Here is a 72,089-nt window from a genome sequence, read left to right as displayed (position 1 = left end):
TCACAAAAGTGATTCAAATTTCACTTGAACAGGCAAAAAATCATAGAGGCTATGAATACCTATCTTGAGGATGTTAAAGTAGAGATTTGAATGATTTTGAACGAATTTGAATCATCTTTGAAGAAGAAAAGAGTGAAAAACAAGAGAAAAAGTTGTGAGCAGAAAAATCTTATCTTTAAGCAAGATCCGAACCTAAAGATAACATTTTTATCCTTTAACTGATATTTCTTGAGCTTAAACCTTCCTTGATCATCCATATCTTTTGAGAAAGCTCTCAGTTTTCTAATCTTAAACTTCTTTATCAATCTTTCTAGAGGTTTTGAGTTAAAGTTTCTTTAGAATCCATTATTGTATCGGGTATACCTTTAAGAAAAAGGTAGAGGGGCTTTCCCTGATCCTTTAAAAGGTTGTATCTTGTGTAAAAGTTGTGCTTGAACCTGAAAAAGGTAGCGTTTTGGTAAAGGCTACACCTGATTATGATAAAAGGCATGTGTGAAAGTTATGCCTGATTCTATTAAAAGGCATGTTGTAAAAGTTACACTAGATCCTATTCAAAAAATAAGCTGATAGTGGATTCAAACTCCTTGTGCTATCAAAGGAGAGGATATAGGCATTGGAAGGCTAAACCTCTATAGAAATCACATTAAGTACTCTTTACTTATTGATTTCATATTTTATTTTGCTGCTTTATTTTCTCACATATTTGTTTCATTTTCAAAGCTTTTCGAAAAATGGAAAATTTTATTTTACAACCAATTCACCTCTTTCTTGATAGTTTTACTTTAAGCTCATCTTTCCAATAATTGACATCAGAGTAAGTTCTAAAGTTTTGTAAGTCTAACCACTTTTAAAGGATCCTGAATAAAAAGGTTAAAGTAATGGCAATGGCATCCTTGAGCCTTTTTGGAAAAGGACATTCTATGATGCAACCTCCTTTGTTTAAAAATGAAAATTACCCTTTTTGAACAATAAGGTTTGAAAACTTTATATAATCTATTGATCTAGATTTTTGGGATATTATTCTTAATAAACCTCATGTTCCTGGTAAAATTGTTGATGGTGAGAAACATGTTAAAACTATAGCTAAATGGGATGATAAGGATAAAAAGTTGATACAGCTAAATCTTAAGGCTATAACAGCTATTTTGTGTTCTCTTAGTGATAATAAATTCAATAGGGTAGCTATGTGTTCTTCAGCAAAAGAAATTTGGAACACATTAGAAAATTGTTATGAAGAGATAAGTCAAGTGAAGGAATCAAAGATAAACATGTTGATACTTGACTATGAACTCCTCAAAATGAAGGATGAAGAATCTATCAATGAGATGTTTGAAAAATTCACGAAGATCATAGAAAGATTTAAGCCTTTAGCAAGAAAGTTCCCTAATGCATAGTTGGTGAAGAAAATCCTTCATTGCTTACCAAAGTCTTGGACACCTAAGGTCACTACCATAGAAGAAGCCAATACCATAGAAGAAGCCAAACACCTAAATGTACTTAAGTTAGATGAGCTTTTAAGTTCTCTGCTTACTTATGCAATAACCTTTAGGCATGAGAAACAAACAAATGAGGAAATTAGAAGAGAATAATAAAAAAAAGATATTGCTCTCAATGTAGTTGAGGAAAAAAATGAAAAGAATATTGATTGTGATGATGAAGAAATAGCACTATTGACCATAAGTTTTAATAGATTTTTGAGAAATAAACAAGGAAGCAAAATATTTTTCAAAAGAAAGGTACCAAGGAGAAATCTAAGAGGAAACATATTAAAGGATGATCATGAAAATGATTATGTCATTTGTTATGAGTGCAAGAAATCTAGTCATATCAGTTATGAATGCCCAAATGTTGAAAAAAATCATCCAAAGTACTCTAACGAAAAAGCCATGGTTTCAACATGGAGTGACATTGACGTATCACAAAATGAAAATGGAAAAGAGACAGACAACCTCTATTATTTGCTAGTTAATGGTCCCATGGATGAAGATCTTTTGGATTCTGATATGCAAATGGTAACTCACAATATCTTGATGCTGAATGTTTGGGTCATATAATAATTATCAAAGAAGAAACTGTGGATGAGGAAGGAAAATGCAACAATCCTATTTCTGAAAATAACCACAATGGCAAAAGTGAAGAACTAGCAAAGTGTCCAATGGACATAGACTCTACCCCCAACAAAGGAACATCAACAACAGAGTGTCCAACGTTCAATGGCAAAGACTATCACCATTGGAAAAATCAAATAAAACAATTTATCCAAGAGAATGATTATGAAGTTTGGAGAATAATCAGAGATGGTTCATGCAAGTTAATTAGAGAATAAAATCAATGGAATGCAAGTCACCTAGACATATTGGAACTTAATGCCAAAGCCATGCACTTTTTCTTTTCTGCATTGGAAATAAAGAATATAACAAAGTTTCTTCATGCAATAGTGCAAAAACAGCATGGGAAAGACTAAAAGAAATTTATGGAGAAAAAGAGCTGAAAGAAAATAACATTCCAGTCAATGGTAATGAGTCAAGTAAGATTCAATCCTCACAATAAAGTGAAACAAGCTCTTCGTTCCTGAATCAGGAAGGGAAGGTAAAATATCCATTTGATGGTATGTTTAAAAACACTTTTGAAGAATTTGAGGAGGTTTTTGATGAACTAGTTCATAGGTATGAGAGAATAAATTTGGAAAATGAAGAAAATATTTCAAATCTTAATGTTGAAAATGAATTTTAGAAAAATGCAAAACTTGAATTAGAAAAAGAAAATAAAAAATTGAAAATGGATTTTAGAATATGTAAGATGAATCTAAATGATGTAGGAAATGAAAATGAAAAACTAAAAAATGCTCTTGAAAATTATAAAAAGAAAATTGATTGATTGAGTTTCAAGAGCGAAGCAAATAAATTCTTATTCTAAGTCATTAGAGAGTTTCAAAGTTTTTGTTTTACTAACAAAAAGATCCAAAGAAATTTTGGATATCAAAAAACAAGTGGGAATTTGGGTTGTAGGCAAATTAAGGTAAGAAGAAAAAAAACTAGTTATGTTGAAGAATCAATTCTTCAAGCACAACTTTTCAAAAGAACTGTATCTTGAATGTTCTGTCATGACATGAATTGCATGCATTCACTATAAGAAGTAATCCAACTTTTTCTCACCCCTTGGCGCAAAGGCAAAGTATTTAGGTATGAATTTAGTGTCTTAATGACTATCATTGAAAATGTCAGAGATTAAGAACACAGTAGTCAAATGAAATAAATGTACAAGTCAAAGTGATAAAATCCATTTAAGGAACGTTAAAACTTTGGAGAAGGAAGGTAAAAAGGCAAACAGATTTTCTTATAAGATTATAAGAAATATTATTGGTCTGTTCATCTCCCATAACTTTATTGTAAGTCTGCTATGAAACTCTCCCATTTCTCTTCACCAAAACTTGTTCATCAAAAAAATCACTAGTCATGACAATAAGGCATGAAAACTCTACTAGAAACCAAAAAGGAGAATCATCATCAAGGTTTAATCATTGTTTTAGGAAGAACTTCAATAGTCACGAACAAAGACAAAGGTACTTGTGTCTGTTTTCATATCATCAAGTGATTCTTGGCCAGCCAATTGATTTTGATTACTTGAGTACACTAGAATTTTTCATATTTAAAGAATGTCAAAGAACAAGGTTGGTTGATAGTTTTAGAAATGAATAGATCCTATTATGAAAATTTAGTCAAAGTTTTATGCTCAAATGCTGACACTACATTCATTGACAATGAAAGAAAGGCATACACTTCCAAGTTCATGTTCACTACATCAACCATAGGAAAAGAAATAGGTATTTCTCCACTGGTAATTAATCATGTCTTAAGAGTTCCTAATTTTGGAATAGATCTAGAGAGTATACGCAATGGAATCAATGAGCATGATCTAGAAAATGAGTTTTTCATCTTCCCTCCATTAACACCATTAGATCCTTTCAGTGTAAACTGTCTAAGCTTTTATGATAGAATTTTATACTTAATTTTGTGTTGGTTTTTAAGACCAAGTGGAACAGAATATTCATATGTGAATAGTGAAGATTTGTTCTTCATGCAACACATTAAACACAACAAGCAAATCAACTTGGGTCATTTTATTCTTAAAGAATGGTGATTAGTCAATTGATGGATGCATTTGAGGTCGACACTAGTGTAGACTTCATGATCAGATGTCGAAGTTAGCAAACCATTAAAGAAGTAATAAAAGAGTTTGAATATCATTGAGTTAAAAGGAAATGGTATCCTAACAACGTGACACTTGCACAAGTTCTCAAACAGAAAGAAACTAAAACAGATAATAGCAAGAAATTCATTGACATTGAAAATCCTTTTTCACAAAACATCATGAATTTCTTGATTGCAAAAATGGATAACTACTTTGACAATCAAATCAAAAAGCTACTGCATGAAAAAGAAATGCATAAAAAGAAGACAAGTCAGCTTAAGAAGAAGTTTGATTCAAATAGTTGATCCTTAAGACAATCCAATAGAGACATGTATTAATTTTTGGAACACATTTATTGTAAGTTTTGGAACATCTGAATTCTTAACTTTATTGGATGACTTCAACATTTCCATTTGCATACATTCATTCACATGTTTCCTGATATCTATAACGCATGAAATATGCTTTTTGATATTGATTGACATTTTTGACTAGCCATATGCAAGCAATTGTTGTAAATCTCTTGTTTAACTCTTACTACTAATGATGATATGATGTCTCTGTGAGTTTTATATTCTTATACTCTGTTTTTTATTCCTTTTTGATATAACAAAAAAGAGGAGACATACTGTGAGTACATTTGCAATGCTTAACTTTTCATTATGGCTAGATTTTTCAAAATGATTTCAAAAGTGCTTCTAAACTCAAATATATATCTTTTTAAAAAGGCACAGATTCAAGGCGAGCTTTACTTGAGAAAAATGTTTTGAAATCTTGAGCATAATTTCAAAGAGAGTTTTCTTCAATAAGAAAATTTAACTCTTAATTTTGTCATATCAAAAAAGGAGAGATTGTTAGCTTTATTCTTATTTTAAAATGACAAGATTAAGAGTTACTTTTGCTCATTGAAGAAAACTCGCCCTGAAATTATGGTCAAGATTTCAAAACGTTTTTCTCAAGTAAAGCTTCTATTGAATCTATGCCTTTCAAAAAAATTAATATTTAAGTTTGAAAGCATTTTTAAAATCATTTTGAAAAATTTAGCCATAATGAAAAGTTAAGCATTGCAAATTTACCAAATATATTTTGTTAATAGCAAAAGAAAAATGCTAATATAGATAATAACTTCATTCAAGAATATTGAAGTATAATAGCTGTTTAGATCATAGAAATAACTATTGACTGTATGACATAATGAAATATTTTTTACAATTTTACTATTTTACAAAAAGATACTATAATAAGTAGCCAATGACTTTAGAAGATTACCTTTTACAAGTAATTCACAAGAGCACAATTCATATAGAAGATGGAATGGGTTTGACAATCTGTTTCTTGTTTTCTTGATAATCAAATGGAACTATGGAAGGAGTCTGTCTCACTCTTTGCGTGCAAGAGTGCAAAAGAAAGCAATTTTCCAAACTCAAATGAAATGCTTCCTTCCTTTGTGTGTTATGCATGAAACGGGTAGCTTCTTGAGAAAGCACTCCTTTTATTTTCTATTTGCTTATTCAACTGCTAGTTGACATATTGGGCTATTAGGCTGGACTACTAAGATATAACATGTTATAATAGGTTTAGATTTATATAAAGATTTAGTGGATTTACGTTAGTAGACTCACTCTTATTGTTTTAAAAAAAATTGATAGATTTAACATATTGGGTTAGAATTTATATGCTACGCTTAGCTAGTAAGTATAAGTTTCATAATATTTTGGGAGGCCAAGTTAAATATTTTGTTTCACTTTTATTTTATTTTGTAAAACTAAAATATTTTCTCTTCTTTGTTATCAAGAGAAGCCACCCTTGGTAATGTTCGATTAAAAAAGGAAAACAATCTCATTGTCAATTTTTTTAAAAATTCTATATATATATATATATATATATATATATATAATCTGATTAGAAAAAAGTTTGTCAGATATCACTCCCAATAATGTGCTAGAATACACTCCCAATAATGTGGAATTCTAGCACAAATATAATTTTACTTTTGATTTTTCATTTCTTGAATTATGAAGAAAGCTTATATATGCATTTCTACTTTCATGCATAGAAGGAATAAAAGCACTCATAATTTGGTTTTGTTTTTTTTTTTTTCACAATGACATGGACTATATATAGGAATTAATTAGAAACAACTCTCCATTTTTTCCTTACTTGGTCATCTTTTATAATAGAATTTAATATGATTAAATTTAAAATCTTTAATATATAATATAAACTTAAAACAATTGAACTAGTTAATATATTTCAAAAGAAATATTTACAAGTGCTAAGGATGAGGCGATGATATATGCGATTTTATTTCGGTAATGTTTGATAAAAGAGGAAGAAAATCTCATTGTCAAAATCTCATGTTAAAATGCTAGAACCAAAGATGGAAGGCTTTGTCTAAATTTCAAAATGTTAAGGGGAAAAATATCTCTCATGTTGAATGTTGGATAAATATTTCATTAAGACTTAGTGTCATGGATCTCACATTACTAAGAGATGAGATGAGCCTTAGGTTTATAAGTAAGGACCTTTTCCCACTTAATAATCATGTTTTGTTAATTAAAAATGTGGGCCCATGACGAAGTAGTAACAAATTAGACCTAACTCTCTACAAACGTGGGACCTCATGAAAGATACCAAGGTCGAAATAGACTTGAATCAAGGTAGGTCCCTTTCCTCTATAGATGAAAGAGCCAATGCAACGAGGGTATTCCATAATTGGGTGAGGTAAAATGTCATAAATCCCACAGTTTATAAGTAAGGGCTTTCCTCTACTTAATATGTATGGTTTTTGGGTTAAAAATATGGATTGTGACATTAAGACTTGAAAGGAAAAAACTCATGTTTTGGCTCCTCTTACTTGGAATGAAGCAAAAACATATCAAAATCTTATCAACCATGACAATGTTTTCTATATTTGGTTTTGACACTTTAATGCAAGATTTGGCACTGAGATTTTCTTCTTGATATTACCAAATCTTTACTTATTTCCATTTAAAATTATTGACTTTATATATCGGATGGGAGAAGCTAAATCATACCATTGAATCAAAACCAACATAAGCCAAGAAGGAGAAACAAAGAAGTCAACATACTCCTTCTAGACCTTAGTACACTTTGTTCAGTAGTTCTAAAAAAAAAACCTTTCGTTCTATTTACAGCTTTAGATCGAGGATTTGGAGGTGTTTTTAATTGCTGATTCAACTATATCGAAGAAAATCTTTTTAATCCAGTATGTGTTTTTTTTATATTCATTCTCTTTATATTATTTTTATTTTTATATTTTTATACTTATTTATTGAATTAAATCTAAGTGAAGAAAGAAAAATAATTGACAGGAGGTTTCTATTTGCATATTAAGATTATGTTTTTTTGATTAAAAACGTGAACCCATGAACAAGTGGTATCAGATTATAAAGTAATACTAGAAAGCACCATCCAAAAATTGAATATAGTCTAAATTGCTCTAATTCAAGTTTGTGGCAAAAATGCCTAGACAATTACCCATCAGTTTTTGAGCTTGATGAATCATCAACCGAAACTTGTCCAGACTACTCCTTGTGGATCCATCATGATTTACAACACTAGAAGAATTCAGGAATTACAAAAGACATTATTGAAAAAGGGAAACCAGGTGCAGAACTTAGATTATTGATTGTCAAGGGTGAGGTTTATATGGAGAAGCACTACAAGCCTTACGAAACTAGGGATTTGTTTACGATGTGGGGCATTTTACAACTTTTAAGGTTTTACACTAGAAAGCTACTAGACTTGGACCTTTTGTTCTCTATTGGAGACTCGATAAGGATCAGGAAAGGGAACTACCAAAGACCTAATGCTACATCACCACTGCCATTGGTTCATTATTGTGGATAAGAGAAAGTATTCAACATTGTGTTTGCTTACTGAACCTTCTAAAGATGGTAAATTTTTTTCGAATGCTTCCTCCTCTCCACAATAATGAAACAATGGCGATAGTGATGAAAATATTAAGTCCTTGATAGTTCCCTTTCTTGATTCTCGTCGAGTCTTTAATATAAAACAAAAGGTCTAAATCTGGTAGCTTTCTAGTGTAAAGCCTTAAAAGCTGCAAAATGCCCCATATCGTAAACAAATCCCTAGTTTCATACGGCTCGCAATGCTTTTCCATATAGACTTCGCCCTTGACAATCACTAGTCTAAGTTCTACACTTGGTTTCCCTTTTTCAATCATGTCTTTTGTAATTTTTGAACTCTTCCAGTGTTGTAAATCATGGTGGATTCACTGGATGTAGTCCAAACAAGTTTCAATTGACGACTCATTAGGCTCAAAAATTGATGGGTAATTGTTTGGGCATTTTTGCCATAAACTTGAATCAAAGCAAATTAGAGGATATTCAATTCTATGATGGTGCTTTCTAATACTACTTCATTATAATTTGAAACCAGTTGGTCATGGGTCCACATTTTCAACCAAAAAAACATGTTTATTAAGTAGACCAAGTGGAATCATGTAATTGTTGCGTGTTGGATTGGTTGTCAATGATCTTAAGTGCTTGAGGATGGAATTTGATTTCTTATTTTCAGTGCCAGAGATCAAGAGACCTAACAAAATTTTGGAGTTTTGCAATTTGTGCTCGGACTCATGGTGTAGGTTGATTTAGATCTGGTTTGTGTGTTTGGTATTTGTGTTTTAATGAATATGTTAAAGGGTCACGGGGACTTTTCTTCATGTTTGCAACCAGGAGTGGTTCTTTTAGGATTACTGATAAGGTTTAGTTTTCACCACATAGGGTGGTTTTCGGTTATATCTAAGTTTTGAGAGTGCAGTGGTGCCACAGATTTTTGTAAATGGCACTTGGTCAAAATTGTTTAGTGCTATACTGTTTAGCTAAACTTTTGATGTCATTAACAGTCTTCTACTCACCTTGGCTAGGGATTTCAAATGGCACTTTGGGTAGAATTTCATCAATAAGACGACAAGCTTTTCAAAAAAAGGTAGAGGAAGGTCTTTACTTATAAACATGTCATCTCATCCTTTACTGATGTGAGATTTGTGACACTAAGTCTTAATGAAATATTTATCCAACATTCAACATAAGAGATATTTTTCCCCTTAACATTTTGAAATTTAAACAAAGCCTTTCATTTTTGGTTCTAACGCTTTAACATGAAATTTTGACAATAAGATTTTCTTCCTCTTTTATCAAACATTACCGAAATGAAATCATATACATTATTGCCTCATCCTTAGCACTTGTAAATATTTCTTTTGAAATATATTAACAGTTTAATCGTTTTAAGTCTTTTATATTATATTAAAGATTTTAAATTTAAACATATTAAGTTTTATTATAAAGGATGATCGAATAAGGGAAAAATGGAGAGTTGTTTTTAATTAATTTCTATATACAGTCCATGTCATTGTGAAGAAAAAAAACCAAATTATGAGTGTTTTTGTTCCTTGTATACATGAAAGTAGAAATGCATATATAAGCCTTCTTTATAACTAAAGAAATGAAAAACTCAAAAGGAAAATTGCATTTGTGCTAGAATTCCAGATCATCGTAAGTGACATCTGATAGATATTTTTTCTAATCAGATTATATATATATATTAAAAAAAATTTGGTAATGAGATTGTTTTCCTTTTTAATCAGACATTACCAAGGGCATTTTCTCTTGATAACAAAAAAGGGCGGCAAATATTTTGGTTTTAGCTACATACATATATTGAATTAAATATAAGTGAAGAAAGGAAAATAATTGCATAGAGGTTTCTATTTGCAGATTTAGCTTAACTCTAAGAGGATTTGGAGGCATTTCTAATTACATATTTAATTGTTGATAAAAATCTTGTTAATTTGGTTCGTTTTTCATTTCATATTCAATCTCTTTATATTTTTTTTATTTTTATATTCACATATTGAATTAAATTTAAGCAGAAAAAGAAAAATAATTGCAACAAGGCTTCTATTTTCATATTCAGATTGACTTTAGAGGATTTGGAGGTGTTTCAAATTATAGATTCAACTACCAAAGAAACAATAAATTGCATTTCTTACTTTGATAGTTGGCTCTGATAGTCCTCCCTTATTGAAAACCTTCATTTTTTCGACATCTTTCCACTTGAACGAGATGCATTTCTGGCCTAGCTCTACGATTTCCCACACTAAGTTCTACTAACCAAATTAAATGTTGGCAATCAGGATCATTGAGTCGCTAGCTTGTTTCTGCACATATCTCACCATTAATTAAAATTATTTTCTGTCATCTATTGCAAATTTAATTATCAAATTTTCCTTCCACAATCCAATTTCAAGAGAACAAATTGAAAAATGTCCTTGGTTGTTCTGTGTTTTTAGGCTTCCTTTATATGAAATGTGACAAGGTTTTTTTAGTTGGCAAGTCTAAAATTACACTGCCAGTAAGTTCTTGAGGAGTAGGCATGGAAGTCTTAATGCTCGAATTCTGCCTTACTGATGAACTTTCTTCATTATTAGGCTGATAATGATATGACATTCTCAAGCTTGTGGGGGCTTTTGGGAATCAATGGCTTAGTCCCACGAGCTTCAGAATGTCGTATCATTATCAGCCTAATAATGAAGAAAGTTTTTCTACAAGCAAGAATTCGATCATTGAGACTTCAATGCCTCCTCAAGTACTTGTTGGTATTGAGATTTTGAGCCTTATCAGTAAAAAGGACCTTGTCACATTTTATATAGAAGGAAGCCTAAAAACACAAAACAGCTAAGGATTTTCCCAGTTTCTTACCTTGAAATTGGATCATGGAAGGTAAATTTGATAATTAAACATGCAACTATTGATAGAAAATAATTTTAATTAATGGTTGAAATATGTGCAGAAGCAAGCTGACGACTCAATGTTTTTGACTGCCACTATCCAATTTGGTTGGTAGAATCCAGTGTGGGAAATCATAGAGCTAGGCCAAAACCGCATCTCCTTCAAGTGGAAAGATATTGAAAAAATGAAGGTTTTCAACTACGGAGGACTATTAGGGCTAACTATCAAAGCAGGAATATAATTTAAGAAGTTTAATCACTATATAGGAAAAACCCAGTAATCAACTTACGTGACATTAACAAAACATGAAAAAACAATAAAAACCAAAAGAAATGTCAATTACAAGAAAAAAAACAAAAAACAATAAGTAAATAACAGATTAAGAAAATTGACACCTGATACCTCTATGATATAGAGTTATTTGGTCTTAATTTTGGTTAATAATTTGCTATGTTCTTATGTTTTATCTTAAAGTTTTAGGTGTTTTTAGATATTATTTTAATTTAAGTAAATTATGTTCGATCAATTGAATTTAGATTATTTAAGGCTAAGTTAGTTGTTGATTTGTCTAAGTATGGTTGCTACTGATTAAATTGTGCTTTTGAAAGTGTTTTATGTTGAAGGACTTTTAATTGAAGTAGGAGAGTGCATTCTAGGTGCAGACTTTCATTGCACTTATTGTGGTATTTCAAGCATATCTCCCACTACAGAAGTTTAAATGATGTGATTTTTAAACTATTAGAAAGTTAAGAAGTAGAGCTACAACTTTTATGTTTATCACTTTTCCTAGTTCAGCTTCGAAATAAGAACCAATCACATTAGAAGTTGAAGTAGTGCATGGCCAAAGCTGTCACCACTTCGTGGCAGTGGGCCCCCAACTACACCATCATGCTTTGGACCCCTAGAAGGCTTGTGACCATGGTGGTCACCTGCCCGTGGCCGCGACCATTGACAAAAAATTACAAAAAAAAAAAAAAGGCTCATGGTCACGGCCATCGACAAGAAATTGCAAAAAATAAAAAAACAAGAATTAGGAAATAAACCATAGAAAAGTGTGTTTTGAATAGGAAAAAAAAAGAAAGAAATAAGGAATAATACTTTCAAAAAAGAAAAAAAAGAACAAATAGTTGAAAACAAACAAGGAAGAGTTTGATTTAATAGAGAGAAGAAGAAAATGACGATGGCTGATGTTTTAGAGAGAAGAATGAAAGGAGCAAATGGGCTTTCTTTAAAACACATGCCTCATTATAAATACTAACGACGTTGTTCAAAATTAAAGGATAACAATTTCAAATTAGAAAAAATAATTTGTACAATTTTACTATTTTTTGGGTCATTGTGTGTGGAAGAGTTTAAAGTGTGAGAGTGTTTTACACTAATAAAAAACACACTATTACCAATGGAATCAAATCCGTCAGTAACTACAAATGGAATATTGACAGGTTGGTTCCGCCAGTAACTACGAATGAAACACCGACGAATTATCAACAGAGTGAAACTGTAAGATATATCAACTGAATACGAAAGGAATATGCTGACAGAATAAAATTCATCTGTATTCCATCAATAAAATAATGGTGCGGAGCAAAGTTAGACAACGTGAAGTAATGTCTTCACCGACAAAGTTTATTGACGAAATATTTAGTCAATAATGTGGTCAAATTAACAACGAAATTGCTAACGTAAAGTTAGACACGATAGATTTCTCCTCGAAGCTTCCCATCCAAGACATCCGAGCCCATCTTGTTCGATTCAACCGAGGTCCGACCATTTGATTCTTGTTTGAAGTCCACCCATTAAAGCTCTAGCCGATTGTAGTATTACACCATATAGTAAGCTTTCTGGCATTTTAGTTTGTGTATGTTTAAGTTTTAGATTTTTTTGTGATTTAAGAGTTTGGGTAACCGATTGTTTATGGTATTTGGGAATAATCTATTTTGAATGTTGATAATTCATGGTATGTTTAATGTTTAATGTTCATTTTATGTCTAATGTGCGACGGGTTGATTCATAGTATTTTGTTTGTTGTTGAAAAAATGTCTGATGTGTTGTTAAGTAATTTGTCTGTTGTTATAGATTGCAAGCTATAATGCAATTTGGGAATAATCTGTTGAGTAATATGTCCGTTTTGAATGTTGATTCATGGTATTTTTTTGTTTTTATGAATCTTAGAATCTGTAAGCAATTAACGGGAGGGATAATCCTGTTAGCAAATTGGGTAATCCTGTTTAGGAGGTTAAGTGTCTGTTTTCTTGGCTTTTTTCAGCCTATCTATCTATTAAAAACAAAAGCCAAGTCAAATAGAGATTTTGGGAAGTTTTTAAAATTTGTTTTTAAAGAACAGAAATTTTAAAAAAAGAGTTTTAAGAAAAATTCTAAAGAGAAGAGCTTTCTCTTCTCTTTTTTAAAAAACACACTTCCTTTTAGGAGAATTTTTTTTTGGTTCAAAAATATCCTTATTTATTAAAAATAATTTCAAAATTATCCGTTTTCATTTTTATATGATTTATTATTAATTATAAAATTTATATTATATAAAAATACTTTTTATATTTCTAAAAATTTATTTTAAATAAATAAAAAAATAAAGTTAACTTTTTTCTATTGTGAACAAAGTAATTTGTGATTAATAAAAATTTATTTATTAAATACTTTTTATGATGATTTTAATCAAAAGTAGAACTTATATAAATTGTTTTACCAAACAACTTATCTATAAAAAAGAGCTTATAAAAGTAAATTTACCAAACAGATTTAGTTTAATTTTAAAAATTATTATTTTCATAAGATCTTTATAATAGTTTTTAAAATAAAAAAAAGCTGGGCCAAACATGCTTTAAGAGGTTAGCAAAGGGGTAGAAATTAGAGACATTAATTCAAATTTTATTGAATTAATTAAAGAATTTAACTAATCAAATGAAACATGTTTTAGTTAATAAGTGATTAGTTAAATTAGTAATATTTTTTAATTTAAAAAATATTAAAATTAATTAAGGTGTTAATTGTTGGTACAAATGGGGTTTAGATGAAATTTAAGGAATCGGCAAAATTGACTTATTTCGCCTCCACCACTCGGTATGCAAAGGGGAATAATATGAATAGCCTTAGGGATACAATGAAGCCAACGTCTAATTTCGTCTTGCACTTTTCGAGAGTAGACTGCTAGATACACCTGAGGATTTGTAAAGTTATTCAGCCTTAGAGCCTACCTTCTGCAATAAGTAAATTGCAAGAAATTTGGACACTTGTGTAGTTAATAGAAACTTAAGTGTTTATATTAATAGAATACAACACTTTTCTTACTCTTGATTTTTCTGCTCTTATTTTGTTTTTGATTTGATGTATCAAAATGGTTAGCAACAAGCCCTTTATATAGGCTTGCAAGTATTTCTTTTTCAAGGACACAATCCTTTCATTAAGGCACTATTTTGTTTAAAAGACATCTTTACATTTTATAAGACACAACCTTTGAATAAAAGTATTGTTGCAATAATCATCTTATGAAATGATAACTATTCATTCTATAAAATATAATCTTTAAGTTATAATTTGAAATAATAACTTTTCATATTTAAACTTACGAGCTATGATGTTTTTTCAATTTGTCTTATAACCTTTGGATGTCATTTTACTAAGAGACATAACCATTCATATGAAAACCTACCTATAATCCAATAGTCACATTATGTCACTTTATGTGACATCACTTTTGAGTTATGATAATTTTTCATTATGTGAGATAACTTTTCATTTTGAAAATACACCAACATTAATGGGTTAAATAAATAATGCGGTTAATTAAGTAATGCAACGTCTTATAAGTACTTAAGCAATTAATTAAATAAGTAATATTATAAAATATTTTATTGATGTAAATTATTTAAGGTTTGAGGTAATTAATAAGATAATTTAATTGATTAAAAAAATCATGTATTAGTAATTAAGCAATTAATTAAATTAGTAAATTTAGTAAAATTTAAAATTATCTAAATTAATTAAAATTTTATTAAATTAATTAAAGAATTTAACTAATTAAATGAAAAAACCAAAATCAAAGGGAGAACCGTGAATCTCACATCTATTATGTATTAGAATATGAACTTTTTATGCAACAAATCAAAATCGTGAGATTTAATGAGTCAAAACAAACAATACCTTATAAGTTAATACCAACCATGACAGAGTGGAACACGATAGACTCACATTTCACCGTTAAACACAAAAATGCAGTAACCAACCAACCAATTTCGCTTGACACTTGCAGCTTTGTAACAACAGGACTCCTTATGTTTTAATCAAACATAAGATTGACTTCACCCTTTTTTTTCTCCCCGTTTCCCTTGTTGTTGGAATGCCATATGGATGACTGCTATCCATCCTAATATTTGAAAAATGGTAGGCCATTTACAGTTGACAATGGTAGATGCTGAGGCAGTTCACAGTTTTATATATATTTACCTTTTTCCAGAAAGTCTTATTACTGTTTGTTCAGCAAAAGAGTTACAGAAATCTCATCAAACTCATGTCTGAAATTAGATTCTAAAGCAAGAAATCAATGTTGCTTGGCCGTTCCTTTTGGCTTCAAATGTGAGGTTTCTTGCTTGGATTCATTGCGGTTTTGTTCTTTTTTACTTCATATATGGTGGAAGTTGGGTGAGAACTTGGATGAGCTGACGGAACCAAGTAAACAAAACTAACAGCGTGAGGCCTCTCAATTTCTCAAAATCTATTAAAAATGTTACGACGGTTACAAAGGAGAGCTGATAATTTCACATCGACTGTATATTATAATACGAATTAAATATTTAAATATTCACACCATCTTCAACTTATAAGATATTTTTTGTATGATAAAATTATAAATTTCATAAATACTAGTGATGCATCACTAAAGATAATGAAATCTCATTATCCCAAAGAAAATCGTGAATCTCATATCAAGAACTTTTGTACAATAAAACCATAGACTCAATAAGTCAAAACATACAAGCTTTACAAGTTAGTATAAACTTTTGCATTATACTACCTACAAGGATTTTTTTTTTTTGCACACATTATTATGGGAGAAAATTGTGAAAAATAGCTATCTTGATAACTTAATTTCAAAAATAACACTCAAAATAAAATTAATTGTTTTTAATCATATTTACTCATGATTTAACAAAAATATCTTTGAAACAATTTTAAATAAACTAAACTATTTATCACAATTTCTCCATATCTATATGTGTTTTCGATTTCTTTCTATCACTATCCAACTGTCTATAATTTTCTCGATTTTTCTCTCTTGGTCTTTCAAAACAGCATGCAATGGATTTGATATATTTGGAATTGGTGGTCATTTGAGAAATTTAATTTTTAAGTATTTTAAATGAAACTAAAATAATAAAAAAATAATCACAAATGTTTGAAATAACTTTTAGTTGGATAAATTCGAAATATAGATACCAATAAACACAAGAATTTAAAATTTATAACCCTAGAATTTCAAAAGAAATTTTTTTTTTAATTTTTTACCGAAATAGGTGTTTTAGATAAAAATAAATAAATTTTGATTTATAAAAACATGTTAGAAATATTTTAATCAATACCAAATCATCAAAAAATAAAATGAAATAAAAAGAATTGAAAGAATATAAAGTTTTGATTTGCAAGTAACAAATAATTTTTTTTCAACATAACGTGTGTAACAATAATATTTTTCAACATGATGCATTAGAACAATATTTGTTTTCAACATACTTTGTAATATATTTTTATACATAACATGTAACAATAATATTTTTTTTAATATAACATGTAACAATTTTTTTTAACAATAACGTGTAATATCTTTTTTTATATGACGTATAATAATATTTTTTCAAAGTAACACCATATGCATGGCTTGTAACATTATTTATACCTGAAAATTCTCATATTCATTAAAGTTAATTTTATCCGATTTGATTAAAAATAATTAAAATTATATAAAACTTATTTTTTAAAATATATTATCTTTGTGGGTTACTTGTTAGAACATCTCTTGTTGTGGTGGGAACAAAATTGCAACCTTTGCAGAAGTTTTCCATTAGCCATTAGGTGACAGTTTTCAATTTGCATGCCATTTAGATTTCATTCTCCTCATTAGCTGCCAAACTCATCAGATTTTCCACACCTGGAGGGATAGTTGGACATTCAAACTGACACAACTGTCCCAAACCAATTGGTTAACAGCATTTTACAGAAGGTGCTTCGTTATTTGACAGACCAAGACCAACCATAACTACCGAATCAGTCTCCACCGATTCGGAAACCTACTCAGATGTAGGCTCCGGGTTCAATTGATGGCATTATGCATAGCTATATGACATCACTATGAATAGCCTAGTACCATAATAGACCATAGTTCCTGGTCCAACTTTCTACCATAATCAAGATCGAGAAAAGGAAATCATTGACTCAAACCCACTGCCAAAATCCACGCAGTGGACTCCCATCCTGCCTATCCTAACACCAAACTTGGGACTTCCGAGATGATATTCCAAGTTCTAACCACTAGGGTAAAAGGCAGCTGTTGGTAAAAAAGATACAGTTCGAGACTTTTTGAGGTTTTGAATATGAACTAACAAATTTACAAGAGCTATCAAAGAACAAACAAACTTACATGATTTGCTTTGAGCAGCATCCGAGCAAAGTGCAGCATTTCAAAGAAAAATGCAACTGAACAATAGACCGCAAAACAAGTGTCATCTTCCATGTGAGAGTAAAGTGAAGATGCAATAAAAAATCTAGCATTTCCTGCAGCTATTAACAACAATTTAACTAGAAACAGAACCTAAAAGGAAATATCACTTGAATATACAGAAAGCCTCTTAACGTTCTAAACCAGTATCCTTTTTATTAGCGGAATCCCAGGGAAAGATCCTATTCCTATCTCATACACTATTAGCAGCAGAACAAGAAAAAAAAACGCTTTATAAGTGGCAACAAAAGTGGACCAGAAACACTAGCAAAAGAATTATATTGCATCCTAAAATTTTACAAGGTTTTTCAAAGAACTCAAAAGAGCTTTCAGTTGGAAGACTATTGAAGATATGAGAGAGCACATACATCCATCTTAACATCAGAGGTCTAAGATAAATAATTAAATGGAAAAAGAGAAGTAGCGGTTGAAAGTGGGGAGGAAAAAGCACTGGGGTCTACAGAGAGAGCATCTCAGTTACAGCCCAACCTATGCTCAGGAAAGCTACCCTCAGAATTTAAATTTGCAATGGTGATCTCTTGCCGTATTAATCGAGTATACCCAATACCTTTCTTCAATTCATGGACAACTGTAACTAGTTTCAGTCAATCCAGTTAATCATATCATATACTTCACAGCATAATTCATAATGCTTCCTTGAGATGGAACCTCCTTGCTATATCCCTTGCACTGTCATACTCATTGAGCTCAACCAACATTTTCTTCAACCGACGAGCTAGTCCACCAGTCCCACTTTCAGTCACACCAGATGCATGCCTTCTTTCCAGTGTTTTTCCTAACAACAACACATAATCCACCAGCGGTTGCAACTTGCGACTGCACAGGTTTTTAAAAACACATAATCATGAGACAGAAGCAGGAGGGAAGCCTCTGACTCAGAGTGAGAAGATGTCATTTTTAATTAAGTCAACAATTATCAAACCGGTACATTTGCAGTATATGTCCTCTAAAAAGTGAAAGCAAAGGAAAACTGCTGCATTTTATGTTACTAATTATGCATGTATAACTTCTAAGAGTGCATGTGCATGTGTGCATTTCAAGAAGTATACATAGTTTTGAAAAGAAGAGTAAAGTAATGTTTGTAGTACAAGACAGGGAGAAAGAAGAAAACACAGACGAAATAAACAATAATCCACAGTTGGGAGGGGGAAGGGGTTTGCAGGGGCAGGATGTGAGACATTTAATCAAATTTTGTAGATATAGGCAGTGCCAAGTGTAATTGGACCATGCTTGCTCAAATTTACTTAGTTCAATAGGCACACAGATGCATCATAGTGATTACACCTGGTGAAGATAAAGTGTTTAAGGAAACTTAATGCAAACTGATTAACCAGATTATCCATTATTAACCACTAGGGTATCCTCTTAAACAGACATTATTAATACCTGGAATCTTGTATGACATTTGTGCCTGCCCACACCCCTGATAAAGAAGCTACAATGCGTTCTGTTCTTGTAACAGCATCATGAACATCTGAAGTAATATTTCGAACATGAGGCAATATTTTACCATACAAAAGCTCATCAAGAGCAAGCTTCTCTAAAATTGGCAATGCCAGGATTTCCTTCCACAAGCAGATATTTCTCATCAAACGAACAGACATCCCAAACCGATATGCAGCAACTCGTGCAGCATTTGGCACAGCCTTCATCACAAGTGGGCTCCATGTTGGGACCTATGAAGTAAATATCAAAGAACAATAACATTAACTCTCTAAGTTAACACAACATTTATTCCCATATAAAAGCAGGCATGTACACACAGACACAGATATGACAGGCACATACAGGCACTGATGCATTTTGCAGATGTGCACACACACAAATGAGAGAGAGAGAGAGAGAGTGAGTTAAAACATCCAAATACCATAATATCGGCAACAGCTTCGCTTAGACGAGTGCGGATAGTAACTAATAATTCTGCTAAAGCCTCACTAGAAGCAGGAACATAATCTATAATCAAACTTGTGGCAGAAACAGCATTCTTCGTTTCTTGCATGCTAAGCATGTCCCAGCAATGGGAAATTTCATGATGCAACACTGGAAGTGCAACCTTTTCCACTAGGGCAGGAACGAGGTTAGCATCAGCATCATCAGGGGCGAAACTTCCATCTTCTGGAAAACCATAATTGAATAGCAAATTATGCCTGAAAAAGGGAAAACAAATACTTAGTATAATCAATCATTGAAAGAGATATATTTAAACCTTTAATATGTGTTTGTTCATTCAAGCATGCACCTCTGGGTGCCATCAATCACAATAGAACAAAATAACCAAGCCCGTATCCCAAGGTTTTAAACAGGTTAAGTTAAACTAGTATTTATTTGTTTTTAAATAATTATTATATATACAATATAAATGTATCTAAAGTGTAAAGTTAATTATCTATAAAAAATTACAATTGAAAGGCATAATTAATCTATAAATTCTTCAATACTATTAGAATTCAGAAAAACCTTTTCTAATTTATAAATTCTTGAAAGGCGCAATAGAACTCAAGTTAACTACCATTACCATTTCATATCAGAAAAGTCTTCATCGACATGGAGTGGGTCCCACTTAAGAAGCTCTAGTCTTACATATGGAGAGAAAATAGCAGGAATACTTAATGACATATAAGCATCGCGATAGCTCGAAGAATAATCTTTCTTCCATCTTTCAAACCTCTCTTTAACCAAAGAAAGTTGGGAATATTCCTCAGACGCATCACCGAAAATTTCATCTGCTGTCTGAAGCAACATGTCGCGGTTTGACCGATATGCTGTACTCTCACTATCACTCTCATCAGTGCTCGATTCTCCTTCTATTTTCTGGTAGGAACTGTCAATTTCCATGGATGATAATCTCTTGGAATCAAATCGAGCTTTCCTGCGTTGACGAGCCTCAGCCCTCCGTTCCATATCCAAATGTTTCTGCCGGTTCACATCTCTACCAAATTCATCTAGCTTCACTGGTAAATTCACTTGTCCTCTAATGGCAGCAGCTGCAGCCTGGGCTGCATTTGCGGCAACTTCAATCATAGCAGCACTGTTTCCGCATTCACTGAAAACCAACATTGCCGCTGTCACAGCTGCTTCAACCTCCACCATTTCATCATCATTATTTGCAGATCTTCTTTCTAAGACAGATAATGCACGTTCTTCATTAAGTTTTTGCATGTGCTCTTCAAGTTCTTCTATAAGGGGAGCTTTATGCTGAGTAGAAAACCATAGTAAACTAGTAAGTACAGGTTAACATGCAGGTCTACTTACATGCATCTGTGAAAAGAATTTTCCTTTTAATAAACAAAGCCTCAAGAAAACTGATGATCTAACAGTGGGTCATTCCAAACAAATGACGTCCCTAATACCAGGCTAAAGCACAAAAATCAAGCAGCAAGTATAGCACACACCATCTAAATGCCAACCAAAAGTTTTCATACACTCTTGCTTCTAGTCGGACAGGTAGTGTTCAATGGTTCCACAATTATACAATAAAACTCCTGTTAGTCTAATCTTCTTTCTATTCCAAATACATCAATGTTGAAGATGTGAATTGATGAAAATTGAAACCTTGAAACCAGAAACTGATACAGGACAAGAAAAGAAGCTAACTGAGGCATTAAATTGTTTATGAATTTATTTAATACTTTGTTATACTTTTATGTTCTTTATTGAAATTTCAAGTATTCAGCTGGTTTTAGGTTATAATTGATATTTTGCATTTATAGTAGAGTTTAAGGTGTAGTTATAAGTACTTTTTGTTAATTCAGTTTCTCATATCTGTTGATGATTGAGAAATTGAGGTTTGTTACTTGAATATGTTAGTTGAGTTTTGTGATTATGACAAATGAATAGTTGAGTTTTGTGATTATGACAAATGAAATTTCAGCTTACTTATTCAGTGTTTATTTTGAGATCATTGGTGCTACATCACCAAATCTTCTTGTGTATGAGCATGTGTGTATCTATATGAAGGTCTTCAAACATTTTTGGATGTAAAAGGACATAAAGTTTTATTATATTCTTAAATTATTCCTTAACAATTTTATTTATAATAATAAAGTTATATATTTATAATAATAAAGTTATATATAGCATTAATATCTAATTAGTAATTAAGATTGAAGTGAACTCAATAAAAAGTGAATTTCTATCATTCATTAAAATTTTAATTCTATATATTTCCTAATTTTGTTGCTATTAGAATTTTTTTGTTGATAGGAGTTATTATTAAATATTAAATAACTTATGAATTTCTAAATATAAAAAGTAACTTGTTTACACTTCAAACTACACATACCCTGAGAGAGAGAGAAATCTAATATAAGATCCAGAACAGATATCTAATATAAGGATATTGGCACACAGAAAGCAGAACATAGAATCAAATAAGGGCGTACCTGCAAAAATTCACATATAACAGAAACAAAATCACGAAGCTTTTGCATAAAGATGAACTTCTCACCAGCAGCAGATAGAGACTTTTCAAGAGCTGTGATATTAAAAAGTGAGGCTGACAAATTCTCATCAGCCTTTGTCAATGATGAAATGGTTCTGTCATGAGATTCCTGGTAAGGAAAAAGAGATTAGGGACGAAGTAATTCATACGCATTTAACCAATTTAAAAAGTAAACAGTTTGTTGATGTGATGCGAAAACAGAGCTTCACATTGAGGAAAACCTTTATTAGCATTCATATGACAATTTACATATCCTATCATCACTGTTTTTCCCCATACCCAAATATAAATTAAATACTGAAAAGATATCTTACAATCTCTCTCAGCAATCCAATGACATGCAAAAGAATGTATGTGAGTTCCCAAGAACAAGAGAGAGGAAGTTTATATGTATGTACAGTCTGGGCTATTAGTTATATCTAGTGTTCTTCCCACATTAATTAAGAGAAATTTCTTGAGGTTATGCTGACACACATCTCTTTACTCTTAAGCATCCAGAGTGTCTAATCCATATTGGCTCAACTGCCCAAAGAATCTTTTATCTAGTCAGTTCAGGCCACAATTAGGAATCACCAGAAATTTTACATCTCATCTGATCAGTTTACTGTGATTACATCAATTACCCAAAAGTCTGAAACTGTAAATAAATTGCAAGGCAGAAAAGCTAAAAGAATGAATGAAGAATTAAAAAGATCAGCTGGATCAAGGAGCAAGAAAAAGCTTCTCAGCTGTACATTCCAGAGGAATGCCACACCACTGCAGCTCCTAAATGACTAAAATTTGAAAAATGAAACCAAAACCACAAAAGTTATAGTTTCTAGCAACCTTCCAGCTTTAAAGAACTTGCATAATATCAAGACAATTAGTCTGTTTTACCAAGGGAGAGATTTGATATGATTAGTGTGAGTTGAGTTAAATAGAATATTTATGTAATATGAGATGCTTGGAAAGTTGACTCCTTATTTGTGTAACTATATTTACCATGTTCTTCCAAGTTCCTGTTATTTTACCCTTTGACTTTAGACTGAGGCATTCTTACTTCGGAGAGAAACCATTGGCAACAACAACATCAAAAGGATACAACTCATATCCTACTCCTAGGTAATTAAAACAACACCCTAAAAGGACCGTAAAGTACCACTAACTAAACCACTTTGAACTCTATTCAAAATCTCTAAAGATACAAGTAGCGAACATAAGGATACCTTAAGCCTCCTAACATTCTCTTGTAAAGCTTTCTTGGTAATCTCAGCTTGTTGAGATATGGAAGTAACATCTAAACCTTGAGAAGCCCCAGCTGCTCCAACAATGCTTGAAGGAGGAGCTGGTGAAACACTGGGCATCATCGAACCATATGAACCCATTGTCGAATACCCATATCTTTGCTGGTGTTGCTGCTGCATATTATGAACCATGCCAACTCCACCACTATTATTACTACTACTAACAACCCGATTAGAGCTATCATCCATCCTCTTCCCCAATCCTTTCCTAAACTGCTCTTCTTCCCACATCTTCTCTTCCTCATTATCATCATCATCCTCATCATGAATCCCATCTTTCCTCAAACCTACACCCACTGCTCTCTCTTCAATAACCTCAAACACACCCTTTTTCCCACTTTCACCAAACAACCGCCCTGGAAACTCTGGTTCCTCATCATCACTCAACTCTTCTTCCATAGCACCACCAAGATTGCTCCCCCTATCCAATGATATATAATCAGGCGCAGGTCTTGCAAACGACTTCCGAACCCGGTCCTTCTTGGCCTTAATAGCATCAATGGTTGCCTGGTCGGGAAAAGCTGAAAAATCCAAATCCACCCCTTTTCCAGCTGCCATCGTTGCCAAACGAGACTCTGTGTCATCTTTCTGAAGTTTCTCTGGAGGATCATTATCTCGCTCGGAGTTTAAATTTTGGGATTGGGGTTTTAGAAGGCCTTTGAGGACAATCTTAGGCTCAGATGAAACAGAGGAAGCTCGTGATGAAGGGGCGGCGAGGGTACGCATGTTCTTTTGGAGCTCAAGTAACGCTTCTTTTGTGTAAGTCCCAGCTTGGGGCTGGACATTGGAAGGTAAAGTAGAAGGGGTTTTGCAGTCTTTTGTGGAGGTAATTTTGTGGGCAGATAAGGGTTTGGAAACCCGAGAGGAAAAGGGTTTTTCCCTTTCCTTATCTCTGTTTCTATTTGAGGAGGGTTTGGTAGTTTCTTCTTCATTTTCATCGTCGGCAAAACTTAGGAGTTTCGGGGGCTTCTTTGCGGTGGGCTTTGAAGATGAGGGTTTTTTTGTGGCGGTGACGGTGGCAGAGGCAATGTTGGGGGTGTTGTTATCATCGTTGCCATCATCATCAATGTCATCGCCCCGGCGGCGGAAGTTTCTGGCTCTAATGGCACTGCTCATGGTGTCAAGGAATTACTGAAACGGAAAAGGAAATGAGCTTAATAACATGTTGGAAATGGCTCAACCCTGCTGCACCAAGAATAGAAAACACAGTTAAAAAAGGGGGTTTCTCTCTATATCTTCAAAAGCACAACACAAAAACTCCAACATAAATTTATAATAACTCAGAATAGGACTCCATGCGAGAGCACTAGAACTAAGTAAGGCCAAAATTAAAAGGCCATCAATAACACATAGTAAAACTGTTCCGAGGCAGGTTCCGTGTTGACACCTGTCTGGGAGATGGGTGATACTATTTGATTTGTTACACATTTTAAAATTATCCCTGAACAGGTGTGGTAATGACACCTGTCCAGGGATGTACAAATCTTTTGATTGACTCCAAACCGTGAATATCCTCAACTGATTTAGAACCCATATATGCTAAAACCTACACAAAAAATTAAAACCAACACGCGCTCTGGCTTTGATTGAATTCAGTTTTACTCCATTTTCCCTTCCCATGCAACAAGAAAGAAAACATCAACAGATGCAGCAATCCCCAGAGTCTTTAGCTCCCAATAACACATAATCCAATAATGTGAAGCTAGAATCTATCTAATCCCTTCAAAATCACCGATCATCACCACTAATTAAAACTAAATCTAACACCTTCTGAAAGAATAAAAATACCCAGATTAAAGATAACACATTCAATACAAAATAAATCAATTCCAGATTCAATTTAGCACAAATTATTTATTTTTCAGATCACTTATTGCAGAAGAAAGAAACATGAATGCATAGAGAGTGCAAACAAAACTAAAATTAAATGAGAATTATTGAATTAAAATTACCTGATTCAATGGATTATTAGAGAGAGAATGAAAAATATGTTTTTCTTTTTGGAGACAGAGAGGCAGGTGATACGGATAGGATAGATTTCGAGGTGGGTGATACAGTTTTTAGAGTGAAGGAGACAACGATGGCTAGACTTTTTTAGAAAGAGAGGAAACTGGCGGCAGGAACGGGAAGAGAAGAAAAGAGGAAAGGGAAAGAAAGAGGGAGCCGCTGCAAGAAAGGCCTAGGGCGGCGAAAGCGACGGCGCCGAGGACCGAGTAAGGGAGAGAGGGTTTAGAGAAAGGATTGGCTGCCGCTGCTTGGGTCAGTAGGAGAAGAAGGAGAGAGCAAAAATGAAGAAAAGAGAAACGGGTTTGCATGCTAGGGTTAAGTTAAAATTTTATAGGAAAACCCAAACCACGTCGTTTTATAGACACAAAAAGAATAAAAAGAAGAGGTGGGTCGGATTCACCCTAGCTCAACCCGGTTACCCAATTTATTTCTTTTTATGTAATTTTTTTTTCATGAATTAAATTAATGAAATTACTTTAAAAAGGCATAAGAATAAAAAGTAAAACAATTTTTTTATAAAAAACAAAAAAATAAACAATTAATTGAATAAAGTTAATAATGACTTATCAAAATTATTGGAGGATCTCAAAATTATTTTCACAAGGTGGATTAATTCTAAATAATTATAAAGACATAAGATTAAAAAGTAGTAATTAAAATTGAAGATAATATATAAAATTTCATCATTAAAATTAAAAAATTTTAATAAGTATAATTAATATTCATTTTATTTTGACTTTTAAAAAAATATTCATTTTATTTTAATAATTTTATTATATAAATTATGTGCTTATCAATAATTACTTTCAATATATTATATTTTCTCAATTTTAATTTTATTTCGTTATTAGAATCATCGTAATTAGCAAAATATGATTATATTAATATTAACATATATTAAGATATAAAAAATCAAATTTTTTCAAAAATTTTGTTTAGTAAGACATGGAAAAATATTATAAGAATATCAATATTTTAAAAATAATTATTTTTAATTTATTATTATTACTATTCTTTATAATGTTTTCAAATTTAAAATTACTTCTTACTATTTTTTTTTATTTAAAATTATTTTTTATAAAAAAATCGACACCCACACAAATTGGGGGCGCCACTTTAGTAACATAAAATTTCAGCTTAGCATCAATACCTCTATAATAAAAGCAAACTCGTATGACTTTCTATTTTGTTGACACATGGGCCTTTTATGTTTCTATCGCGCCTGTCTCTTTGTGGGGGTTATGTTGTTTCATCTTGATCCAAATTTCATAGGCAAAAAGTCAAGGTAATTTTGGGTATTAACTCTTTTTTTTTTTTTTGGAAAAATTATAAAACATTTATTAAGCTCTAAACTTTTGAACTATAGTCAAATTAAATCAAAACAGATGTAAGTACATTAGAGGGGCAAAGAAAGAACTGTACCCGCACTAAATTTAACGGAACATCACTAGAAGATAGTGCTACTACAACATTGATTACAAGAGCATCAACATTAACTGTAAGCTGGAATTGTATAAACTTTTGAATATTGGTATAGACAAAACAATCCCAACATACAACCTATGTTAAGGATACAAAGGTGAGCCTTAATCGTTGGTCTCTAGGTGTGTGCTAGAAGGGGAGTGAATAGTATTTCTAAATATCGTTAAACTTAACTTCTAATTAAGAGCTTGTTAAAGGTAAATGATGAAAAATTAAGAACTAGATGGAAGAATGATTTAAAGGATAATGAAATGAAGAAATAAAAGAGGGTAAACAATGCACAAAGATTTATAGTGGTTCAGTCTTTTTGTTAGCTTTAAAATTATTACAGTTTTGATTATAACAAAGTGATCAAATTTGCTTGAACATTATTTGAATAATCTTTGACAGTTTCTTGAAATAATTTAACTCTCATACATTTGCTCTTACATAGACACAAGCTTGACTTTTGAAGTTATTGAACTATATCTATAAACTTGTATAACTTAGGTGTATGAGTGCTTATGATTCTCATTCATTAAAGTTTAATTTAAAGATTAAAGAAAAATCTAGATGCACTCATTAAGGGGGAGTTTTGAATATCTTGTTTAATGATGAAAAAGAAAAAAAAAAGAGAAGAAAAACTAAGTTAAATAGAGTTTAATAGGTCTTCATGTTTAATTTATGTGTGTGATGCTTAGTTATGGTTTTGTTGAATATCATGTGCTAGTTATTGTGGATATTCAATATATCTTGCTTAGTTACTGTGGATATTGTATATCTTGTTTAGCTATTGTGGATATTATAAATATTTTATTACAAATTTTTATAGAAAACTAGATGCATTGACTAAGGGAGAGCAACTCATTATGCATAAAGGTTTGAAGCATTCATATTGAACATAGATATTGTACTCTTAATCCAATAGTGTTTTGTCATCATAAAAAATAAGAGATAGAGAATGTTGACTCTATATATTTTTTATGATAGCAAAATATTTTCATTTATTGGTGTCTAATTATATTGTTTAAATGTGTAGGAGAAAGTTTAAATTCATTAATATATTTGGTATTTGAAAGCAAGTCAAGATGCTTGTTCGATTGCAAGATGGGTTAATTGGTTAAACAAGCAAAGAAGAAAGAGCTTTAATGAAGATAGATTATTCTTAACTGATTAATACAAATCCTTAATCGATTAAAGCAATTCTTGGCACTATTATAAGGACAGACAAAAAGGTCTTAACTGGTTAACACAAGATTTAATCAGTTAAGCGGGTGCTGAATACAAACAGAAGCCTCTTAGTCAATTAACCAAGAAAGTTAGTTAGCTAAAATCCAAAAGTGAAGATCCAAAATAAAGGTAGTCAAATTTGTGAAGAACAATTCAAGAAGTCTCAGATGACTAACATATCTCATGGCTATTTAAAGGAAATGGAAGACCAACGTTACCAAGCTAAGAGAAGAATTAATCAAACAAAGAAAAGTTGGTGAAGCTAGTTGCTTTGAAAATAGTAAGCTCTTAATCGGTCAAAGTCTTTCTTAACAGATTAATAAAGTAAAGCAGATTGCAAGACAAAGGATACTTAATCAACTAAAAAGTATAATTAGCCAATTAAAAGCTTACCATCAAAGAATTTGATTATGAGACAAAGAAGACTTAATCGACTAAAAAGTATAGTTAGTCAACTAAAAGCTCACCGTCAGAAATTTGAAATTAAGCACAAAAGGACAAAATAACGGCCAGAAATAGCTAGTTTTTTTCTCTAACTACCAGAAGTGATTTTGCAAGTATTTAAAGCTTCTCAACAATCAAAAATAAGATAGAGAAGTTATTTAAAGTGATTTTGAGCTTAGAAGACCAAAAACCTTCTTTTTACACTTGTATTTCACTCTTATCCTTTGAAAAAGTGTCTGAACTGAACTTTGTACATCTTAGATCAGCTAGGTGATCAATTGTGCTTCATCGTTTCTCTATTTCGTGTTTACTTAGAGTGTGAGAGACACTCTAAGGGGTTGATCAACCTTGGGTTAGCTTGGTTGTTGTGGTAGGTTCTAACTAAGCCTTAAAAAAGTTAGTTTTGGGTTTTGGCTGATCCCGTGAAAAATCATTGTTAAAGGTTGTGACTAAGCTTGTGAAAAGCCATTGCAAAAGCTCGGTGGAAGCTTAAGAATTTCACTGATTTTAGTGAATTGGTTTGAAAATCCTTGATTGAGAGATCAAGGTAGTGGATGTAGGTCAAAAGGACCGAACCATTATAAATCATTGTGTTTTATCTACTTTCTTTTATTACTCTTAGTACTTAAATAATTCCTCCAACAAGCTTTAAATTTTCATTTTCAAATTACTTTAATCAGCTCTTTACTTGGAATGAATTTTAGTGTCATTTCGAAAGTGCTATTCACCCCCCTCAAGCACGCTCTTTGGGACCAACATCTTTGACCTACATCTACTACCTTGATCTTTCAATCAAGGATTTTCAAATCAATTCACTAGAATCAGTGGATTTCCTAAGCATCCACCAAGCTTTTACAATGGATTTTCATAGGCTCAACCACAACCTTTCAACAATAGTTTTTTGAAGATCAATCAAAACCCAAAATCTAACTTTTCTAAGGTTGAGTTAGAACCTACAACAACAACCAAGCTAACCTAAGTTTGATTAATCCCCCTAGAATGCCTCTCACACTTTAAATAATCAAGGAATACAGATATGAAGATGTACCTATGATCACTAACCTAATCTGAATGGTACAAGATGAGGTGTTAAACTCTATTACAAAGATTGGATTGAAACACATGAAGAATTGAGAGGATTTTTGCTATTTTTTGTTTCTTTTTGTTCTTGGTAGCATCCCATTTTCTTTTTAACCATTGGAAATGCCTTTTATACTTGAAAAATCAACTCTGATGGATGTTGACAGCTTCATACCGTTGAAAATAGTTTAAAATCTTTTCTAGTCGTTAGTTTGTCTTCAGATATTCACATTCAAATTTTCTGACAATAAGCTTTTAATTGGCTAACCATACTTTTTAGTCGATTAAGTCTTCTCTGTTTTGCAATCTGTTTTATTCTATTAATCAGTTAAGTAAGACTTTAATCGATTAAGAGCTTACTGTCTTTGAAGCAGCTAACTTCACTTTTGGATTTTAGCTTACTAACTCTCTTGGTTATCTCACTAAGAGGCTTCTGTTTGCAACTCATTTTGTGACCTCTTATTCTGATGAGTTTTGATGTTTATTTCCAAGTGGTTATTCTACTAAGTGACATACACTTTTATCCTACACACTCAAGTAATATAGTTAGACATTAATAAATGGGAATGTTTTATTATCATAAAAAACTCATGGAATCAACATCAATAACTAAAAATTTGATACAAGCCTTCCTTAATTTCAGCAGTAGGATACAAGAAGACGGGTAATAATAATATCCACATTAAAGCATGCAATATGTATACTAACCTTCACAACGAAAGAAAAATTATCATCTAAAATAATGATATCTGAACTTTCTTTTGCAATTTTGGTACCTTAAATACTAACAGACAAACTTATATCTACAAAACAAGTAAAAATGCAATCAACATTGAATGGGAAGGAAAAAACATACACGCAAAATAGGTAGATAAGTAAAGGAAGGGATCGAAGACAAGGTGCAGTCACCATGCAGAATCAAAGGCAGAGTAAAGGTTTATTACATATACAAACAAAACTGTTTGAATGTGAAAGAATTAGTCCATGATAGCTTACATAACTAGTACTAAGCATTATAACTATTTTCCACATTTGATGACTTATCACTGACATTCACACAAATTTTATATTATAATATTATTGTAGGTCCAAAATTAAAGTGGAAAAGGCATACCAATTTGGTAATTGTAAACAAGTATGAAAATGGAAAATGCAAGTATATTAAAGATATGAATAGATACTAAGCCAATACTTAGCAGATAAGGTAAATAATATAAGATACATTATAAAGCACCATCACACTAAAGAAAGTTTCTAACTAAGTTAACCTAGAAAGAGATTTAGAGACAATGAACCTCATGAAGTGAAGGAGCATCATTCGTACGATCTCCAGTCATAGCTACAACATCCCCTCCCTTACTTAAAGCTTGAACAAGCAAAATCTTGTCATTTGGAGAAGATCTCCCCAATTACCTACACATCGCTCCAAAATAGCCATTTTTTTCATGTTTGAATCAACAAAACATGCAATTGACATTTAAGAAAAAGTATCAGAAACTAAGGTATATAATCAAAAAATTATAACTAACAGATACCGTTATCTTCTTAGCCACTTTTTCTCTTCCTTTTTCAAATAAGGCACGCAACACCTTTTTTTCAATGATGGTAAGCTTAGTATCATCTTCAACACAACTAAGTATCTCACACTACAAAGCCATTGCTTTTACTAGTTTGGATATTGTCTCCAATGACCATGCATACCTAAAGATTCATAATTTTATGGTTCCCTTTAGTGATTTTAAATTAGTTTAATTATAATATATGAAAATTGATATTTTTGCACATATCATTATCATTCATCAAAATATCAAGTATTTGTTTGAAATTATAATAATTAAAAAAAGATGGAAAATTTGACCATTCAACACAAGAAACTCTATAAAGTAGCTTTGCTAGGTAACTAGGATAGGATAAATTGAAGCTAATCTTATGAAGCCATCAAAGTACCTTAACACCAGCATCCATACATATTTTCACAGCATCTTTTACACTTGGACGATAAGGATCCTACAAGTGAGAATTACATTAGCTTAAAAATTGCAACAATTTCATTATGGAGAAGTCTAGTTCACAATGAAGTTGGACTATTCATGATTAATTAAAATAATTGAAGAAAAATGGAAAAACACCTCAAGGGACAGTTTTTGCTCAATTGCAAATTCAATTCAAAAATATGGAAAGCTTCTAAACTCAATCTCTAAATAGGCAAAACACAAGAAGTCTAGAATTTTGGCACTAAAAATTACATTCAAATTCAAACAATGCATCCAAACTAATAACTATAAAGAAATGGAAAACCATAGTTCAACTTTATAAAAAAAACTTTTCTTATTTTATGCGTATAAAGAGACCACCTTTTTTCAATAAGTAATTATAATCTAATACAACAGCACACCATTTATTTTTTGGCATATTTCTCATCAAATTTGAGGGTCTCACTGAAGGAAAGGTAAGATTTCTTTTCTTACCAGAATAAAACCATTGATGGCTCACTAAATTGTTTGCACTCACCAAAATCTCAACAATGGTTTTCTTTTTTATTGTTAAAATTTAGTGGCAAGAACATATTCAATGATTAGAACATAAAAAAAGTAATCAATCATTGTGTGGCACAAAGTACACATAATAAAATGTTATAAAGTGGGGGAAAAATGCCATGGTATGAAGGTTAAATACACCATTTCCAAATTTTTTTGTTTTTTTCTTTGTCAGAATTAATCTACCTAAATAAACTTCAAAGAGTGACTTTGTTTCTAATGACAAATCGACATGCTTGCATATCGGTGCATGAAAAACTTTGTTTAGTGATATATCTCATTTAAAAATTCACATTCGAAAAGGGAAGGAGGAGTTGTTTCAATCTTTGACACAAGGTCTATGTTGCCATTTAATGCTGTTTTGCATAAATTCATTTGTAGATATCAAACATAAAGTCCAAGGTAAAAAGTTAGATAGGCTACTAACAAATAATAATCAGTTGTGTACAAATACCATTGTTAAAATACCAATAATGGATATTCATACTATAACTAAAAAATATGTGTACCTATACCTTTATACCGTTTATAACAAGTGTAAATAGTTGATTTTGGTTACTACTTATTCTCTTTAAAAGTTGTTTTACAATGTAGTGCTATACATAGAATAATAAGAACAACTAAAACAAGTGAAATATTATTTCATGTAGAAAAATTAGAATAAGTGAAGAATTACTTCACACGGAACAATTAGAACAAGTGAAGCACTACTTCACATGAAACAATTAGAACAAGCGAAGCACTACTTCACACGAAACAACTCATACAAGTTGAGTAACTACTAGGTATGGAATAGCCACTTCACACAGATGATAGTGAAAGCAACCCAGAATAAGTGACAAGATTCAAGAATTACTTTCATCTTAAGGATGTTCTAGAGAGTTTGACTTAATGGCTTAAATATGGAAGTAGTTAAGAGGTCTTCCTCTTAACCTTTTCCTATAATATAAATGTTTCCTCCTTTTACCTTATTCTCTTATACTTGTTCACATACACTTATTCTCTTGTACCTATTCACATACACCTTTTCACTTAACTTGTTTTTTTATAACTTTTCATGTATACCTTTTCTCTATTACCTTCTACTTGAGAATAAATCTTATTACATCCAATTACTTTAATGGTCACAAAATGAATTTGTTACCGTTACTCATTATATGCAATAAACTCATCATTTTAATATCCATATAATGGGTTACATTAATGATTACTCACATTAAAGCTCTTCATAGCAATGTCATTCATTACAAGCATGAAAGCCTATTTTTGAATGATCGTTACTTCTAGCACTATATATAAAGCCCTCACAATTCATTTGAGTCACTTTCTCTTTTGGGGAGCTGAGCTTAAACATTCTCACCCAAAGCTTTTCTCTCTAGCCCTCTTATACTTAGTGCTTCTCAACTTCACTTTACCGTTCGCCTATTCTCTATTTATTCTCAATCTTACTTTACTATTCTAGCAATACGATTATTCTACCGTTCTCTTATTTTTTGCTTCTCAATCATTATTCTACTATTTATCTATTCTTTTCTACCTAGCGCAACATTCAATACTTCATGAATTGCTCCAATCTTCCTTTTTGCAGTTTCTGGTACATCCTTTTTTACTTGTGTGCAACGCTTCCTCTCCTTTTCACGTAAAACCCCTTTACAACAAGCAAGACAAGGTTATCTTCAAGTAAGACCCATCTATTAAAGCTCTCATCATCAATAGGAATTTCTTCCTTTTCACACAATCTGTATGCAAGGGCAACACAATGTAGGCTATTTATAGCCATTTCATTAATAACAGCCTTAAAAAATCTTGCAAAAAGGAAAAAATTAATAAAATTGGTATATGTTGAGGGGAGATCCAGCCGGATTTGGCATTCCATGGCTAGATCTGATCATGAGGTGACCGATCGGTGTAAAAGAGTGTTGTCAACCAACTTGAGAGAATGGAAAAGAGTGGAGAAAAAAGAAAGGTATTTTAGACATTTCTCGTTTAGTTATTAACATCGTTTACACATTTAGGGCAGACTGTCCATTTTGAATACTAATGGACTTGCATGTAATTATGGCCAAAAGTTAGAGGGTCAGTGTATTTTACCATTTTATTTACGTAATTTCTTTTTTTTGAATGAATTAAATTTATGAAATTACTTTTGAAAAGGGATAAAATAAAAAATGAAACAATTAATTGATTAAAGTTAACAATGACTTACCAAAATTATTGCGGGATTCCAAAATTATTTTCACAAGGTGGAATAATTATAAATAATTATAAAGGTAAAAGATAAAAAAGTAGTAATTAAAATTAAAGATAATTTACAAAATTTCATCATTAAAATTAAAGATAATTTACAAAATTTCATCATTAAAATTAAGAAAATTTTAATAAACATAATTAATATTCATGTTATTTTGACTTTCAAAAAAATATTCATTCTTATTTTAATAATTTTAATATATAAATTATGTAGCTTACGAATAATTACTTTCAATATATTACATTTGCTCAATTTTAATTTTACTTCGTTATTAGAATCATCATAATTGCTACAGTGACTGAAGGTCCTTCTTTCATTGCATCCTCATCCATTTTATCTCATGTTTTAAGGCTGCATGTGTTGTTCAATTTATTACTCATGCAAGTATACGTATTGCAAAGATAATAGAGTGATGAGTAGAGTGTTGATCCCATAAGGAATTGAATTAATCCCTACTTGCTAACTACTAAATTAACACAACCTAATCTTATCCAAACAATTAAATTTAAATGTATTAAAAAAATTAAAACTAATAAATTGAAACTAAAATTAAATAGTAAATTTGTTTTATAAAACTCACTTAACTACTAGACCTAAGATTATGATATCCCTCAATACTTCATCTGATTATTGTCTCTCTCTCTTAACTTACTTTAATGGATTAAGTTGTTAACCTAGAGTCTTAAATTATTTACAAGTCTCTGTTGAGTTTCTCATAAAAATATATTTTCTAATTAATTTACTATATGTCTATGCAAATTAAATTAAAGACAGATTCATTAAGTTCATGTTATAATCTTGGCTACGTATGGCTTATAAGTGTATATCTACCCTATATGCAAATCAAATCACCTAATCTACAAAATGCATTCAATCATAACCTATTCTACTCAAGGTTTACCTAAATCTTCTTCGTCAAGATTTAACCTAGGTTTTCAATTCAATCTAATTGGTGATTAGGCAATCAGAAGCATTAAGAATAAAATAAAATAAATAACTTAAAGCCATCAAACATAAGTAAAAGAGAGATAAATAAATAAGACTATATATAAAGTTCAATCATAATCTTAGATAAATAAATTAGTTCCTTATCAAGTCACACATCATCATCAAATTAAATTTAAACATTCAAATCAAACTAAAAAAAAATAAGAGAATAACCAAAGGATGATAGAACCCAAGATTTTATAATCTTGATCTTCCAAATCTTCTTAACTCCTTCCAAATTCTTCTCAGCTTAAATGACTTTGCGGCTTGATTCTCAATTGTCAATCTGGTGTTTCGCTCTCCCCCTTTAAAAGTCCTCCGAAAGGTTATTTTTATAAGGTTTTGAAGTTAGTCCAAGTTGGATGAAGAAAGAAGGCAATTCTAATCAGAATTTTCTTGTCAGGTTACGTGAGTCGCGGCTTCGACCCATTAATTAGCGAAAATCGTAATTGTTCTAAGACTGCTGCATAACTTCAACTTCAACATGGTTTTTACCATCTTTCAAGCCGAAATGGGAAAATTGGTAAACATGAAAGTTGTAGCTTTTTCTTTTTTCTTTCCAATGGTTTAAAAAATCATCTCATTTGGAGCTTTGTAGAGAGAGTTACGGTTGAAATACCAAAACATATGGAGTGAAGGTCTGCACCTTGAAATTGCTCTCTTTCTTCCATTAAAATTCTTCCTTCATTAAATACCTACAAAAACACAAATAAATCAATAATAACCTATTTTAATCACATTAACACCAAATTAAGCATAAAATTAACTAAGATTAGTTTGACTCACATAAATTAATCAATTTAAAATAATTTAAATAAAATATACTAATTTCTATGCATTACAACAAGAACTAAGCTAAATTATTATAAAAAAAAGTCCAAATAACTATATATCATAAAGATATCAATATGCAATTGAGGATGCAGCATCGGGTTGTGCATTTGATCATCATCCAATGATTGACTAGTAGGAGCTTCAAAGAGTAATAGGAGGGGCATCGACCTCCTCATCCATGATGCGCCTTTGCTTAATGACTTTTGTTACCCTTTTCTCCTTGCGCTCGATGATCTTCCTCTTTTTTGGGGACTGAAGGGTGCTCGACCCTCCAACTGTTATAATGGGATGTATTGATACCCCTCGGATAAAGGGACATCAATGTCGACCCAATATGCCTTTAAGGTTTCTTCTGTAATTGGCTCCAAGGTTCCTCATACGCACTACTATACCAAAACATACATTGCCATTAAGTTGAAAGCTAGTTAACATATGACAACAAAATAAAAATAAAATAAAAACATTATGGTTTTGTTCTTCACCCTACCGTCACTTTCCAAATCTCCAATCAGTTTGTGGAAGTTTGTGGGCCTCTCATCACAATGCCATTTTAACATTCTTGGATAAGTGCTTTCAGACTAGCATTTGGATCTAAACCAACTTTGGATATCAGGAACCGCCTCAACACTAAGAACTACACGTAAATTGCAAAACATTATAATCACCTAATAAAATCTTATTTGAAAAGAAAAATGGAAAAACCTTAGGGCACACTACCTGAAGCTCCCATACAAATCCATAGAGGTGGTAACATTTCTTTTGAACTGATTCCATTGGTGGAACTTGGAAGACCCTTGATATGTAATCCATAGTTAGACTCCATAAGTAAGGGCCTCATAGGAACGCATTCCACTAGTCGATGTTCCCGACTAGTGACAACAGCCATGGAGTCACCGCTCTTTTGTGGTCTTGTTCGAAGAAAATATTGTTTCACGATCAAGAGCAAGGCCATCTTTGTCGTGTCTCCATCCTGATCAAACTATCCTCTTTATACCGTATCAACACATCCTAGAGTTTCACCTGGTTCTCCGTTCCTTAGTATTGCTGGTGAATCCTTCTAGGGACTGGAAATAATGGCTTGCATGGGGCCAAACTTGAGTCCTATCACTAGATAGAACTCACGCTTTAAGAAGCGGGCCTTGCTATTGCGTGAGACTAGTGCAATATAAACTCTTTTATAATTTGACGTCCAGCAACTTCTTGAAGCATGCTTTCTTCATTGAGTCCAACTCATTTTTTTTTGCAGTGCCTCACATATGACGTGCAGCTGCGTCTCTTTACAATGGATGTCAATGCCAGCATTGAAGCCCCATTGGTCTCTCAACACATGAAGCAAAAGCCTATAGGTTCTCCTGCTTTGTTTTAGTGATCTGCAACAAAAAACAGATAACATTTTCATTTAACAAATATGATCAAGGAAAATTAAAAAAAAAAGCAATAACCAGTTTTTACTATCTTTGCATACATAAATGAAAATAAATGAAGCAAGTGTGAAGCATTAAGTAACAAAACAAATACATATTAAAGCATTAAATTTGAGCACAAGAAATGCAGAAAAACATTAATATTCAATCAATGATAGTCACGCAATGCACTATAGAAAACAGTTACGCAATGCTCTATAAAATAGTCAAGCAATGCTCTATCAACCAATCACGCAATGATTAAAAATCAGTCACGTAATTCCTTACGAACCAGTCATGTAATGATTAAAAACCAGCCACTTAATGCCTAAAAACCAATCACACATTGCCTTATCAACCAATTACGCAATGATTAAAAACCAATCACGCAATGCCTTATCAATTAATCACACAATGCCTAAAACCTTTAAATGCAATACCTAAAACTAATCACGCATGCCCTATCAACCAGTCACGCAAACCCTAAGTCACGCAATGCTTAAAACCCTTAAACCTAATGCCTAAAACCAGTCACACATGCCCTATCAACTAGTCATGCATGCTTTGTCAACATTCGAGCAAAAAACCACCAACACTACCAAATTCAAATTTAAATTCAACAACTTGAAATAACAAGAATATGAAGAATATGCTTACCTTTATGCTCAAAAACAAGAAATGAAGAACATGAAAAATATCCCTACCTTTCTAGATATGGTTAAATATATGCAATTATATGGTAATTAACTCAATGCATGGAATGTGAACTTTCTCTCAGTTCTATAATATGCCTACCTTTATGCTCAAACTACTTTAAAATGCTTTTATCGCTACTAAAAATGCTAAAAAGTATACCTATTGAGTAATGCTCTGACGAGGATGCTTTGGAGATGAATGATCTATAGAGAAAGGTAGATGAGTTACAATGGTTAAAAACTTGACCCAAACATATGGGTTGGGTTAAGACGCAGATAAATATATAAGTCTGTTTCATTAAGGGTAAATTTGTTTAGAATTAATTTCTCTTGATTAAAAATAGTTAAAATTATAGAGAGAGTTATTTTTAAAAACACCTTATGCATGAGAGGTATTTTTGAAAAGAACCCATAAAAAAATGTTTAAGGTTTTCTTCCACATCATTCTTTCTACTTGTCACAAAGGATTCCCATCTACCTGTCACCTAAATGTTAATTAATATTACTATGACATGCTTCACATTGTGATTTATTTCGTAATAGTTTAAGGACTTTTTACATATGTTAGTTAAATATGTTTAATTCATCTAAAAAGTTATAAAAGATTAAAATGTTTATAATGGTTATGAATAATGTATTACTTTTTTTTTGAATTATTTAAAAAATTTAAATAAATCTTTATTCTTCTATTGTGTTTAATCAAATTAGTGTATTTTTATTTTGATCTAACTATGCACTTATGAGTAATGATTGATTAGTAATTATTAGTTAAAATATTATAGAAAGAGAAAAATGTCATATGAACATGTTATCATGTCATATTAATATATTACGTCATTATTGTTATAACTTATAAAAATTTATTTGATTCAAATATAATAAAAAATAAAAATTTATTTAAAACTTTTTGAATAATTCAAAGATTATTTTAGATATTATCTCTAATTAAGTATATTTAATTCATCTAAAAAATTATAATACTCTTATCCAGAGATGGTGACGATGAACTTTTAATAGAATTTTCCGTATTAAAAATGTGGAGCCGTGCCGGAGTAGTGTTGGGGCAATTTGGCATTTCTCCTCTTATAAAACCAAGACAAAAGAGAAGGAGACTATGTTAGAGTGTTGACCTTCGATTGCAGCAAAAACATGGTACCATCTCTTCTCTCTTTAATCGTTACTCTCTGGCTTGACCAAGCATGATTATGGTTGTGATGATGAATGGATTAATTAAGAACACAACTGCAGGCACATGAGGAGAAGAAACTGAAGCTCTATTCTTACTGGAGGAGCTCCTGCTCCTGCCGAATCCGGATTGCCCTCAACCTCAAAGGTAGCTTCTTTTCCATTCTCTCCTTTCTCCATCTATTACTAACTACTTTTGGCTACCGGCTTCTGTCTGTGGCAGGTCTGGAGTACCAGTACATACCCGTTAACTTGCTCAAGGGGGAGCAATTCAGTCCTGGTCAGAAACTTATTTACTTAATTCTTTATTTGTACTCTGTCTGGTTCTCTCATTAATATATGTAACTGAAATGTTGAAACTGGAAAATGGGTAGAATTTCAAAAGCTGAATCCCATTGGGTATGTGCCGGTGCTGGTGGATGGTGACATTGTCATTTCAGACTCTTTTGCCATTTTCATGGTCACTTTTCTTTTACCCTACTATTCTATTCTAATATACTCATTACTTAGCTCGAGTTATTTGTTTTTAACAACTGTGAAACTAAACCAACAGTATCTGGAGGAGAAATACCCTCAACATCCGCTGTTGCCATCTGATCTTCAAAAAAAGGCACTCAATTTCCAGGTCTCTGCTTTCCTTTTTTTCTTCACTTCTAGTTACTCCATTCTTTAACCTTGTTTTGTTTATTTTTCTTCCACCAGTTTGGTTTTCTTCTGTATATTTTTGCTAGGCAATGCATGGATGTGAAACGCGTTTTAAGCTGAGTGGCTTTGTATGATATTTAACTAGTTAATTTAACTCAGAACGGTGGATTCTTTGCTCTGGCTCCAAATTTTAGCTTCAATGATTAAACCATCATCTGCAAACTTGCTCAAACTATGAATAGCTTGCTAATTCACATTGCTTTATTCTATTCTTCTCAAAGCTCTGGGTTATATGCTCTGCTGTGCCTGGACTATGTTTTAGTAAGTTATGCTGCAGTCTGCACTAATGACTTATTGCATCATTTTATAGGCTGCAAATATTGTTTGCTCAAGCATACAGCCTCTTCAGAATCTAGCTGTACTGGTTTGTCCCTAAGTGAAGTTGCTTCTTTTATGTTTTAATTTCATTTTTGAAATCAGGCAGATATTCTTTTAGGCATTTCTGAGATATATCGGAATTGCATTTAGTTTGCCACTTTTCCCTTTACAGAAATACATTGAGGAAAAAGCAAGTCCAGATGAGAAAATTCCTTGGGCAAAACGTCATATTGAGAAGGGCTTTGAAGGTAGGCACTACCTAAAGTTCTATCAAATAACTAACCTCCTCGCATGAAATGCCATAAGGGTTGCTGGACAAAAAAAAGGAAAAAAGACCCATTTAAGGGAAACCGAACAAAAGAGGAAAAAAGAGTGGTTATAAATGGTGAATTTTACATTATAAAATTGAAGTTACCATTGGACTGCAAAAGCTTTCTCGTCGTAATCAAAATTCATCCATGTAAAACCTTGCATTGCTTCGAAGATAATAGTTCTGAGTTGCAAACAACATTTGCAATGTTTTTAGTTGCACCTTGCTGTCTTAGCAATATGTTCATATTAGTTTTATAATTTCAATATTTAGGTAGAAGTAATGAAAAGATAATCTGCCAAATAGTTACCTTATTGTATCTCACCTGATAGTTGTGCATCTACTCTCTCTAAAAAAATATATGGGATGGACACCAGATGTCATCACATAATGGTTTCAATTATCTGTGTTGGTTCTGTGGAGCTATTAAAATTTGGCAGTTCATTAAGATTAATAGAATAACCTATTTATGCCCTCCATTGTCTTGATAAAGTTCAGTGGGATGGGATAGGCCTTTCACATGTGAATGTAAATTCTTTTGGGACTTAGAAAGTTTGAAATCTTGTCTAAGCAATCTATATTTTTGAACCATAGAAAAAATTTCTTGTTTGAGTGGAAGATTCTTAACTGGTAGAAGGACCAGAGTTCATGCCTAATATACGTAATGTATTTGCACATGATGAGCATCTTGGGTGAAAATGAAGGGTATAAAGTTAAGAAACATTTGTAGGGTTCGTCATTAATGAGTCACATTTTTATGGTGGTCATCACAGTTTAGCAACAGTAAACATAAAAATGAAATGAAAATGTAACATTAAATTTGAATGGTTGGAAGATTGGAGCTGAAGTTTTCAATTTAAGATTGTTATTGCTCCCTTGAATGGATTTGGCATTTGATTTGATTAATGCTTCTGTGTTTCAGCACTTGAGAAGTTGTTAAAGGACCATGCTGGAATATATGCAACTGGAGATGAAGTTTTCATGGTTTGTTTCTTTTTCTCCTGTTTTTATTTATGCAACTTACGCCCAATATACATAGTAAAGCAGGCAAACACATGCTTAGATGTGAGGGTTTGGAAGGCTTTTATATTTGTTGCAGGATGTAGATAGAGAGTTTTAGTATCCCCTGGAATGAATGTGGTCTGATGGATTTTGTAAAGGTTGAGACAACCATGGTTGCAGAAGGGGAAGGGGTGGGGAAGGTGAACACCAAAGATGATTTGTCTCTCTTGGCTTTGCAAGTCTGCAATCTCAGTGCTGGTGAAAACTGGTACCTTTTCCTCCAGCAATATGTGATGTGCAAAATATAAACCACTTGCCCTTTTGGGCAACATTTAGATGCAGATCTGCCCCTGAACCATGACTTTGAAATTTTAGATGAAAGGAGTTAGCTGTAGCTCTAAATTTTGTTTGATGTTCCTACTATTGCATTGAGTTACTTGTTACAATGTCCTTTTAGAAGTGCACTACTAATGTACTGTAAAATAAGAAATTGCTGAAACTTTTTACCTAGATTACAAATCTTCAGAATTTGTACATATATTACCTGTTGGCTATTGTTTGCAGGCTGATCTGTTTCTAGCACCACAGGTTCATGCTGGGATTGAAAGATTCAATGTTGACATGGTAGTCCGCTAATTCCATGAACTTCTAGTTTCTGCATTTTCTTCCCTCTCTATCTCTCTCTCTCACACACGCACACACTTAGCTTTTCAAAGTGTTTTGATTTGCTTGCTATACAAAAACTATTTCTGCAGAGAGTGGAGTTACGGGGAGAAATATTGCTTCATATGTGACTGTATTAAATCTTTGGCATTTTGCTGCTAGAATTCCCTTTATGATCTAGTTTTACCATAGTTCCAAGTCCTCAAGATGGACATATCTCTTCTATTCTTTACCTTCAGTGTTCTTTTTGGAGCATCTGCTAATGTGCCTTTTCTTCTTGTATTATTTTTGTAGGCTAAATTCCCGCTTTTATCTAGGTTGAATGAGGCATATAGTGAGCTACCACATTTCCAAAATGCTATGCCAGAGAATCAACCAGATAGTCCTTCAGCATGGGGCACTTGTTAAACTAGTAACTTGATGAGGTACATGTAAAATGCTGAATGGTCCATCTGTTTGGTGGCTGGGAATCTGGAGCATTATAGTGTTTCAAAATGGTTTTTTCTTTATAAATACCAGTTCCTGCTTATGATTACTCCACCTCCCGTTGCTGGAAGGGGGAAGTTGTGGAAAACAGTGTTGGATAAAGTCAAATGGCCATTGCTTAAACTGTTAAATCCAAACTCAGTTGGTTTGGCATTTGCTGATTCTGTCTGACCAATTATATGTTTATTTTCCTTTCAGAAATCTGATCAAGATGATCAACTATTTTCACTCAGAGGATATGCTTTATTAATAAAACAAAAGCAGTTACAAGAGATCTCCATGTAGATCAATTTGATCAATTAACTTATATTAAAACTCACTATTGTCTATTTTCTGCGTCTCTCAGGTTCCATGGCAAACTCATCCACAAAAAGCATAAAGTGCCACAAATGAAGCTTAAAGGTAACAGCACCTTTGAGGCATAATATGTACTGATAAGTTATGTTGAGGGCTATGTGTTGTTCCTTCCATGATATGGCCTGATGATAATAAGGATCATTTAGTCCAGAAGTTATTGTAAGATGCAGAAATTGACATGTATGACATATTTATCTGAAGTTTCATTTAAGTTCAATATGGTGGTTGTGTTCTCTGATGTCCAGTTTGACATACGCCATATTCATATCTCTGTCTACAGAAAACCTTTAAGCTTAAACATTTCATTTAGATTATCTCTGCTCTTTTCTTGTGTATGTACATATGTATGTAGGTACGAATGTAAGTATGTACACATATGTGTACATAAGTATGGGTAAAGAAGGACGTACTGCGAGGGAGCCTGAGGGCAAGCATCCATGAACTAAATATTTGTGAACAAAATCCATCAATTCTTGCTTTTCGAAAGGAAAAAACGAAAGACTGAGAGTGGGAAGAATCATTCTCATCCAAGTGTTTTTGAGATATATAACAACTACCACTGAGCTCCCACATAATCCTTCCTGTGCTATCAGCTCTTTTTAGTCAGTTCCATGGACTTCCCTTAGGATCTATTCTACTAGGACTAACAATTCTAATTTCCTAATAATAATAAAATGTTTCTATTTATAAAAGTCAGTGATATGTATCTTTAACATGGTAAGTTTACCGTTTCAGAAGGTTCATGTGTAAATGTGTGGTATCTTACATGCAAAAAATTGAATAAAGATGGACTTGTAACCTAGCAGTTTAAGCTCTCTAGTTTAAGAATAAGGGAATGGAGTAACCATTCTCTCTGATCAAACATGCGGTTAGATCTGTTTTTTTTTTTATCTGTCAAATATTTAAGCTCTTTAATTTAAGAATGACAACGGATGAGGTATTCATGCCTTACCCTAATCCAGTTAAAAATCAACATTTAATCCAAACCCGATTATCGATGCTAGCAAATAAACTCGAAACTAGATCCAAAATAAAAATAAATTGAAAATAAATTTGTGTATTATTAATGAAAATTAACTTAATAAATTGAAGTCAACTCATAAAAATTATATCAAAGTTTAAAATCGTATTTAGAATAATTAATGAATTTTATTAAGTATTATGTTGATTGTAAGTATTTCATAGTGTTGGGTGTGCGGGCTGATAAGGTTCATTGCAAAGTTGGTTCATTACTAACCACTTATCTAGGGTTGCCGTTGGAGGCTCAACAGGAGTCACTGAAAATTTGGAAACCTCTTATAGGTCGTGTGGAAGCAAAATTAGGAGGCGTGTGACATTGATGTTTTGTAGTTTTTAACAAAATACAATACTTACGGGCAATTATTCAATCAAGTTGTCTTTAATTTTTTGACAAAGGTAACATTGCAAAACAATCAGTTACTACCCACCAAGTATTTTACCATATTTTTTTAACAGTAATGTTCATATATTCGAGCATTTGGTTTGTCTGTAAGCTTGAAATATGCTTTTAAATTTTTTACAAACTCACCAGTATCATAAAACTAAGAATGTTGATCTCAAAAACTATGTTACTCACTACTCTGGTCGTTTACGATTATAACTATGTTAGACACTTTTGTACTCATACACAAACTTTGTATGTAACTTCTATGGTTATTACTATAAAAACTTCTTTAAATCACTTCAATTAGTATACGTAAAATAGTAATTTCTTTCGTCACAACACGTGGGCAACACACTAGTCATAAGATAGAAACTGAGTGTGATTAAAAGAATACGAGACATATTTAAGAAAAAAATTTATAAAAAATATGAAATTTATATGAAAATTAAGATAAAAAAGTTCAGTGCTTACTGGTATTTTATCCGATTGATTGTCCTCCTGCCCAAAAAAAGAAACAAACACCACATTTATGGTCAGAAAAGATAAAAGTATGAACGTGAAGATAGTCCAAAAGCAAATAACATAAGCCCCACACCTGGCATGTATAAAGAAATATGAATGTAATGTTGGCAGCACCTATATTTATAACTTGTCAACATGCAAGGAACCATGAATAAATTACTTCCACGTAGTAATTTATTATATATATATATATATATATATATATGCACTACTCGCCTTCTCCCTTTTGTTTATACTAGAATTTGTAAGTTGTAGTTGCTACTATATAGGTATATCCAGGATTAACAATGTTATTCCATTAGTGGTAATTTACTTGTTTAAGTTTCTTTGAATTTTTTCTTCTTTTAACGTATTTCCAACATGCTAAGTATATATGTTGATGAATTATATCAATGTTTGTGAATTGTTAAAATGAAATTAGGGGAGTAATAACAATAAGCTGAAGCTGTATTCCTACTGGAGGAGCTCTACTTCTGCCAGGGTCCGAATTGCACCTAACCTGGAAGGTTTTCCTTACCTTAGTCTCTCCTCTCTCCTTTTTCTCTTTGTATATTGAATTTCCCATTAGTTGGTTGATCAGTTTGGGTTATTCATCCCCTTTATATAACTAACATGAGACTCCACCATAAGTACTAGTAAAAGATAGATGAAAATTCGATAGAATATTGTCATTATTATAAATTTTAAGCAGTACTTTACTAGATTACGCAAAGGGTTCTTTCCTTGAGCTGTACTTAAACCTATGATGACCTGTAAACTAATGGAGAAACTGAATTTAGGTTTTAATTTCTGTCCAATGTAGCCTTACAGTGACAATCTTTTCTGTTTCTAAGATATTTTTACTTTCCACTTTTGAATTTTAGACTTTTTAGTTGATTATTACTTTTTTTGTGTTTCAGCACTCGAGAAGCTCTCAAAAGACCATGCTGGAAGATATGCTACTGGAGATGAAGTTTATATGGTTGGTTTTGCTACATCTGTGTATATATATATATATATGTGATAGGAACCTGCTTCTGCTAGTATTTCTTTTGATACTTGACCTGAATTATATATGGAAAAATGTTTTTCTTTTTTTTTTACCCTTGCAGGCAGATTTGTTTCTAGCACCGCAGATTGATTTTGCAACTAAAACCTTTAAAGTAGATATGGTAATGTCTCTTCCAGAACTCGTCACAATTAATATGTGTGTAGCTAGTACGTGCATATGCATGCATTGATATGTGCATAACTAGTGCTCGCGTATGCATGTGCTTGTACAAAAAATGATAAACATGTTAGTGAAAGCCTTGCAAACCAATCGATTTTGTGCTTGTAAAACACTATATTAATCAGTTATATTTCATGTTAAATACATTATAGATATTTTATATAATATATGAGGTATTTCTTTAACCATGAGTTTATTTATAAAGAGTTATGAGAGACTTATGTAGATCAAGTCCTTGGAACATAATGACCTTGCAAAAAAATTATAAAAGTTATTATTATGAGATTCTTATGCGTCAAAGCTTTATTCCTAAATATGTTCCTGGTCATTGTATTGGCAAGAATAAAAGCATTGACAATGCTCAAAGGCTAGTACATGCTAAACCTTCTTACTTTAGAAGTAAGCAATTGATCTCATAGGTTGAAGTATGTGAGATACTTAGGGATCATATGTGGATACTTGTTAAGGAACAAGTTCATTGAACATGACCCGCTATGAGAGTTCCATTTGGTATTTCACTCAAGTGTTTATGGAAATGCTTTCACGTGTCAGTGGTGTAAGTAATCCTTAGACTTGTGATACTAAGTCATCTTATATGTGAATTGTCATGCTTTGATTTCATCTCTACGGGTTTGGAGATGACTAAATGCTTAAACAGGATGCTTTTAGGTATGGCATGAAGCATGAAAAGATGAATGAGTAGTCCAAAGAGGATTCATTACCCCAAGTGATTTGAAGGGGACATATCTCATTTGCTCTTGGCTTATATTGATTAAAAGTCCTTGGCCAAGGCAATCTTAATAGGTCAATATAAAAGCTGTAGAAGTAATATGGATACATTAGAAAGTAAACACTGAGCCAGACTTTCTATCTATCTGGGATATATGATGAAAGGATTGAATTACACTGAGATACTATACACTGAGATACTATACACTGAAAGGTTAGTTAAATCATATTGACTCTCCTAACATTTGGGTGGTCATGATGTATTGTTAGATACTGCTCATGATTAATAAATATAAATATAAATTCTTAATTGAATTAATTTATATTTATCGCTAACATGTTAGGAACTTAATGGGTCACACACATAAGGTGAATCGTCGAAATTAATTTGAGTTCAATTGGATATGATCTCATTGATTTTATAGAGGCTTAATCCATTTAAGTTTTGGGCTAAATCAAATATGATTTGATGGAGTATTAAATAAAGGCCTAATTAGCCCAAGACATTTTATAATCCTTATTGGATATGAAGTAGGTCAATTCACTCTATAAAAGAATCCCTTAGAGGCCTATTGTAAATAGAAGAGTTATATTTTATTTTCTCATGTGTTGAGATAGGATCACAGCAAAAAAAAGAGAAACACAAGTGAGCTCAAAGTTAAAAGTTTGCTAGCACAAACTTTGTCTTAAGGATTCACACACTTTTAGTGAAGAGATTTTGACAAATCACTGTGTGGAGCACCATTAGAGGCAAGACAACTGTGCTGCTATGGTTTGTAAGTCCTAGTTGGTGTACAAAAAAAAAAAAAAAAGCCGAAGAGGACTCCACCAAAGAAAGCAAACTTTCAGCTATGTCAAAATTTCTCTTGTGATTTTTCTAGATTAATTTCAATTAAAGTGATCCATGACTTAGGGGATTAAAATTTTAATAATATTTCGCTACGTATGAGTCGTCTTAGCATGATTTAAATCCCCAACAGTGGTATTAGAGCCTCCTTTAATTGATTTAATGTAGTTTTATGTTAAGTTATTGAAGATTACAAAAACTGTTTTGTTCATATGTCAATTTGATGCAAAATTTGAAAAATTATTTAGAATAATTCTGAATGGATTTTTTCAAAACTAATTTATATTTCAAAAGGTCTTTAAAGTCTTGATTTATGGATTTAAAATCTAGATTTAATAAGTTCTTAAAGATTTTTTAGATTTGTTTTAAGAGAATCCAAATCTGAAAAATCTGGCAGCATAATGTGATCTGCTTTGGAAATTTTTTTGAGACTTAGAGAAGAAGTTTGTGCATGATTTTTGGAGGATAGAAGGTCAAGAGGATGATCTCAACTTCTGAAAATTTACAGCATTTAATTACCTCGTTTGACTGGTAATCTGATGATGTTTCTGCACAAATAGTTTCCTGGAATTGTATTCTTGTGTGACAAGGACTTGCAAAATCATGGTTATTTGTATTCCAAATTTGCTTAGGTTTTGAGAGTTTTTTGGCATGATGTTTGGGACATGGGATCCCTTTGAATTGGTGCCAAAATCACAGCAAATAGTGGAGGATGGAGCTTAAAAGAATTTGGGACAGCATAGGTGATGCAGACCCAATAAAATTGCACTAGCTTGTACGATTTCTTCTCTATATAATTAAGAGTTGTACTAATTTGGTTATGACCTGAATTTAGACTCCTAATTGTAATGGAATATATCCTAAAGAGTTTAGGATTGCCCCAAATAAGATTCTAAAATCAAATTGGCAAAGAAATAGGACTCTTGGCCATAAAGATCTAATTCTAGTTGGACTAAAATGGTAAAAAATTGAGGACAACAAGGATTAAATTTTCTAATAAGATTAGAAAGTCTAATTGGATTAGGATTCTTTTGAATATTAAATTTCTAATATGATTAGAACTCTTATTGAGAATAAGGGTCAGATTTAAATTCATAGTCCTAAAAGGTTTAGGATTACAAAGTCTATGCTTAATTTAATTCCTAATAGGATTAGGACTTCTAAATTGGCACAAGACGTTTAATGGGACTAGGACATCAAATTATTTGGACTAATATCTTCAAAGGTTGAGTAATATTGTTGCCAAATGACATATGAGATCTTCAATTTGAATTAAACATAAGTTTTATATGTTCATTATATGATGATGAATGTATGAGGATGATTATGGACTTAGACCACTATAATGTGTTATGGATGGTTATGGTTGAATGTATTTGGTATTTATTTTATAAATAGGGAGTGTGTGCCTTGCCTTTCCTCTATTTTATTCAGGATCTGTAAAATTCTTTTCTCATTTAACTCCTCTCAAATGCAACTTAAGGTTTCTTTACATATATGTAATTAGAATTCATAGGATTAGATTAGGAAGAAAATTTTGTAATTACAAGAATGAAGGACGAAGGTGCCAAGGAGACATGAAGATTACAAGATATGGTGATATTTGTGTGTAATACCTAGGATTTTACCAACTAATTTCCTTCGATGGCTCAAGAAAATTAGATTAGATAAAAGTCCATAATCATCTTAGTACTATGCATGTGATATATTTATTTTATACAATATTATAAATGCTATGCATGCCAAATTCAATGAGACCTAAATAACAAGATAAAAGCAACAACAAAAATCCCTCAATAAAATATTGAGTCACATGCTTCGCATGATTAAGTTTCCTTCCACCATATAACAAGATAACCAGACTACCCTTTTAATTAGAGACTTGTTGAGTCACTCAAGGTTAAACTTTTACACGGGGCATGTTTGAGTTATTGGTGGGTTTTACTCAACTAAAACTATGTGGTTCAGATGTGTCACACTTGACCACATGGTCTTAGAGGCAGGGTTAGGCAAAATGCATATAATGCATTTAGACAATGAGTTGTCACCTAATTGATCTGGGAGTTGCATGTAGATGCAATTGATAAACTATGTTATCTACTCAATTAGGCTTATTGTGATTTGTTGAGTCACTCAAGGTTGCAATAATTTGAAAGGGGTTTCAGCCCACTAGAAATACCTAGCAAAGATTTTCGTATAATAGTGAGGGCTATTATTACAAAAAATTAGTGAAAGAATCAATGTAAGATTTAATACCTCGTTTTAAATTGATTTATAACAAGAAAGGCTAATACAAATACTTTTTCTATATTTAGAGGTTGTTAGAATGGGTATAATAATAATTGCTACTTTGCTTGCATACTTGATGCCATCAGCCTAAAATGATTGGACTGATATATCATTTTGAGAAAAGTTCTCAATAAGTGGAAGAGTGCAATCTTGACAAGTAAAGAGATAACTTTAAATATGATTAAGCTTAATCTTTCTATTGCCAATCCTTAATCTTGGATAATAGATTCAAGATGTGGATTGCATTTATATACTGACGTAAAAGCTTTAAGGGATAGTATAAGGCTTCGTAAAAATGAAGTAGTCCTAAGAGTGGGTAATGGTGCAAAAATTACAACAGTTGCCGTTGGGACTTGTGATCTTATTTTACCATCAGGCTTAGTGCTGGAGCTAATAGAGTGCTATTGTGTACTAGCATTAACTACAAACATCATTTCAGTTTCATACCCAGCTAAGTATGATGATTTCGAATTTAGTATGAAGGGCAATTATTGCACTATCATTCTAAATGATATGTTTTATGGATCCACAACATGTCATGGAGGACTTTATGTTATGGATCTTGATAGCTCAAAGCTCAATATAGATGTCAAGAAAGCTAGAAAAGATAATCCAAATCAAACCTATTTTTGGCATTGTAGACTTGGTCTTATCAATGAGATAAAGATAGCCAAGTTATATAAACAAGGTTATTTAGATTCATTTGATTATTAATCATATGAAACTTGTAAATGTTGTCTCCTTGGTAAGATGACTAAGACTCTTTTTACTGGAAAATATAAAAAAACGGGTGTGCTCCTAGGGCTAATACATTCGGACGTATGTGGACCCTTAAACACACCAGCCAAAAGAGGTTATTTGTATTTCATTATGTTTATAGATGACCATTCTAGATTTGGTTATGTGTACCTAATAAAGTACAAGTCTGAAGCTTTTGAAAAGTTTAAAGAGTTTAGGGCTGAAGTTGAGAAACAAACTGGGAAGAGTACTTTCACTTTTAGATCAAATTGAGGAGGAGAATATCTTAGTCAGGAGTTTCTGGATTACCTAACAGAATATGGGATTCTATCACAATGGACTCCACTTGGAACTCCACAACAAAATAGAGTGTCTGAGAGGAGAAATCGAACCTTGTTGGACATGATTCGTTCCATGATGAGTAAGGAAGACTTTCCAATATCCTTTTAGGGATATGCCTTAGAGACTGCTATTTACCTTATTAACAAGGTTTCAACCAAATTGGTTGATAAGACACCATATGAGATGTGGTATGGCAAAAGGCCAAACTTGTCTTATATAAGGATTTGGGGATGTACAGCTTATGTGAAGTGTGCATCGTCTAATAAGCTTGGAGCTAGATCAAACAAATGCAAGTTTGTAGAGTATCCTAAACAAACTGTAGGATACTATTTTTACAATCTCATTGAGCAAAAGGTGTTTGTCTCAAAACATGTCACTTTTTTGGATAAAGAGTTTTTACTTGAAGGGATTAGTGAGAGTAAAATAATTCTTGAAGAGGTTCAAGAACCACAAATTGGAATCCCTTTGGAAGTTGAGTCAATGGTTGAAGCATTGGATGCTCTAACCGATGCTCAAGAAACAGAAGTGCTCCATCGATCTGCGAGACAGAGACAACTTCCAAAGAGATATAGATTTATGATGGAAAAAGATGCTATACTAATTGACTAAGAGCCTATTACTTATGAGAATGCAATATCAGATATTGATTTTGATAAATGGCTGGAGGGCATGAAATCTGAGATGGATGCCATGCATGTCAACCAAGTATGGACTTTGGTTGATGCACTTGAAAGGGTAAAAACCATTGGATGTAAATGGGTCTTTAAGAGAAAGACTGACATGGATGGTAATGTACAAACGTACAAGGCTAGGTTGGTTGCTAAAAGTTACAACCAAGTTGAAGGAATTGATTATGAGGAAACATTTTCACTTGTAGCCATGATTAAATCCATTAGGATTTTGCTTCCTATTGCCACATATTATGATTATGAGATATGGCAGATGGATGTAAAGACAGCATTCCTTAACAGGAATTTACAAGAGGAAGTTTATATGACACAACTTAAAGGTTTTACATCCAAGGAGAATAAGCGTAAAGTATGCAAACTCTAAAAGTCCATTTACTAGCTGAAGCAAACATTTAGGAGATGCAACATTAGATTTGATGAAACTAATGAAGAATATGATTTCGTCAAGAATCCTGATGATCCATGTGTTTACAAGAAGGTAAATGGACAAGCAGTTGTATTTTTAATACTTTATGTTGATGACATATTATTAATAGGAAATGATATACCGATATTACAGACTGTCAAAATCAAAGAGGTTGCTAGGATTATCCTAATCCACTTATATAGATAAGGTGCAAAAGAGGTTTAGCATGATCGAGTCCACAAAGGGACACTTGCCTATGCCACATGACATTTATCTCTCAAAAGATAAGTGTCTAAAGACACAAGATGAGAGGATGAGGATGGATAGTCTATCGTATACAGCGGTTATAGGATCCATCATGTATGCCATGTTATGTACTAGATTAGATGTGGCGTATGGTCTGAGTGTCATGAGCAAATACCAATCAAATCCAGGTGAGAGTCACTAGATTGCAGTGAAAAATATCCTTAAGTACTTATGAAGAACTAAGGATGTTTTCTTGGTCTATGGAGGGGCTGAACTCCATGTTAAAGGATATGGAGATGCTTCATTTCAATCTGATAAGGATGACAGCAAATCGTAAAGTGGGTTTATATTTAACTTAAATAGTGATGCTATCAGCTGGAAAAGTTTTAAGCAAGCAACAATTGCATATTCTACAATTGACGCTGAATACATCTTCGTGTCTGAAGCAGCAAAGGAAGGAGTTTGGATCAAAAAGTTCATAATTGACCTTGGTGTGGTTCCTAGCATTGTTGATTATGTAACTTTGTATTGTGATAACAATGGAGCCATTGCACAAGTAAAGGAATCAAAGTCTTATCAACGATCCAAACATGTATTGCGACGTTATCATCTGATCAGAGAGATCATTGGAAGAGGTGATATTAATATAGAGAGAGTTACCCACGGAGGACAACTTAGTTGACCCTTTCACTAAAGTTCTGTCTTAGTAGAAACATGATCGCCACTTGGAGGGCTTTGGTGTTAGATACATGGGCGATTGGTTTTAGTGCTAGTGGGAGATTGTTAGTGTAAGCCCTATAAGCCAATCGATTTTATGCTTGTAAAACACTACATTAATTAGTCATATTTCATGTTAAATACATTATGGATATTTTATATAATGTATGAGGTATTTCTTTATCCATGAGTTTATTTATAAGGAGTTATGATGGACTTATGTAGATAAAGTCCTTGGAATATAATGGCCTTGCAAAGAAATTATAAAGGTTATAATTATGAGATTCTTATGCATTAAAGCCTTTTTTTCTAAATATGTTCCTGGTCATTGTATGGTCAAGAATAAGGGCATTGACAATACTTAAAAGCTGGTACATGCTAAGCTTCCTTATTTTAGAAGTAAGCAATTGATCTCATAGGTTGAAGTATGCAAAATACTTGAGGATAGTATGTGGGTGCTTGTTAAGGAACAAGTTCACTAAACATGACTTGCTATGAGAGTTCCATTTGGTATTTCACTCAAGTGTCTTGGAAATACTCTCATGTGTCAGTAGTGTAAGTAATCCTTAGACTTGTGGATACCAGGTCATCTTGTATGTGAATTGTCATGCTTTGATTTCACCTCTACGGGTCTAGAGGTGACCAGATGCTTAAATAGGGTGCTTTTGGGTATGGCATGAAGCATGCAAAGATGAATGAGTAGTCTAGGGAGGATTCATCACCCCGAGTGAGTTGAAGGGGACATATCTCACTTGCTTCTGGCTTATGTTGATTAAAAGTCCTTGGCCAAGGCAATCTTGGTAGGTCAATATAGAAGTTGTAGGACTAATATGGATAAGTTAGAAAGTAAACACTAAGCTAGGCTTTCTATCTATCTGAGATATATGATGAAAGGATCGAATTATATTAAGATACTATACACTGAAAGGTTAGTCAAATCATATTGACTCTCTTGACATTTGAGTGGTCATGATGTATCGCTAGATGCCGCTCATGATCAACAAATATAAATATAAATTTTTAATTGAATTAATTTACATTTATTGCTAACATGTTGGGAACCTAATGGGTCACACACATAAGGTGAATTGTCGAAATTAATTTAAGTTCAATTGAATGTGATCTAATTGATTTTATAGAAGGTTAATCTAATTAAGTATTGGGCTAAATCAAATATGATGTGATGGAGCATTAAATAAAGGTCCAACTAGCCCAAGACATTTTGTAATCCTTATTGGATATAAAGTAGGTCAATTCACTCTATAAAAGAATCCTTTAGCCGCCTCTTGTAAATAGAATAGTTTTATTTTATTTTCTCATATGTTGAGATAGGATCCCAGTAAAAAAGAAAGAAATACAAGGGAGCTCAATGTTGAGAGTTTGCTAGCATAAACTTCTGCTTAGGGATTCACACACTTTTAGGGAAGAGATTTCGACAAATCACTGTGTGGATCACCATTAGAGGCAGGATAACTGTGCTGCTATGGTTTGATAAATCCTAGTTGGTGTACAAGAAAAAAAAGGGCAAGGAGGACTCTACGAAAGAAAGTAGACTTTCAAGTATGTCAAAATTTCTCTTGTGATTTTTCTAGATTAGTTTCAATTAAAGTGATCCATGACTTAGGTGATTAAAATTTTAATAATATTCTGTTGCGTATGAGTTATCTTAGCATGATTTAAATTCCATACAAAACATTCATGGTATGATTTCAACCAATATAATACGTTTGTAAGTAATTTTTTCTTCAAATTTGTTTATAAATACAAGGTGTTTGAAAAAAGTACTTGAGCATTTAATTCATTGATTGGCGCATGAATTTTTTTTTTTAAAGGTAGAGTTTGAGTCTCCTTTTTCTATATATATATAACAAAGATGCTTGAAGAATGGAAAATTTGAAAGACAAGAAGACGAAAAAGAAAAAGAAAAACAAATAATTACAAGGCATAATCTGAGGTATAGATTAGTTGGTGAAAATAGGTAGTTTTCTGGCTTATATAAATTGCAAGCAACACTAAGGTGGTGCAAAAAAGAGATAGAATTTACAGTCTCTTGAAGGTCTTAACTAGTAGAATTTGCATTCTCCTGAAGGTCTTAGCTAGTAATCTGTTGCCAATAATCTCAGTCATAAACAAATGCGTGCTTTAAAGTGTTCAGTGTTAGTGAAAAATAGGATTTACCTCATAGAATTTCAGGAACTATATTATATTTAATAAGCTTTCGTGTAGCTCATTAGCTCCTCGCAAACGTTTTTCTTTCATTATGTTTGCAGATTCGATTTCCAGTTTTGTCAAAGTTGAATGAGTATTATGTTGACATGCTAGTAGTCAAGGAGTCCATGCCAGAGTATCAACCAGATGCTCCTTCTATCACTAGTTAATTTAAGAGCTATTTAGTAACAATATAAAAGCCAATATAAGATAAGATGTTTTACCAATTTTTAGTTTCAACTATATACTGTTGAGAGACAAATTTCTTTCTCCTTGGTACTAAATAATAAATGTATAAGTATGTACATTTTTCTGTCACTTTATTGTATTTACAATTATTTGTATATTTGATTGAAGATAATTTTGGGACAAGATAAAAGAGGTTGCTAATCATTTAAAAGTCTTCATATAAGTTTTAAATTGATCTTTGAGGAGAGAAATCTTTTATATATAATTTTAATTATAATTTAATTTTAATTGGTTACTAGTATAGTGGCCTAATTAGTTAATTATTCAACCAATATTATTTTAACTATATGTGGTTTGAATCTTAATACCTTTTAAAATTCAAGGTGCTTTCATATATATTAACTTGAGTTTGAAAATTGAAAATATTAAAATTAATTAAAAAGATTTTTTGGGTAAGAAATTAGTAATTTAATTTTAAAAACATGCGGAAGTCAAATGAAGAGTCTTTATTAATATTTTTGAGTAATATGATGATGCAAAAAGTAATAAATTAATAAATTTTAATATGTTAGGTGTGTTATGAATTTTAATATGTTGATGCATTCATAAAACTTGTCATTGTGAGCAATCTAGATAGTGTTTCTAATCTAGATAACATTTTTATTATTGCATTGAAATATAGTAGCTATTATCACAATGAAATATAACAAAAAGGGTGCAATGAAATGTAGTAGGTATTTGTAGAAGTATAATATTCTAATCTTGTATTAGAGTGTTAGCAACTATTTATTGGGATAATTTTTTTTTTAGCTTTCAAATATAAAGTGTTTTTGGAATAGTTCACTTTATAATTTTGATTGTTTTTAGTCAATGGTTAAGATTTTTGGACAAAAATACCCTTAAATAAAACCTTTTCAATCACTTGCACTATCATACGTGCACAAATAGATGAAAAAAATAGATATACACATGCAGATAGGTGAAAAAAAAATACATATGACTAGAATTTGGTAAGGGACAATTTATTAAAAGTAAAACCTTCCTTTGGTTGTAGGACATTGTCGTAAATAAAAATGGTAGGTATACAACAATTCAGAAATATTAAAAGATCATTTCACTCATTTTGAAAGATAGGGAAGTGTTCAAACAAGTTGAAAGCAAAGTTAGCAGTGATAGGGAACAAGTTGACAACAAAAGGCAAGTCAGGTAATGTCGAATTTTGATTTGGGTTTTGAGTGGGTTTAGTGATTTGAATGCCATATTGGTTGAGACTGTGGTATAGGGTTTTGTTATTAAATGGATTTAGTGTTGTTTAAAGTTGTGGAAATCGTTAGAGATATTAGACGACATGGCCATTTGAGTCGAATGTTGTAGCATATGTAGAGAAAATGGGAAGGTCGTGTAACAAATCGACGATTTCACATATTGCATGAATATGGCGTGTTGAAACCAACAAATTTGAGGTATTGTGTGCAACAACGTATTATTAAATGTATTACGTTTAGATTATTATGAAATTTAGAAATAGTGTGTAACAAAAATTAGATTAAAGGTTTGGCGTGTAAGAAAAGAGAAATTAGTCAGGGTAGGTAAGAAAATAGAAATTAGTCAGGGCATGTAACAAAATAGAAATTATAATGTGTATGTAACAATATAAAGATTATACAAGGTATGTAGTAAAAGAAATATGTTTGTAAATGTCGTAGAGCTTCTCTGGTTAACTGTTCAGTGTGCGTAGCTTACATGTGCAAGACTGTATTCTGATGCAGATGGATTTATGAGTATGTTCAGGTGAAATAAATAAAGGAATCGGTCGTGGTGACTCCAACGGAGGAAGAGCTGAAAGCAGATATCCTTGAGGCATTGCATGTAACAGCGTATTATTAAATGTGTTGTGTTCAAAACGTTATGAAATTTATAAATAGCGTGCAACAAATATGGGATTAAAGGTATGGCATGTAACAAATTAAAAATTAGTTAAGGCATGTAACAAAATAGAAATTACACAAGGCATGCAACAAAATATAAATTATAAAGTGCGTGTAACAAAATAGAAATTATACAGGGTGTGTAACTGTCACGACCCGGAACTCCCATCGAGCCCGTGACAACCGCCGCGAAGCCTCGATAGACATTCTTCCCCCGAACGCCTCTCGAGACCTCGCAAGGCTTTTGTACCAGTTTTTCCATTCCTCTCTCTTTTTTTCCTTTTCTTTTTTTTTTGAATAATAAAATAAACTAAAAATATTAATTAAAATAATCTATTTTAATGTAAAACAATATATATATATGTTTATTTTTGAAACATCAAAAAATTAATTTTCTGCACATAAAAACAAAATAAATTTATACATACTATAATATAGAAAACTAGAGTATGCACTTTAAATTACAATGACACGTGAGCCCCCAAATAACTGAGAAGGTTTAAGTCTATAACCTTGCTTTCTAGGATGCAACTCCGAAATTTACTTCTCGATGTAATTGACAGTCTACTGCCTATTCTGAGCCTGAAAAATGTATAGGAAGAAGGGGTGAGATTATAAAATCCCAGTGAGTAGACAAACATCATCAAAATAATCTAAAGCCGAGTAATAGGAGACAATTAAAATAATTCATCTCAACCCATATAAATAATTGGATTTCATCTAATTACTCAACATGGCTTATGCACTTTTCAAAAACTTGGCCCTTACCAAAAATCCATTCTCGGGGATACCTCGCGAAAGCATCTTACCGAGACCGCCAAGGCTGTTTATTGTCACACACACAAACACATTTCACCTCTGACAACACAGCCGTTCCTTGGCGTTGGCTGAGTCCCACTTTCACGTGGTGGCCAGCGTGAAGTGTACTCAAATCCTACCTCGGGAGTTATCCTACGCGCCTCTCCAATCGAGGTAAGCTCAATAATTAGGAACCGTGCCCCTCTAATTAGGCTGGCCCACGGAACCCCCGTCACTGCAGTGCCCACTTTATAATCCACCAACCAATAAAATCACAATAGTATGACATGGCTCACTTAACACATTCAAGGCAAATCAAAATAGTTCACATATTCTTAAAATCATAAAAATAACCAGTCATACCCACATTTATCATAAGCCATTTAATGTAAAATCATGGATAAACAACACAATCATAGTATAGGTCTCCAATTACTCTATTTTTGAAATCATTATTAAATTTTCAAAAATTTTATAAAATCCCATTTTCCCATAAAACACAATAATTTTTCAATTAAACCATTTTTCCATAAAATCACACAATTAAATAAATCTACTCTAGATAATTAAGACGATAGTAAGTTTACTCACTGTACTCTAGATAATTAAGACGATAGTAAGTTTACTCACTGTACTAGGAGTAGATATACTCCTATTCTCGGTCCTCGGGTGTAGTCTTTTACCCGTATCAAATAGCTCACCACCTATCCACAATACATGACACAAAAATTCAATAATTTGTGTCAAATCAATATATATTATTTCAGGCTCTTATCCATGCGTATGCACTAGATAGGGTGTGAAATGTTTGGACAATCGCTTAATCACAGTGTCCGACCTAACTCGCCTATACACAGTGTAAATTTCTAAAATCTTCAATTCAACTCCAAGTCCATCCATTTCAATTTCAATTATCCAATTATATCCACAATACCTCAATGACTGTGAATGTGGTCCAATTTATCAGTTCGGATCATAAATTACACTTTTACCCCTAATGGGTAAAAATTTCAATTTTTTTGCACCAAAAATTCCCATTAAATTTTCAACCTCATAATTCATCATTTTTCCATCTAATTCTCTTAAAATAAAGTCAACCTCATCCTCACACACCATTGGCTAGATTCGGGCTAGAGAAATTCATGGAGAAAATGAATATTTTTCTTGTTGTTTTACTCATAAACATGCTAAACTAACACTAAACACTAACATAGTTCAAAATCAAATTAATCTAACAACTTTCTCTCTCTAAACCCATATGATCAGATTTGAATCCATCATCAAAACACATAATTTAACCATGGAAAATAAGGAGAAATGCATGGAAATGATAAATCTTAACCTAAGCTTGAAAAATCATACCTTTAAACACTTGATTCCTTGAAAAATCACACTTTTTCTTTGAATTTTCTCACTCTAGGGTTTGTTCTTATTTCTCTCTCTCTCCTGCTGGTTTTGGCTGACCCTCCCAATGAAAAATTCTGGAATTTTCAAGCCTTTTAATAGGCTTAATAAAATATTATTATTTTATTTACCTTTTGAATATTTTATTATTTTATTTTTTTCTAGTAATCTTTTTGACTTTATTTTTCTACCACTCAATCCTCTTCACTTATCCATGTCTTCCATGAAATTTCTAGACTTTTCCAAAGTTTTGGTGGGGTAAATTTTTAAAAATTACACTTTTACCCCCGTAAAGTGAAAAATTACATTTTTGCCCCAAAAACTGAAAAATTACCCATAGACATATTTTTCATCCCTTATACTCATACCATTCTCCAATTTGTCAAATGTGATCTAAATTCTCTCAAAATCTCAAAATTTATCCGTGAGTGGAAAAATTACGATTTTGCCCCTAGATAGTGAAAATTCTGGTTTGACTCCAAATTGATCCTCAAACTCCGAATTACCATTTTGAGTCATCCCTGAACTGTGAAACTCTTAATTTCACCTTAAAATTCCTATTTGAACTAGTTCGAGGCTTAATCGACTCAATGGTACCATTAAGGGCAATATCGTCTTTTAACAATTTCTCGAACTTCCTAAATATACAAACATTCTATCGAGCATGTAGATGACGTAATAATTATTTTACAAAGCAAGGTTTGACAGTAACAAAAAAATATTTTTGTAAACGTCGTGGAGCTTCTCTAATTAACTGTTCAGTGTGTGTAGCTTACATGTCCATATCTTCCACTTCTTAGTTTTAGTCCTCAAATGCATATGGGGAAAGGTCATTCTAAGGCGAACATTGGTTCCGATTCACTGGTTAGTATGTAGAATTCTTAATTTTTAATTGTCCAATTCCCTTTTGACTAGCTATTAACATATTAATTGGTTTTATTGCAGTTGAGCAAGGGGAGGGCAATTGGTGATGATGAACTCAGAGTTCGTAAGTTGTGTCGGCTTGTTGAAGGTAGAGTCGGGATTGCCTTCAGCTTAAGATGGCAATGAAGTCAATGGAGAACATAATGTATTCATTGTAAAAGGCAGTTCATTCATTGGAGGATAGGATTATTGGTTGAATTTTGGAAAGCATTAATTTAAATGTACGGGTTTACTTTTTTTGTCTTGTTTTTGGGGTTTAGGGTTTATGTGTTTATGGTTGACTGTTTAGGTTTAGGGTTTAGGGTTTTTATAATTTTTTGTAAACATATTGAGGGTTTAAGCATTTTTCCTCATTTTGCCAATTGTGCAGGGAAGTGCTTTTATTCAACCTCATCACCTATATAGGTGACGGTGAGTGTCAAGCCGATGACTATGATCACCATGACGGTGTTGATGTTGAAAGAGACATTGAAGGAGCATAAGTAACTTTGCTAGTCAGAGAAGTTTCGACTATTGATTCCGATGATGTTGAAGGCTTCGAGTTTCTTGGGTTAACTTACAACTAGAAAGAAAGATGATAGATTTTAAAGGAAATTTGGGTTTTTATTTTCTAGATTGTGGATTTCTGATGAGTTTTAAGGTGTGGTACCTTAACCGGTTAGCCCACGTTTTAAGTGGGTGGTTTTCCTGTCCTTCCCACTTATCACTTTTTTTTTTCAGAAATTCCCGCGTTACAATTTTCTCTTCAAATAACATGCTTTAATTGGTTAAAGTGCTATTGGATATAAGGCAATGCATGACTTATTTTTAAGACATTGAATGAATGGTTTTTAGGGCATTCCGTGACTAGTTTTTAAGGCATTACGTGATTAGTTTTTAGGCATTATGTGACCTCACATCCGGCATTGCATTGCCTCAATTGAGCATTGCGTGCCCCAACATCCGACAAAGCATTGCTTGAATAAGGCATTGTCTGACTATGTTTAGTCATTGTGTTCTTGGTTTTTAAGGCATTATGTGACTGAATTTTAGGCATTGCGTGACTTAGGCTAAGGCATTGTGTGACCCCACATCCTGCATTGCTTTATATTTAACAGTATCACACATCATGCATTGCATTATATTTGACATTTTAAATTTACCTGTACATGTATCATTAAATTAAATACATTATATCTCACAAGCAAAGACATTGGGATTAAACTTTGATTGCAAAAATAAAATAAATCTGATGAAACCCTATGGAAAAAAAATATGTACTTATCATCAAATTAAATATTCCAACGATGATTTAATTATAGTCATATCATTAGGCTTAAATAAACAATTATTATTTTTTGCCCTATTAAAGGTCTTTTTTTTTGTTACAATGATAAAAAAATTATAAACTTATACTACTTATTTGATGATCCCACAATATTATTTTCAAGCCTACATCTTGAGAGGGAAGTTCTCACACATCAGAATATCATTTTTAGACTAAGATAAACTCCAGTTGAAATTGTAGTGTTCAAGGCTAAAATCAAGGGCAATGTGGATTCAATAGACCACTATTGTTTGAGGAGCCACTGTTTTTGTCTATGAGACCCCATACATTTTCAGAGTTTGTTATTCGCACGGGACAACCATTTTGTGCGTGCCCAGGTTGTCTGTAAGTTGAACATGCTTTCGGTCATCGTCATCATTGACACGTCAACTGAGTAGAAGATAATGCTAGATTTGTCAATGGAGCTGCAAACAAAGTTGGGCAATTTTGTCTTTTATGACCACAGCTCTTGCATTATGAACATCTTCGTTTTCGACTACGTTCCCTAATCGATGGAATCCTTTTCCTCCTTGGTCTTCCTATTTGACCTTACTGAGGTGGTGACAAAATGATAATTTGTTTAACATCAGGGGGGATTTCCTACTCACTGGGATGCCCAACTGGGATGAATAAGAATAGCATAATCCTCCACCCAAGACAGTCTTGTAATAGTCTGAGTAAAATTCAATGGTTGCACATTTGTAATTACTGTGAAAACAATGAAATCATAGTTGAGGAACCATGTAAAATATTAATTCATTACAAAGCAAATAAGAAAACATGAATATTTACACCTTATTGCCACCATGGCATGCTTGTAGGGGAGTAGATCGGTTTGGAACTCACCACATGAAGACATCTTGGTGGAGAAGTTTAGGACTTTGTCATTACCCTTACCTATAACTTCGAACTCCACTGAATCAATTGCTTGTGTAGAAAAGTGACATGCTTTATTGCACTGTGTGTTCAACAAGTCAATAGCCCAAGGGCTGAGAGGCGTGGTCAAATTCAAGGCCTCTTTGTGCCGATCATGGAACCAACATTGGAACATGCCTCTAATGCACTCAATCAAGACAGTGATTGGCATTTTTCTTGCCTACCTCAAACACGAGTTAACACACTCCTCAATGTTGGATGTCATGAGTTTGTAGCGCCTTACCGATAAAAGTGCACGTGCCCATTTCTTAGGGTGTAATTTCATAAGGTGGTCATAAGCATCCTTGCAAAGTTATATCACTTGATTCATATGTCCGTTGAAATTGACGACCCTATAGCAATTGGCTGCGAAGATGAAAATCGCTGCAACTTTTTTATGCTTGAACTGTTTTTTATGTTTTTTCTCAAGTGGTAATTGCATAGACCATGGTGTGTGCCATGGTAAACTTTCTTAACTACATTCTTGATGCTAAGATGCTGATCAGAAATGAACATTGCATTTTCAAGACAAATAATCACACGAGGCAATTTGGTTAAAAACCTCGACCATGACTCTTTGTCCTCAACGTGGCCAATGCCCTATGCAACTAGATATATTTGCTCATTCGTCTCTTTGCAGACAACAACAACTAGAATACCCTTGAATCTGCCTTTCAGATGTGTGGCATCGATAGCAACTATAGGTTGCATTATAGCCTTGAACCCTTGAATACATGCCTCGTATGCCTAAAAACAAAGTTTGAATTATTGTTCTTGATCCATAGCCACAATTGTGACTATATCAGGATTTTCACATTCCAACATATGGAAATACGAGGGTAGAAGTTAAAATGACTCCTCCGAGGGACTGAAAACAAAACTCTCTATTGGCTCCATTAGTTTTTGATGATAATAAAATATTCCCATTTCATTTGTATCTAACATTTCTACCAAAGTGTGTAGGACAAAAAGTCATACGAAAATAATAAATCAACCTTTCAAATGTATATATAAAAAATCATAAAAATAAAGAAAAATGATTGATCAACTAAAAGGAAGGTCTTTAGTTAGTTAAATAATGAAGAATGTTGGTTGACTAAAATTTAAATTGGAGAAATGGTAGGTTGAAGAATATTGAGAAACAGAACCAACTTAGTCGACCAAGATGAGTGTTAATCAACTAAGAAGCTACTGCCAAAATATGGATTTTCAGACAGAACCAACTTAGTCGACCAAGAAATGAGTTAGTCTACTAAATGCTTTCTGCTAGAATCTACAACCAGAAGACAGAACCAACTTAGTTGACCAAAAAGAAAGTTAGTCGACTAAGAGCTCTCTGTCTGCAATTTGAACCAGAGCACTAGAAGACAGATTAACGGCTAAAACCAACTCTTAACTATTTCCAATGGCCATAAACTGCCAAACTACCATTAGAGCTGTTTCTCCAAGTATAAAAGGGTCTTTCAACGGTTAGAAATCAGTTTTTGGAAGTTTTGGAAGAGATTTGAGTTATATAGAGCTGAAAAATCAGAAAATCTCCTCTGCACCTTTTTGCACTTAAACACCAATCTTTTGTATTTGTATTCTGCACTCAACCTTGTACCATTTAGATCAACCTTGTGATCATAGGTACTTTCTTTTGCTTCACTTTTTCTATTCTTAGAGTGAGAAAGTCACTTTAAGTGGTTGTTTCAAGCTAGGTTTGCTTGATTGTGTTAAGGTTCTAACTTGGCCTTGAAAAGTTAGGTGTTGGGTTTTGGTTGATCCCGTGAAAAACTATTGTTGTAGGTTGTGGTTGAGCTTTTGAAAAACCACTTTGGGTTTTGGTTGAGCTCGTGAAAAACCATTGTGAAAAGTTGTGATTGAGCCTTTGAAAAACTACTTTGGGTTTTGGTTGATTCCGGTAAAAACCATTGTGAAAGATTTTGGCCAAGCCTGGTAAAAGCCATTGTAAAGCTTGGTGAAAGCTTGTGAATTTCAGCGGTTCTTAGTGGATTGTTTGAAAAATCCTAGGTTGGATAATTAAGGTAGTGGATGTAGGTCTTGGACCGAGCCACTCTAAATCCCTGCGCATTGTCTACTCTGTTTTTATTTTCCTTATTCTGTAAATTAGTTTCGCATCTTGTTAAGAGTCGAATTGTGGTATTCACCTCCCTTCTAGTACATATAATTGGGACCAACAAGTGGTATCAGAGCTAGTTCCATGTTCTTAAGGTCTAACACCCTTTGGAAGGATCTAAATGGCTCTCAAAAAATCCATAGTTGCTGAGGACAATAAACAAACAGACCACCTCTGTTTGATGGCTCTAACTATCCTTATTAGAGTATTGAGATGTCAATTTACATTAGAGCTATAGATTATGAAATGTGGGACGTCATAACTGACGGACCCTTTATTCCCTCAACTTTGAATGTAGTAACCAATGAGATGATCCCTAAGCCAAGGTCTGTATGGACCGAGACTGAAACTAAGAGAGTCAAAATAAATTTTAAGGCCATCAATACATTGCATTGTGCCTTGACCCCAACTGAATTTAACAAAGTCTCAAGCTGTACAACAGCTAAACAAGTGTGGGACAAACATAGAATAATCCATGAAAGGACTTCTCAAGTCAAGGAGTCCAAAATAGCCCTCTTGACATACAATTATGAAATGTTTAAGATGGCGCTTGGAGAAGACATCATCAACATGTTAGATAGATTCACAAACATCACAAATAAATTGAGTTAGCTAGGCAAACCAATATCCGAGCATGAAATAGTTAAAAGACTTCTTAGAAGCCTACCAAAAAATTGAAAGCCTAAATGATTGCAATCCGAGCGGCCAAGGACCTAAATGTTATTACCTTAAATGAGATTTGTGGTTTTCTCCTTATTCATGAGTTGGAGCTTAAAGAGGAAGAAGAAGAAGAAGATAGAAGGGAAGCAAAGGAAAAGGAAAAGAGTATTGCACTTAAAGCCAGCATCCTTGAAGAAGAGTTCGAAGAGTTGTCATGTGATGATGGTGAAGAGTTAGCTCTGGTTGCAAGAAAATTCAAAAAGCTTATGGGCAGAAAAAATCGGAGACTAACCAGAAGAGGTTTTAGAAAAGATCAAGGTGCTTCATGGAAAATCAAAAACAAACAACAAAAAGGAAGAGCTGATTTGCTATGAGTGCAAGAAACCTGACCACTTCAAGTCTGAATGTCCATTGCTGAAAGATGAGACTCCAAAGAAAAACAAGAAATCCAAGAAAGCAATGGTGGCAGCTGCATGGTCGGACAGTGACACATCAAGCTCTGAAGCTGAAGATGAAAAATCTGAAGAAAGAGTAAACTTCTGTCTGATGGCACAAGATGATGAAATCGAGGTATCCTCATCCCCTTGTGAAAATTCTATTGATGATTTACAAGATAAGCATGAGTGCCTTTATGATGAATTTGAAAAACTTTTTTCAAAGTACAAGACTTTAAAGAAAAAGGCTGCATGCCTTGAAAATGATTTGGAAAAGATGAAAAAAGAGTTCGATTCTGTTTTTGAGTAAAGAAATTTTTTACAAATTGAGTTAGAACACTCAAAAACAGATTTTGAAGTTTTAAAATTAGAGTTGGATAATAAATCTGAAACTTTGCAAAAAACACTTGATGAAAATATAGCTCTTAAAAGTTTGAAAAATGAAACTTCAAAAAGAAATGTTTACTACAAGAACAAGAAAAGTTATACTAATGCATTATCTAGATGCTATGTTTTTGATAAAATTGGACATTTATCATATGATTGTTTTAAGAAAAGAAGCACACAGAAAATAAAGAAAATATGGGTTCCAAAAGGATTCCATATTGCAACTAACAATCAAGGACCCATCAAGGTATGGTTACCTATAAAGAAAAACTTAAATTTTGTTTTGTAGGTTGAGTTACACTTAAAGGAGACATGTTTAAGAGCTCAACTTAAGAAATAGTAGCCTTGGTACATGGACAGTGGCTATTCAAGGCACATGACAGGAGATGAAATGCTGTTTGCAAAGCTACACAAAAGAAAGGGAGGTACCGTGTCCTTTTGTGATGATTCAAAAGGTAGAATTCATGGTATAGGAATGGTTGGTAAGAACTCCCAAACTCAAATCAGTCATGTGTTATTGGTGAAAGGATTGAAACATAATTTATTGAGTATTAGTCAATTATGTGATAAAGGATTTAAAGTATGCTTTGATTCAAATAAGTGTGAAGTGATAGATATAAGCACTAATAAAGTCTCATTTATAGGAGGAAGATTAAAGAATATGTATTGTACTTCTTGAAGATCTTGAAATGAATTGTGAAATGTGTTTAGTGGCAAATACTAAAAATGATACTAGCTATGGCATAAGAGACTAGGATATGTAAGCATGCATACTATGTCAAAAATAATTAAGAAAAATCTTGTTGTTGGACTGTCGGATATAAAATTTGAAAATGATAAAATATGTGATGCTTGCCAACTAGGAAAACAAGTGAGAACATCCTTTAAGACTAAGAAGATTGTATCCACATCTAGACCTCTTGAATTGTTACATATTGATCTATTTGGTCCAATAAGCATAACTAGCTTAAGAGGAAAATCTTATGGCTTTGTAATAGTTGATGACTACTTTAGATATACTTAGGTTTATTTTCTTGCTCATAAGAATGGTGCTCTATCAGCTTTTATAAGTCATTGTAGGAAAGTAGAGAATGAAAAAGGACTAGCCATAGTTAGCATAAAAAGTGATCATGGAGGAGAATTTGAAAGTGAAGAATTTGAGAAATTTTGCAATGAAAAGGGGTTGGATCACAATATCTCTACATCTGGAACACCCCAGCAAAATGGAGTTGTAGAGAGGAAAAACCAAACCTTAAAAGAAATGGCTAGGACTATGCTATGTGAGAATAACCTACAAAAATATTTTTGGACTGAGGCAGTGAACACAGTAGCTTATATACTTAATAGAGTCTCAATAAGACCCATGATATCTAAGACACCATATGAAATTTACAAGGGTAGCAAACCAAATATTTCTCACTTTAGGAGTTTTGGTTGTAAATGTTTTGTATTGAACAATGGAAAACAACCCTTAGGAAAGTTTAATGCAAAAAGTAATGAGGCAATATTTTTAGGATATGCATTAAACTTAAAGGCTTATAGGATTTTTAACAAAAGGACTTTAACCGTTGAAGAATCAATCCATGTAGTTTTCAATGAGTCAAATGCTTTACAAAAAGAAATTCATGTTGATGATGATGATGTAGAAATCCTAGAAAAACAAATGGAAGAAATGAGCTTAGAAAATAATAAGAATAATGAAGAAAGCTCACCTAGAAGAGAAAATGAAACTCCGCCTCTAGAAAATTTGCAAAGAACGAAAAATTAGCATAAAGACCTTCCAAGGAGTTGGAGATTTGTAAGAGACCATCCACAAGATCAAATAATAAGTGACATTTCTTAAGAAGTTAGAACTAAGAGAGCAACAATAGAAGCTTGTGAGTTTTCGACCTTTATATCACAAATTGAACCTAAAAACTTTGAGGAGGCTGAAAAAGAGGAAAGTTAGATAATGGCCATGCAAGAGGAACTTGACCAATTCACAAGAAACCGTGTATGGTCATTGGTACCTAGACCTTCAAATCACCCTATTGTTAGCATAAAATGAGTGTTTAGAAATAAGGTAGATGAGCAAGGAAATGTAGTTAGAAGTAAAGCTAGGTTAGTAGCACAAGGTTACAACCAAGAGGAAGGAATAAACTATGATGAAACATTTGCACCCCTTGCTAGGATTGAAGCCATAAGGTTGTTGCTAGCTTTTGCATGCTTTATGAATTTTAAATTGTACTAAATGGATGTAAAAAGTGCATTTTAAATGGATTCATTCAAGAAGAAGTGTATGTTGAACAACCACCAGGTTTTGAAGACTTTGAAAAACCTGATCATGTTTTCAAACTTTATAAAGCCTTGTATGGATTGAAACAAGCTCCTAGAGCTTGGTATGAAAGGCTTTCAAAATTTCTAGTTGAGAAAAGTTATGTTAGAGGTACCATTGATACTACATTGTTCATTAAAAGATACTTAAATGATTTAATTGTTGTACAAATATATGTGGTTGACATTGTATTTGGTGCAACTAATGAGGCTTTATGCAAGAACTTTGCTAAAGAAATGCAAGGTGAATTTGAGATTAGCATGATGGGAGAGTTGAAGTACTTTCTTGGTCTTTAAATTAAGCAAAGTGAGGAAGGAATCTTCATCAACCAAGAAAGATACACTCAAGATATGCTCAAAAAGTTCGATATGCTAAAGCTGAAACCAATCTTCACACCAATGAGTCCATCCACCAGACTTGATCTAGATGAAAAAGGAAAAAATGTAGATCAAAAGCTCTATAGAGGTATGATCAGTTCACTACTCTACTTAACAGCAAGCAGACCAAATATTCAGTTTACTGTGTGTTTATGTGCTAGATTTTAGTCACAGCCTAAAGAATCACACTTAACATGTCACGACCCGGTACTCCCATCGAGCCAGTGACAATCGTCGCGGTACCTCGATAGGCACTCATTACTCGAAATGCCAACCGGGACCCCGCAAAGCTTCATATCAGTATCTCATTTCCCCCGTGAGTAGCCATTACCGAAAATCATGTTCTAGAAGATTTTAAGCTGTTTCCAACTCAAAACAAATAAAATAATAATTTTCGTCTCACAGGGATATTTTAGTCATTTTCCCTAAAAATTTCGAAACTGGCTAAAATATAATATAAGAGTACAAAACATATAATTCATAATCAAAAGTGAGTTTTAAAGTCTAAAATCTTCATTTAAAACGAAATTTCGATTATTTGGATATAATAAGAAAATAAAAGAAATGTTAAGTAAAATATTCTATTTTCTTATATAACAATATTTTTAGAGTTATACGTAAATAATTTTTGTAGCGTAAAAGTTAAATAAATTCATACATACTGTAATACAGTAAGCCAAAGTATTTAATTTAATTTACAATAATAAGTGGGCCCCCGAATAAACAAAAGTAAAGAGGACTATAAACCTACAGTTTGAAGAATGCAAACCCAACGGTAGTCCTCGATGAGATCAGCTATCTACAGTCTAATCTGAGCTTGAAATGGAGGGAAAGAAGGGTGGTGAGATTATAAAATCCCAGTGAGTAAACAAACATCATTCAAAAGATCTAAAGTCTGAGTAAAAGGAGACTATTAAAACATTTCATCCAAATAAGTTTTTCATAACATAAGTATTCGTTTCATTTAAATAGTCAACATGGCTTATGAGTATTTTAAAAAAAACTTGGCTCATGCCAAAGTCATTCTAGGGGATACCTTGGCCGAGGCATCTTACCGTGTTCGCCAAGGCTGTAAAAATTTCGTATACACGAAAACATATTTTTAGTTTGAAAAACATAGCCGTTCCTTGGCTTTAGCGGAGTTCATCGTCACTAGGTGGTTCAACGTGACGTGGACTTTAACCATACCTCAGGAGATACCCTACGTGCCTCTCCGACCGAGGTACATATTTATATTCGGATTCCATGCCCCTTTAATAGGCTGGTCCACAGAATCCGCCCACTGCAGCAAGCTAAACCCACCATATAATAACATTTTAATAACATGATAGGGCTAATATAATACTACCCAGCCTGCAAGAGTAAAATAAAACAATTCATACAATTCATAAAACACAACCCAACCAGTCATGCCAACATAATAACAATATAACATAAGCCATCAATTTCCAATCATAAATTTACAACATACCAGTGGTCTCCAATTACTCTATTTTCAAAATCGTTATTTCGTTTCAAGACAATTTATAAAGTCTTTTCATTTAAACACATTTTGTTTACAAAACATAAAAATTTACCATTTGAACTCATTTTCATAAAATTCACCAAAACCGAAAAAAAACATACTTTAGATAATTAAAAGGATCTTTAGATAATTAAAATGATGGTAAGGTTACTCACAATGTCTAGAGTGGCGATTTTTGAAATACTCAGACTACTGGTCCTCGGGTACAATTCCCTTGCCTTTATCGGAGGACTCACCACCTTGACACAATACAAAATCGAGAAATTTACCACATTGGTACTAAATTGAAATTAAAATAATTTAGACTACTAATGCATGATATGGAATGCAAAATGTCTGATTAATCGCTTAAATGTAATATTTGACCTAAGTCACACTATACTCGATCTAATCGGCTAAAATCTTCAATTTAACTCCAGATCAATTCTTTTCGCTTTCTACGCTCCAATTATACCTAAATTACCTCAGTGACTGTGAATGAGATTCAATTTATCAGTTCTGGGTCAATAATCACACATGTCTATACATTGAGCAAAAATTCAAATTTTCACACCAAAATTTTCCATTTAATTTCTAGCCTCACCAAACATCAAATATCACCAAAATATCATGAAATATCATGAATTTCAGCCTCAATATTCTCCCTAGAAAATTCAGCCTCTTATGGGTAATGGGAGAAAATGAATTTTTTTCTTGTTGTTTTGTTTCTAAATATGCTAAACTAACTAAAAACACTAACATAACTTAGAATCAAATCAATCTAACTTCATTCTCTCTCCTTACCCATTTGGTCAGCCATGAATTCACCATGAAAACAAGAAATTTAATCATGGAAAATAAGGAGAAATGCATGGAAAAGGTAGATCACAAGTCAAAATCAAGAAATTTTACCTTTGATTGCTTGATTCCTTGAAATCCCACACTTTTTCTTCAATTTCCCACCTAGGTTTTGTGTTTTTCCTTTCCTCTTTTTGTTCTTACTATGGCCGGCCACATGAAGAGAAAATGGGATAAATATGGGCTGATTTTTACGAAAAATAATAAAATATCCTTACTTGACACATGTC

General features: G+C 32.5%; 2 protein-coding genes, 1 long non-coding RNA gene and 1 pseudogene across 7 annotated transcripts; 1 reads left to right on the top strand and 3 right to left on the bottom strand.

The window, feature by feature from the left end:
- Positions 1 to 17,945: 17,945 nt before the first annotated feature.
- On the bottom strand, positions 17,946 to 25,749 carry LOC18586866 (GC-rich sequence DNA-binding factor-like protein). Of its 3 annotated transcripts, none has more exons than XM_018129466.2 (7): positions 25,392 to 25,749; positions 23,362 to 24,624; positions 22,098 to 22,265; positions 20,231 to 20,910; positions 19,583 to 19,862; positions 19,102 to 19,391; positions 17,946 to 18,531 (listed from the first exon to the last, which is right to left on the bottom strand). In XM_018129466.2, the coding sequence occupies exons 2-7, from the start codon at positions 24,553 to 24,555 to the stop codon at positions 18,339 to 18,341; spliced, it is 2,805 nt and encodes a 934-aa protein (XP_017984955.1). In that variant the 5' UTR covers positions 24,556 to 24,624; positions 25,392 to 25,749; the 3' UTR covers positions 17,946 to 18,338. The 3 variants fall into 3 exon arrangements, with proteins under 3 accessions (XP_017984955.1, XP_017984954.1, XP_017984956.1); XM_018129465.2 differs by having other exon boundaries at positions 23,362 to 24,621; XM_018129467.2 differs by having other exon boundaries at positions 23,362 to 24,570.
- On the bottom strand, positions 25,168 to 34,074 carry LOC148760440 (calcium-transporting ATPase 9, plasma membrane-type-like; annotated as a pseudogene).
- Positions 34,075 to 39,409: 5,335 nt separating this feature from the next.
- LOC18586923 (glutathione S-transferase zeta class-like) lies at positions 39,410 to 43,621 on the top strand. Of its 3 annotated transcripts, none has more exons than XM_007010516.3 (11): positions 39,410 to 39,520; positions 39,617 to 39,701; positions 39,777 to 39,833; positions 39,928 to 40,013; positions 40,107 to 40,178; positions 40,569 to 40,616; positions 40,749 to 40,824; positions 41,809 to 41,870; positions 42,453 to 42,512; positions 42,846 to 42,976; positions 43,384 to 43,621. In XM_007010516.3, the coding sequence occupies exons 1-10, from the start codon at positions 39,518 to 39,520 to the stop codon at positions 42,957 to 42,959; spliced, it is 663 nt and encodes a 220-aa protein (XP_007010578.2). In that variant the 5' UTR covers positions 39,410 to 39,517; the 3' UTR covers positions 42,960 to 42,976; positions 43,384 to 43,621. The 3 variants fall into 3 exon arrangements, with proteins under 3 accessions (XP_007010578.2, XP_007010577.2, XP_007010581.2); XM_007010515.3 differs by having other exon boundaries at positions 40,569 to 40,622; XM_007010519.3 differs by lacking the exon at positions 42,846 to 42,976 and having other exon boundaries at positions 40,569 to 40,622.
- Positions 43,622 to 58,357: 14,736 nt separating this feature from the next.
- LOC148760439 (uncharacterized) lies at positions 58,358 to 60,121 on the bottom strand. The gene is made up of 3 exons (XR_016023254.1): positions 60,020 to 60,121; positions 59,288 to 59,361; positions 58,358 to 58,441 (listed from the first exon to the last, which is right to left on the bottom strand). It is a non-coding gene; the product is annotated as an uncharacterized LOC148760439 (long non-coding RNA).
- Positions 60,122 to 72,089: the final 11,968 nt, after the last annotated feature.

The sequence above is a fragment of the Theobroma cacao genome, chromosome 10 (genome assembly GCF_053813885.1).
Source record: "Theobroma cacao isolate CCN51 chromosome 10, ASM5381388v1, whole genome shotgun sequence".
Classification (NCBI taxonomy): Eukaryota; Viridiplantae; Streptophyta; class Magnoliopsida; order Malvales; family Malvaceae; genus Theobroma; species Theobroma cacao.
The sequence above is the reverse complement of the archived record's forward strand: the minus strand, read 5'-3'. Positions and strand labels throughout refer to the sequence as shown.

Bases quoted from the DNA above. Each gene is read 5' to 3' on its own strand.
- LOC18586866 (XM_018129466.2), bottom strand. From the start codon at position 24,555: ATGAGCAGTGCCATTAGAGCCAGAAACTTCCGCCGCCGGGGCGATGAC. The intron at 20,911-22,097 runs GTACGCCCTTAT...TTTTCTACTCAG, and splicing joins TTATATGTGAATTTTTGCAG to CATAAAGCTCCCCTTATAGA. The intron at 18,532-19,101 runs GTATTAATAATG...AAACCTGTGCAG, and splicing joins AATGTCATACAAGATTCCAG to TCGCAAGTTGCAACCGCTGG.
- LOC18586923 (XM_007010515.3), top strand. The intron at 39,834-39,927 runs GTCAGAAACTTA...GAAAATGGGTAG, and splicing joins GGGGGAGCAATTCAGTCCTG to AATTTCAAAAGCTGAATCCC. The intron at 40,014-40,106 runs GTCACTTTTCTT...CTAAACCAACAG, and splicing joins ACTCTTTTGCCATTTTCATG to TATCTGGAGGAGAAATACCC.